Source organism: Odontesthes bonariensis, chromosome 7 (genome assembly GCF_027942865.1).
Source record: "Odontesthes bonariensis isolate fOdoBon6 chromosome 7, fOdoBon6.hap1, whole genome shotgun sequence".
NCBI classification, from domain to species: domain Eukaryota; kingdom Metazoa; phylum Chordata; class Actinopteri; order Atheriniformes; family Atherinopsidae; genus Odontesthes; species Odontesthes bonariensis.
Window position 1 is genome coordinate 7849621 of NC_134512.1, and position 70722 is coordinate 7920342.

Genomic DNA, 70722 nt, shown 5'->3' on the forward strand with positions numbered 1-70722 from the left:
GTTGATGATTTTGAAAACGGACGTTTATGGTGCTTTTACGGACCTTTTTGGACATGCACATGACTTGCCATACTGAAGCAGGTTGAGATGAATCAAAATTAGGCAAATACCGGAGACAGCAGTAAACATCAAAAAAGCGGTGAGGGGGGTTCTAAAACATTGCAGACGACTCAGAAAAGAGGCTTAATGTTGAAAATACCGCAGTTATCCTTTAAGACAATCATTGTAAATATTTTTTAAAAATGTTGAGCTACTTGACTAATTTGAATTTCCCCCATTGGGAGATGAATAAAGTATTTTTCTATTCTATTCTATTCTATATTTCTTACTTTTAGCATATTACTTAAACCTATATTTTTGCTCATTTATACTTTTATGTGACCAGGTAAACTTTTTATATTCTAACAAATTATTTCACATATTTATGTGTTATTTGCCTATATCTCCAATTTAATTTGAACCTAAACCCTGATATGCATGATCGTTTTCAGGGTGTATTTCTTCTTTTACTATGAGCAGTGTGTCTTCAGTTAAGAGTGTAGTAATATCAGTTTGACCGCTAGGCGGCAGTAGTTGCGGTAACTTGAACGTATACTGCCAACATTAACGATCATTAAATCGCTCGTTTTATGCAAGCAACCGTTTTTTAATCAAATATTTTTTCAAATTAAACGCATATAAAATGCTCAATTTTCAATCGAAGTTACAAAAACATTAAGAGATTATTCAGAGAAAAGCTTAGTCATAACTTAACAGTGATTAGTTTGAGAACTATGCGTATGTTTGGGGTGTGCGTTTGGTATTTTCTGAGGCGCTTTGAAAGTCTCACCAGGAAGACCCCATTGTATCGGTTGACTTGTCGGAGTCTGCAGTGTTGTTGCTGTGGTTTTGTTGGTTGGATCTGTCATCTTTGCTAGCTACCGCATTAGCCGCTGTTCTGTTTTTGTCATGTCACCAGCAACCCGCCCCCTTAAAAAATAGGTCTGTTCACGATTTCATTTCTTCACGCATCCACCTTTTGGGAGGGTCAGAGGGTTGAAATCTGGGCAGAGAGCAGAAGAGTGAGATGAAATGACAACGTCAACATTACAGGTAAGCTACTGCTAGCTAGCTGGTTTAGCACTAGCATCGGCATTTGCTCTTTCATTAGCGTGTGTTCGGTCATAGATCTAACCTTTGGTTGTTCTAAACTGAATTAACCCAGGGCGTTTGTATAACATACCGCTATGCTAGGGACCTTTAAAGTCCATGAAGACTCATTTTACCGCTTCAGTGTAAATTGACTAATTTTCGAAGCTGTGCCTCATTCTGAACCAAAACAAAGCTGGCAACACCAAAAACAAGTCTCCTAAAACTATGAATTTAAGTTGTATTTACACTGCATACACATTTATTTCAGTGACAGTTTCTAATACAGATATTAGACAGGGTTGATGATTCCTGTAATTAGCTCAAACGAGTATATACCCTCTTTACAACAGGCCAACAGTGTTTCATCTTATATTTCATGCAACATATTCTAATAGGCCACAATTTCTGTAAATCTCGGAGATTGATACTATCATACCTATATACTTATCACAACACATATTAACAGTGCAATAATAAGTCGCATATTTCACTTAATTTAGTGTTACACCTGTCGGCTTTGATGACTAAAAAGACCTTTAAAGATTCTGGAAATGACTCCAGAACAAATGAAAGGTGTTTAAAACAACACAGGTAAGAAACAGCTCGTGCCCCAGGTGGATGCAGCAGGGGCTAACCAAGGCAGCTAACGGTGTTAGCATAGCTGGAAACTGGTACTGTGATCACTGCCTCCATTGGATTATTCTGAATGAGTGTTAACGCATACATCTAAACCTAGTGTACTTCTCGACTGTATAAAACGGTAATATTGATAGTAATAAGCTGCGGGTAATATGTGAATGTGTGCAACGTTAGCGAAGGATAACGGTAGCTGTCTCACCATGAGCTGGGCTGTGCCCCCTCTTCACATGTAGCGGATAACATGATCATAATAAACATAGAAAACGGAGGCTTTACAGCATGGAGCATGATATTCTGGAGACTGGCTCAAGAAAAAGCTGTTTATTAATAATAAAAAGTGAAGACCCTGAATAAGTTCTGCTTTGTTTTGATAGAGGCTCTATTGTTGATATGTGCTGCTGGCTGATATGAGCATGACTAACACTGTGCCTTTCTGAGTTCAGCTAATATTTGACATTATATCTCTGCTTCTGCTGCAGAAAGCGATTGATCTTGTCACCAAAGCCACAGAGGAGGACAAGGCAAAGAATTATGAAGAGGCTCTACGCCTGTACCAGCATGCTGTGGAATATTTCCTACATGCCATCAAATGTAAGTATTACATCCTGACAGGTAAATGAACTGTGGTTGTGTCGCATCATTCACATTGCTGACTGGAATTTCATCTTGCCGCCCAGATGAGGCCCACAGCGACAAGGCAAAGGAGAGTATACGAGCGAAGTGCATGCAGTATTTGGACAGAGCAGAAAAGCTGAAGGACTACCTGAAGAATAAAGACAAACAGGGCAAAAAACCCGTCAAAGAGGCGCAGAGCAATGACAAGTAAGCTCTCCTGTTAACACAATTAAATGTTGACTCTGTCTTAACTGAAATGTATTTTCATGCTCTCTGTGGTTCTCTCTTTGCAATTAAGGAGTGACAGTGACAGCGAGGGTGAAAACCCAGAGAAGAAGAAACTGCAGGAGCAACTTATGGGTGAGCAGGTTTGCCATTGGTTCAGCATTTCTAACCCATAGAATTGATAAAAAATATTGTTTTCATTTTAAACAAGCTAACACTACTTTAGTTGCCCAGGCGCAGATAATATACCACAGTGGTGTTTGGTTTATTGACTCCATACCATGATGGTGCTGCTACGGTGTGTCAGGTTTAATGTTGGACTGCATTTCTTTTGCTGTTTGAGGGCTTTAAGAACAACAGCTCTGCAGATGAATATGCCCCTTAGCCTGCTCATAATTGGTTCTTTTACAGTTCACGACTCAGCTGCTTCAGCCCTACTGCTGTGAAATCATAATTTTTTTCCAGGATCAAGCCTTCAGCTACTATGGCTACTGCTGAATAAAATTAAAATAAAGGGCATCTACTTGAAAAAGTAGATAGAGGCTGACAATACAGTTGCTGTTTCATCTCGCCTTCACATTAGCAACCGTCTCCGTTCTCACATGCTTGCCTGTGTAGTACGGTTGTTAAAAGAGGACTCCACAAGGGCACACACCTGATCACTCAGACCGGAAGCTGCCTCCATATTTGCAGCATGTAAACAGAAGCACTCCGATAAAAGGTAAATATGGGGTGAATAGGACTGGTTAGCAGAAAAAGCGATAGCAGCGGTATCGTAGATGGTGTGTGAGACCCCCTAACCAAGCACAGAGAAATTGATTATACAAAACATCAAATCATCAAAAGTAAGCTTTCACATCCCTCACTGGTCACCTACAAATTGCAGCTTGCGTATGCGTTTACGTTAATTTCTGAGAACACGTACAACCGATGCACCAAACGGACGCAGCTGTGATAAACATGCGTTTGTGTAGTTAGCAGCAACTGTATTTTAAGCTTAAGAAGTTACAACAGATGTAGCTGAGATCAGACAATGGAAACGTATATCAGTCAGACCTCAATATAAATAAAAACGACCATATTTTTACTACTTAAAACGTTCAGAAAATATATAATTTCATATGTTTGTGTGTTTGTTTAGGTTATTCCAGCTAGTACCTGCAATGGCAGTCATCAAGATTTTATTTTACAGCTTAATTTGGCTTAAATAGGTTATGTTAGCATCTCAAATGTGACCCTTGCATCTCAGCATTGATAATTCTTCCATAAGACTGGTGTGATTTTGTTCATTATGATGGATTATGTAGATTTGTGAGGTGTTTTTAGTGGCCGGTCTGCAGCTGTGTCAGTCAGCTTGTGTTTTGTGGTTGTAGGTGCTATTGTTATGGAGAAACCCAATGTTAGGTGGAACGATGTTGCTGGACTGGAGGGAGCTAAGGAAGCTTTGAAAGAAGCTGTAATTCTGCCCATCAAATTCCCTCACCTCTTTACAGGTACTGCGGGATCTTCCTGCTCTATTTCTGTTTACACACACACACACAAATGTGTTTATTTTGCACCTTCTCTACAAGTCCAGTGAAGTTTAAAGTGCTCAGAAACACATCAAAGGATAAACATGGATTGGAAAACTAAATCACACTTTGAGTAACTTGCTGGCAGCTTTCCCTTCTTTGGTATGACTCACTTCAGCGTCTGTTTGTTCTCAGGCAAGCGGACTCCTTGGAGAGGTATCTTGCTGTTTGGTCCTCCAGGGACAGGAAAGTCATACTTGGCCAAGGCTGTGGCCACTGAGGCCAACAATTCCACCTTCTTCTCTGTTTCCTCCTCAGATCTCATGTCCAAGTGGCTGGGAGAGAGTGAGAAGTATGTTTGTGCCTCAGGGTGTTAGGAATACAGTGTGTTGTGATACATAAATGAGTTTAAACACGTTTTCTTACTCGTTTGACACCATCAGCTTAAGCAGAGTAGAAGCCTAACACTACTGTGTAATGTCTTCATTTTAAAAATTATGTAATCTGTTGGTCTCTGTCCTGTCTTCTCCCTCTCTGCTTGTCTCTTTCAGGCTGGTGAAAAACCTGTTTGACCTGGCTCGCCAGCACAAGCCCTCGATCATCTTCATCGACGAGGTGGACTCGCTCTGCGGCTCCAGGAACGAGAACGAGAGCGAGGCTGCCCGCCGCATCAAGACAGAGTTTCTGGTCCAGATGCAGGGTGAGTTAAACAAGGGCAAAGAGCCGTCTGCTGTTTATAAGAATGTATTAGATAACATTAACTAGATATACTGCTGAAATCTACATAACATTTCTTTACTTTGCAGAAAAATGTCTTTTATTTGACACTCAGTTTTTTCACCCTTATGTGACAGTGTGCCGAGAATAGAAAAAAATACTGTTCCAAGGGTTCTTTGTTTGATTTAGATATAAAATGTTGCAAAGCAAAGGGTTTTGAGCAGATATTGCCCGCATGATAACTTGTTAACAGAAGCTCTCTGGTTTTTTTATTTTTTTTGCAGGTGTGGGTAACAACAATGATGGTATTTTGGTGCTTGGAGCCACAAACATCCCCTGGGTTCTTGATGCCGCCATCCGCAGAAGGTCAGAGTACCTCACAGTTAAAGGATCGTCAGTCCTCTGCTGAGTTTGTCTTCTTTTTATTGGGTTATTTGTGTAGCAGCTGGAGTGTGATGTTTTCACACTCAAACTGTTAAAGTTTAATTTTTTATTTAAGCGGGACAATTCACAGAACATATATTGTACCAGATGTAGCCGAAAAGTTAATTTTCATTCGTTGTCCTGTGCAGAGCAAAGTGCACAGGTGGCAAAAGCCTAGAAATGAACAAAAAACAAACAAAAAAAAAGATAGGCGATAAGTTCTAAAACAGATCAGCAAAACACCGGCCTCAAACTCTAACAACATAAAAACAACAATATTGATATCCAGCTTAATAATAGATAATCTAAAGTTTGGGACCGGAGGACTTGGACTTCATCAGCTTTTTCTGTTTCACATCCAATCTGCTTCCAAAGTGTCCAAATGTTTCAGATTTCTAGATGAAACTCAGTCTCCTCCAGAAGAAGCTCTCATTAGCCTCGAGCCGGTATTGCATATCATCACAAACTCTTGTTTGGCTCAATCAACTTATGTCTATCAGTTAGTCTGGGCTTAAACTTAAGATCCACCATAAAGTTTATATTATGGTCCGACCGTCAGATTCTGGTCTGATTTGTTTGCGACCTGAAAGCAAATAAACCAACCACACGCACATTATGAAGCAGTTTTGGCCTGAATTTAAAAGCTAAACCACTTGAAAGTCAACCCTCTGTTCCTGTATTACCATAGTAACGCGTACATGTGACCATGTGAATGTTTACCCTATGAGGTCTGTTAATCAGTCAGTTGTAAGACAAATATTTATTTTCTTGCCACTTCACCGATTTGTTGCTACTCATAACTCCTTCTAATAATTCCTGCAATCGGGTCTTTGTGATGCAGGAGAACATCAGTGTGTTTACTTGTGTGTTTCTACTCAGTTTTACACTGACTTGATTTGTTTGTAAGAAGTAAGAGCCAATATGGAGCATATCATAAAGAGACCATGTCCTCTTTTTATTTCAGGCCTCATCAAATGAACCAAAGTAGACGTATAACGCTGTTAAGCCCCATCGTTACTGGCTGAACATTGCTGCAGGAGCTGCAGATTAAATATTTCCCAAGGTTTCTGTGCAATTTCAGCTGGCCTTGCATATACAAGGACACCAAAACAGAAACCCTTCAGAATCAATTACCCAGTTGTAGTTTGGTTATTCTGTGAAGTAATTACAAGCAATAGCTGCTAATAGATCACTCAGCTCACTTTAATGGCACATAGCTGATAAAATACAGAGAATCGCTTAAAAAACAATTTTAATAAAGACAGATAATATGAGGAGTTGTCAGTTCTTAAAACATCAGAGGTAATTATAGCTTCGGTTATCAGTGTAAAAATCCCAGTGTTCCTGTCATGGGTAAGTCGAGTAAGATGGATCATATTTTTTTTCATCATAATTCAATCTGATTTATTTTAAGTAGACAATTTATCTGCTGTATATAGTTATCAGCAGCTGCTAAACCTTCAGGTGAATTGTAATTCTCTCATGTTTCGCTGAAGCCTGTTAACTGAGTAGACACCTGTGAGGGTTTAATTTCCCGTTTAAGTCTTTAATGTGTCAGAAACCTGCAGACTTGCTGTTTATACCGTGTTGAGCAGCAGCTCAGTTAAACCGAGCTTTGTCGTTTTGTCTCGTCAGGTTTGAGAAGCGGATCTACATCCCTCTGCCCGAGGAGCCGGCTCGGGCTCAGATGTTTCGACTTCATCTGGGCAACACGCCGCACAGTCTGAACGAGGTCGACCTTCGGGAGCTTGCACACAAAACGGACGGCTACTCCGGCGCCGACATCAGCATCATCGTCCGGGACGCTCTCATGCAGCCGGTTAGGAAGGTTCAGTCTGCCACTCACTTCAAAAAGGTGAGAGGGGTAAAAATGTTGCTTCTTCAAAGGCTCAGACGCACCACAGCACAGATGTGAACAGATACAGTGGCTCGTAAAATCATTCAAAATAATCTTTCAAATTTTTTGCCTGTAATTGAATTGGATTTTTTTAATGTAATGGACAAAATTGTCCCCTAAATAAGATCTGCTGCTACAAATTACCTTCAGAAGACTCATAATTAGTTAAATAAGATCTACCAGTGTGTCACATGATCTGAGTATATACACACCTGTTCTGAAAGGTCCCAGGAACACCCACTAATCAGAGGCAAGCGACACCATGAGGACCAAGGAGCTCTCAAAACAGGTCAAAGTTGTGAAGGTTAAGGCCTCGGTATGCTATCAGCCAATCCGACTCCGTGGTCACGCAGAGGCTGTTAATCCTTTCGAAGTTCTCCATCGGGATGTGGGAAACGCAAGACAATTCACCTCCCGATCAGTAGGCGTCGCTACGCTAGACGACCTAATCTTGCGACATCTATGGTGAAAGTCGTTGATTGATTGTTTACCTTCCGGCACCGTTTCACTCCTCACAGGATAGATGGCGAACGAGAGAGAAAGACTGTTGTTGGTGCTGGAGCTTGTTGATATTGAAATGCAAATAATTTTGACCAAATGTTGACCGGCCACACAGTAAACTCTTTCAAAAATGGCGGTGTGGTTGTTCTGAGAGGAAGGCGCTAAACCGGAAAAGTGATTCCGGAAATGATGTTGTTAGCCGACCAATCCCAACCCTTGCGGTCTCTGCGAGTCTCTGTCTCCTCGACACATAGATAGGAATTTTGGCCGACGCACGCAAGCAATGGAGAGCGTCTCCGGGAGGGTTTCCGACGACGGAGAGGGCTCTCCGTGTCTCTTCGTGGCCTTTCCCAGACGACTATAAATCAGGCTTTATAACAAAAACAGCCAAAACCTTGAAAAAAGGACCATTAAATCCATCATCACAAATCGGAAAGAATGTGGCACCACGACAAACCTGCCTAGAGCGGGGGTAATAAGACATTATTCAGGGAGGCAATAAACAGACTAAAGGTAACCCTGAAGGAGCTGCAAAAGCTCCACGGAGCAGACTGGTGTATCTGTCCATAGGACCAATATAAGCTGTTCACTCCACAGTTACAGAAAATTGGCCAGTAAAAAGACTCTGCTCACATGAAAAGTTCGCCAAAAGGCACGTCGGGAACACCATCTCCATAGTGAAGCACGGTGGTGGCAGCATGGTGCTGTGGGAAACTGGTCAGAACAGAAGGGAATGATAGCTGGAGCTAAATAGGAAAAGCTGTGTCAAGTCTTCCACAGATGTGAGACTGGGATGGAGGTGAATGACCCCAAACACGTTTGTCTTTAAAAGCTAAAACTGTGGGGCGGTCGGTGGCGTAGTGGGTTAAGCAGCCGCCCCATGTACAGAGGCTACAGTCCTCGCTGCAGCTGGCCCCGGTTCGACTCCCGCACCGAGCGGCCCTGTGCTGCGTGTCTTTCCCCTCTCTCTGCCCCCTGCTTCCTGTCTCTCTCAAACTGTCCTAACATTAAAGGCATAAAAAGCCCCCAAAAAAACAACTTTAAAAGCTAAAACTGTGCTGTGGTATAAAAGTTAGATTTTTGCATCACAAATCGGTGCCAAAAACAAGCTTTTCTCTTCAAGGTTTGTGGCCCGTCCCGAAGCAACAACCAGCTGATGGTGGACGACCTCTTGACCCCGTGTTCCCCCGGCGACCCTGCAGCCATAGAGATGACCTGGATGGATGTGCCTAGTGATAAGCTACTGGAGCCAATAGTCTGCATGGTGAGATGCACGCTCAGTGGAAAACTAAGTCAGTTTAGACTCGAGTTTCCATTTTCATACTTAGTGAAATGTTGCTGATTGTCAAAGGAGTGCCACTCGCAGACTGAATTGTAGAAATATAGTTGAGTTTGGCAAAGAAAGGTTTATAGTTTTTTTTTGTTTGTTTTTTTACTGATAATCCTCTGAGCTTCTGCCCTTTTAAAGGGAGTATATAAGAATAATTCTGCTTTATTTCAACCTGGTGTATTTCCCATTTGTGGGCGGAGTCAGAGCGCTCTCGATTTGGAGAATCAGACCTAAATCCTCACAGACGAGCTCAGCTAAAGGCTACACAGAAAGAGGCAATTGTGTGTTTTTACACCACTTTTTTTTTTACTTTGTCAGAACATTTTAGCAACACAGAACATCCTGGTTTTAACAACATGAACCATGTAACGCAGTAATGTGGTGCAATGATCCACGATAAAGCATTTGCTCAAACCACTATGAGCTTTTAGCTGGACTGGCCCATCAGAAAACCCTCTGATTCCCCAAACTGTGTGAGCTCTGCCTGTCATCTCGTTCAGGTGAGGTGAGACACCAAGTATTCATAAATGAATCACTCAGCCCTACTTTAGAATAAAACCTTAATATCTCTTTAATGTGTCTGCTGTGGCTCTGATGGGTCATGCTAACACATGACCAGGAGTCAGTCACTTATTCAACTTGTTCTGACACGATAAATGAATGGGGGGGGTTAGGTTTAGATAAATAACAAAAGATGTGCATCTGTCCCTCCTCTGCAGTCGGACATGCTGCGCTCTCTGTCCACCACCCGTCCCACAGTCAACACTGAAGACCTGTTTAAGGTCAAGAAGTTCACAGACGACTTTGGGATGGAGGGTTGAGGGATCAAACCCCACATCCTGCCACGTCCACCGGAAGGGTCAAACTGTTCCCGGTAACAACACTTCCCTCTTCCTCACCTGTTTCACCGCTGTGTAGGCTTTCATCTCTCAGCCGGGCTCTTGGTTTTCTGCCTCTAATGGTTGTAAAATAAAATGACTGGTCTGACATCCTGCGTTTGTGACTTCTACTCAACCAGGGCCAGGATTTTCAAATCCCCGGAGGACGTTGACCAAATGCCACTTTAGAAAATCTCAGTGTGCTTCAGTAGCTGGACAGTAGATCCCACGTCTTTCGTTCCCCGTTTCAGACGACCGGCCCATTACAGAACTTCTCTTGCCGCATTTTACGTGAGGAAATGCTTAAAGTTTGCCCCCAATCTGAGCCGATTCTGTCTCTGACTGAAGGACTGTACATTTCGTTGCCGTCGTGCACTTTGCTTTGGAACCCAGTGACGGACTGTGACGTTTGAAGAACAAACAGAAGAAGTTAGTTCCTGCGAGGCATGCAAGTGTGTGACTGCATCCACGTGTTTTTATTAAACTGTGTTTTAATGTTTATGTCTAAATGTTAAGAGCCTGTTATTTTGTTATTTAATGCGGATTTAAATGAAGTTTGTCTGGATCAGGCCTGTACCTCCAAACCGGAAGCAAACTAAGTGAAGTATTTAGAATACAAGAGATGTGCTTGGCTGATGACCCTAAACCATTAAACCCAGTCATAGAGTAGAATGGAATAGAAAAATACTTTATTCATCCCCCAATGGGGGAAATTCAAATTAGTCAAGTGGCTCAACATTTTTTTAAATATTTACAATGATTGTATTAACAACAACAATAATAATACCAGTATCAGTCATTAGATCGATACAGTTTTATATCACACGAAAACTGAATATCTGCAGCTTTTACCAAGGTACTTTTATTTTTAATTTACATACAGAAATATGTTGAAAATAATCTGTAACCATGATGAAAATAAGCATTAGCGGCTGTAAAATGATTTATTCTGGAGCTTTAAATCATTTAAAACACTTCCTTGGGTGAAACTTTATTGTTGAGGTTCAAATGTATTTTTTTCCTGTACAAATGTGCAGTTGTTTCCAATAGTGAATCATCTGCGTTCTCATTTAATCATTTGTTTCACTTATAATCAGAAAAGGATGAGATATGGTTCTAAATCAACCATCTAAAACCCAAAAGTAGTCAGTTCACGTGAATGTGGAACCTTCCAAGTAAAGCGTGTGCTTACGGATTTGGAAGCACCGCTCGCTTCATATGGCAACCAGTGACATCAACGTGTATACCTAAATCCTATTAGCTGACGATGATGATCATGAAATATGATTAAAAGCTCCAGAATAGCCAACTTTGAAGCTCAGACGGGGCGGTCGGTGGCGTGGTGGCGTGGTGGGTTGGGCGGCCGCCCCGTGTGCGGAGGCTGCGGTCCTCGCTGCAGCTGGCCCCGGTTCGACTCCCGCACCGGGCGGCCCTGTGCTGCGTGTCTTTCCCCTCTCTCTGCCCCCTGCTTCCTGTCTCTCTACAACTGTCCTCCCATTAAAGGCATAAAAAGCCCCAAAAAATACTTTAAAAAAAAAAAAAAAAAAACTTTGAAGCTCAGACACCATTTCCTCCTACTAAAACAAAAATGAAGCCGAAATATGACAAAAGCAGCTGCTGTCGTCTTGTCCGAGTCATGTAATTTTAAAAAAAGCCTGCATTATTGAATCTGGGAATAGTAAACGGTATTTAAACACCGTTTTGAGCTTCTGCAATGTTGTAATTGGCCCCAGCTGCTGTTTTAACTTGATAAATCGGTTCTTTCAGTTCTGTTCATTATCCTGTTTATAAAAGTAAAGCTTTGCCCGCAAGGGAGAATCAATCAAGCACATCTCTGCTTTCCCCTACAAATGATCAGTGTTACAGACATTATTTATAACTTATTTGTCACAACTGCCACTTTATTAATTATGTAATTAATAGAGATGCGTTGTGTTTCCATTTGAAGTCGTCGTTTATGAAGCACCAGTCAACAGCTGATCCAGTGTTTTTCGTTTGGAAGGCAAACATACACTAACTTCTCCTCTGAGTCTCATAGTTTCATTGCTGTTGTCCACTTTCCAGCCAACTTAGTGTAAGGAGAGCTGCTGTTGGATGTGTTTTTTGTACCAACTCTCAGACCGCGCTTACATCTGGATTACAGGACTGTCCGGCTGACTCAGTGATGGAACCTGTGGGGATAACTCAGTGCTTTCGTAGTACAGCCGTGTGTTTGTGGAGGTACTTTTGGGACAGTGGGAGCTCAGTTATTAACGTCCCTGAGAGGGGACCTAACGTGCTGCTGACCATGTAACCATTACTACTAATTTAACCTGAATTAATAAAAACTGACATTTCAAATGAAATAATGGCACTGGTGCTGGTTTGACCCGTTTCATTCTGTTGAGTATCTAATGGTTTAAATATGTTTTGATCAGCCCGTTAAAGTTAGTCTGAACCAGATGTCAAAGCAAAAGGTATTCATTTTCCAGCAGGCATCACATCTTCTAACGAGGCCAGAGCTCGTGTTTGAGGCTTGAAAAGAACAGTTCTGGGAAATGGAGACAGAAACAGGGAAGCAGCTGGCATGGGGGCCAGACTATTTCCACATTGGGACTTTAATTGTTATTTTACTTTGGGAAGAGTTTCCTTTCTTTGCTGTTTCCTGCCACCATCATCTCCAGGAGAAATGGGTTCCATGCAGAGTTCCAGGGAGATTAAACCTCTTGAAATAGTCCCTGATCCTGGGGACGGTACTTTCCCAAAGTACAGGAACTTGTGGCACTGGACCTCCTCTGGTCAAGCACCATAGTTTTACCCTTAAGGCAGGTTTAAAAAGCCCAAATGAAAACAGGTTTATTTAGTGAAGAGACCCTTCTGCGGTGTGGTCTACTCTAAGATCTTATTATGTTTGTCATTGCTTTGTGTTGTCATGCACAAAGTGAGGTCAACTAACTTATTAGTCTAACCTTTGCTGGATTTAAGACTGCTGCAGAAGCACAGACGGTGCAGAGGATCGTTAAGTTCTTGGAAAGTTCCCAAACATCTAAACTGGCTCAAGGTTTTAAGGACTTTTAGCTGAAACAAAGACACAGTCCCTTATGACCCTCCTTGTTTCCTCAGCAAGCAGGATTTATTATGAAAAAGCATTTGCAATGAGCACAAAATCAGAAATGTTTATGGGTATGTTCCTTCCTGAAAAAAAAAGTCCTGGAAGTAACTAAGTTACAGCTCTAAAATATGAAGGAGCTCCAATGCTCCCTTTATTATCTCATTTAGCAGAAGAAATAGTGGACTATCTTTTACAAAAGGAGAAAATTCTATCCCACAACTTTAAAACCAATGCTTGATCATTTTTATCCAGTCGAAATAACAGATTTGTGACGATAAAACGACCAGAGCGTGACCCTGAGTAGCCTTTAACAGCAGTATCTATCACTTTTGTGCCTTTTTGTTTAATTGATTGTCAACCTTGATAGTAAAGTAAAATGTTATGATTTATTAAGTTAATATTTACTGAACGTCTGTAGTTTCAGGCATCACAGCTTATGTAAGTGTGGTTGTTTTCTCATCCTCCCCCTGATGTAGCGTAGCCAAAGACCGGACCCATGATGTCCAAACATCAAACAACACAGGATCCACAGACTTGGCTCAACTTTGCAGGAGCCCACTGTCATATGATCACTTTATCTTTGGTAGTTAACATCACAGAAAGGAGGGTGAACCAGTCATGGGTTTTGGCATCACCAAAGTAATTCTTAGCCCCAATTGACCTATAAGGTGTCCTTAAAAGGTCTGGAGCAGTTTTAATAGTATTCATTTTTCAAATATCAATTTTATTATTGGCTGAAAAAATGTATTGTCCAAACTTTCTATATAAGTACTTGTAGAAATAACTAATCTCACCAAGGAAGTTCATATGTCCCAGAATGAGGAGCCACCACGAGACACTGTGATAGCCTTCTCTGCCGAGCGTAAAGACGGCTGAAAGGATCAAACATGTGAGTTTATTTTGATTCCAACGGTCATCAATCCTAAAAGGGGGATCCAGCGCAGCTTTGGGCAGCGAACCCCAACGTTGGCGCTCACAGAGAAGCAGAGACTGTTAAAACGCCACCTTGATGTTTCACTCAAAGCACACCGACTTCATTCAGTTTACAGAATTTGGCATCAATAGCAATAATGCGTGTAAAACTTGAAAGTTAATATCTTATAAAAGCACTGCTGTACACTGAAGAGACTCACTGCATTCACAAGTGAAGATATAGAGGTGATATCTAATTATGAGGAATTAAAGACAACGAAAGCACCTCATAATCATTTAAAGTGACAGATTTTGTTTATTTTTATCTCCATGTGAAACAGTGAGTCTTTATTTAATGTTATTAGCACTTGTAACAAACGTGAGCTTTAATATTATCAATTTGTTTTTGTTTCTTCAGACAGTAATTGTTCCACATAGGTAGAAAAATGAATATATACAAATTAAAAAGACGTGTTTAGAAACGGCTCACGCAGGATTGCTTTTGTCTTGCCTCGTCCATACTGACCACAGTATAAAAACTGGTGGTTTTCAGGTAAGTTTGGTCTCATTTATGATTTCTAAGTGAGTTTGAGAACCCCACAGTCACAGATTATCACCCCTTCTGACAGTACAAGTTGAACTGATTTGCTTTCACAGGTAAAGAGCTGCACCAGAGCTGGAGTCTTACCTCAGGGGATCGTCTCTCCTTCTGCACCTTCCTCACAGTCTGAAAACCTCTGGGATACCAGTCAGCTTTGAGCAGCTGTAACCCCACTGCTACTTTCTTTAAATCATGAGAACTTTATTTGTAGCTGTGAGAGTTTCTCATCATTAAGAGATATGAAGTCCAAGCTGTAGCCTGCACTAATGCACAATGTTTTATTTTACACAGAGCAGCACAGGCTGGGTTTTATACTGCAGGATGTGCAGTTCAAGCATCTTTAAATGGTGCAATGATGACATGGAACTTCACAGTTAAAAGTTCAACAACACGTTGATCCCGACACTTATTGAACTGTTTGTATTTGCTCAAAATTCCACAGTGAAACCTCCTCAAGAGTGTGTTACATCTGACAATACCCCACCAGAGGGCCGTCCAATAGTCCAGTGTCTCATCATCTTCATCAAACTTTGCTCCTCTTGGAGTGGCTCTCAGCAGGAAGAGCGGCACGCTTGTTGCGGTGGTGGGGGAACGTTGGCATCAGCTCTGGTTCACACGCTGGGAAGAGAACAAAGGATGAATGAGTCGGAACACAGGGCAGAGATTCATCGGCTCACACTCGTCTTCGAACTTTACACTTACGTAGAGGTTTCTCTTTGAAGTAGGAACTCTCCAGACAATCTTTAGCAGTCGCTCTGGATCAGGAAACCAGACGAGAATTAGTTACTGGAGCCTCTTTATTTCAGTGGATTAATCTCAGTTATCCACTGTATTGAGGAAACTCTCACCTGCGCTGTGGGTTGTACATGAAGAGCAGGTTGAGCAGTCTGTGTCCAGCATCAGACAGCCAGGTGAACTTGTTCTTCAGGTTGTTGTACGGCTGCTTCCTCAGGCTGTACTGACCAATCAGGGGGAGCTGAGAGAAACCCTGTGACACGCATGCAAACGACCGTTTCTCAGGTTTAGTTCATATTTACAAGAATAATGTTAAGCGTTTAACAAAGAAATATGCGACCATCTGTGATTAGTTAGATAGTAATTAATCTGCAGGTTGTTTTAGTTGGATGGGCAGGAAAGTTTAAACCTGAGCGAGTTCAGTTATGACGAAATCCTTACTGACAGCTGACAGAGCAGCTTTCATATGTCCAAAGATACCAATCAACGACCATTCCTATCGATGTGTTTAGTTTAGGCTTCAGCCATTTGTCTGGACCACTGTGATTGTCCTGGCATTCGTGGACGGGAATGGAATCAAACTGCTGACTGAAGGATGTCCGCCGCTGTGGAGTTTGTGAGAAAATTAAGACATTCCGCTTCTTCTTTTCTCTGTAGGAGATCATCGTACATGTAAGAGTAGTTGAATTCACTGCACAGATGTCGTCTTTGAGTCGCTTGAGTGGGGATCTTTGTCAGATGATGCTACGGTTATATAAAATCAGGATTTTATTAGAGCAGAGCGACAGTCTGGGAATACTTAAAGGCGACCGAGAGTTGACACGTAGTCTTAACGAGCTGATTTTCAGTCGCGTTCTGAAGCATTGAGCCGTCTGACAAAAGATATATTGCATACATGCAGGAGTGATTGATGCCAAACTACACTGTCTGAGGATGCCAGTCCTGCTTTTAGAGGCTCGATTTTGGAACAGAATAATGCATTTAAGACGTTTAGACGGTTTTGGTTGGAGTAAGACAATAATTTTTTTTTTTAAGTATTATGTAAACGTGCTGACTGACCACAGGCACATCGGGCAGGTGGTTACAGTACACTTTAAAACTGAAGTACACCAACCTTTGTTATGCAAATTCCGGGCTCTGAAACAGCCTTAGTTCGCCTGGGGGCTGAGATACAGTTCATGACTTTGGTTTCTGACTCTGCACTGTTTCGTGTTACAGTCACTTGACATGTTCGTGGGATTCTGATGGCGTCTTTGTGGCCTCTTCACCATGACCACAAATTCATGTGTGTGGCTGTTTATGCAGTGTTCACACACAGATTTGTTTTAATGACAGTGATGTTTACACCCCACAACTGTAGAGGGAGCCAAAGAGCAAAAAAACTGCCAAATTCTGAAGTGCTACTTTAAAATACAAGTTTACTTTATCCAAATCCTCATCGTTTATTCTTAGGGAGGTTAGCCATGCAGAGTGACATCTGCATCAGTGCTGAAAACTCACCGGCCAGATGTTCTCATTGGGAGTGCCAAGCAGCTGCACGATCAGGTCGACCTGCTGGATCTCTGAGGTTCCAGGAAGCAGAGGTCTGTGGGCCAGCAGCTCAGCCAGGATGCAGCCCACGGCCCTGTGACGGAAGCATCATTATAAACAACATTACAACTTTAAAAATGGAGAATTCATTGTAGAACTGCTGTATTAGCTTTGTTCCAACCATCCTACAAAATTTGTAGGATGTGGATGGTTAAAGTCTAAATGCACACAGGGTTCTTCTGGAGTGTTTTCTCACCACATGTCGAGAGCTGTAGTCTGCGTTTTTGTCCCCAGGAGGAGCTCTGGAGCCCTGTACCTGCAGGAAGGAGAGCGCATCGTTACAGAGCGCAGAGGTAATGGAGATTGCAGAGGAGGATTACTCTGAGGGATTACAAGGTTTCCACTGAGGCGGCACCAGCACAGCAACACAAAGGCTATATGCAGTGCACAACAACAGACCCACAGAGAACACCTGAAGTAAGTCAATATGAGGTGCAAAACAGGTTAGTTTCTGTGGCCCCCCCAAAGCATGCGTGTTCCCTCTAATACACACAGAAAATGTGAACCGAAACATTTCTAATCAATCAAGGGAAACTTGCTTTTATTAGTGGCTTAATGTGGACAATTGTTTCCACATTAAAAAAAAGAAAGAAAGAAATAGAAGGATAAAACACACAAGTAACGTTTTGGCTGGATCCCAAGTAGCACAGAGAATCCTGGATTTATGAGTGAGATGTTTAATCGTGGCTGAGAGGCTCATCAACACTCACCACAGTGTGACCACTCTGGGGGTCATGGGTGGCTGGGGGACTCCGTACAACCTGGCCAACCCAAAATCAGCTGCATGCAGGGAAACCAAAAGCACACCCATGAAAAGAGATGCCATCACAACTCATCAGCTGCTGCTAGAGTTTTAACCCGGACTAAGAGATCTGAACACATCACACCAGTTTTAAAATCTTTACTCTGGCTTCCAGTCAGTCACAGAATAGATTTTAAAAGCCTGCTGATGGTTTACAAATCCCAGAACGGTTTAGGCCCAAAATACATCTGTGATATGTTCATGGAATATAAACCCAGCCGAGCTCCCAGTCCAGTCCAGTCCAGAGTCCAGACTAAACATGGAGAAGCAGCATTTAGCTGTTATGCTGCAAACAAGTGGAACAAACTGCCAGTGGAGATTAAACTTTCACCAAATGTAGACATTTTTAAATCCAGGTTAAAGACATTTCTTTTCTCATGTGTCTATGCATGTTCCAATGAAAAATAAGTACATTTTTTATCAAAAACATCCCGAATGAACAAATCATTTTCAGCTCCTTTATTTTGTATGCTGCTAAAATTTGAAAGTAGAAACACAACTCATGACGAGAAAGTGATCTTTAAAACGTTTTGTGACGGCAGGGGAACAAATAAAGCAGAGTCCAACTTAAAAAGCAACTTAAAACCCAAAAAGTCAGAAGTATTCATTCTGTCATTCAGTCTGTATTCATACTGAAAATCAAGATCCTCGGGAGGTTTCTGTCAAAGATCAGCTGTGGGACGGTTTGGGATGTATGTCGGTGCGGGAGTTATGTGATCACAGTGAAAGGCTTAGAGGTGGTGGTGTTAACAGAGAGGACTCACCGATCTTAACGCAGCCTTTGTCCGTCATCAGCAGATTAGACACCTTCAGGTCCCTGATAACAAGATTGAGGAGGATAATAAGGCAGCAGCACATCATTTCTCCTGCTAGCTTTATTGAAGCTAAACATTTGGGAACAGCTCTCAGGTCACACACACGGCTAGTTACTTGGCTAAGAAGGTGCACAAGCTATTCCTTCTAATTTTACATTAGAATGATAAAAGATTGGGAAGCTTTGCCAAAGTTAACATCAGCATTTTCTCAGACTTTCCTTTATCAGTGCAAGGAGACTTTTTCTTCTCACAGCTGCCAGCGAAAGCAGCATGTCGGTGGTGTGGAGACGTGGCAGCAAGGTCCTAAATAACAGCACCAGCAGCATCCAGTGAAACTAGGAAGATGTCTCAATGTATCTGTTGTTTTTAACACTTTCTCCCTATATTCAATGCGAGTTGAGCTTTCAGGAGATGTCAGAGCTTCAAATGTCCAGAACAAACATATTTATAACGAGAATCAAAGTAATTCAGCGACAGCTGTCAGTAAATCTAATCTAGACTTAAAACAAAACTGGCTACATTATACTTCTTATTTCTTATACAATTTTATATTTGCTTCCATAAACTTGAGACTTTAGTAACTATAGTCATATTCAAACAAAGCATCTTGAAACCTCAAACCTGTTATCAGAATTCTGATAAACATAAAAAAAAAACAGTTAAACTTATTGTGTGTAATCCTCACAGCTTTTTACTTTCACCAACAATGACACAAAAACTGTTTGTCGGTCGTTACCTGTGACGCTCTGAGACTGACCTGTGACAGTGTTGTGCCAGTTCACAGCTTTTCTGAACTAGTTCAAGTTCAGTTCATACATGCTCAAAGTGAACAGTTCACGTTCAAAGTTCACAATTTTAATTCTGAACTAGTTCAAAGTTCAGTTCATTTGACTTTTTTCGTGAGATATTCAAATAAATACTTTTTTTCACACTACGAGCTAGAAATCACTATACGTTCTTTGAAACTGCTCATTGTAGACATTTGCTCATGACACTGCAATTGTGGGTTTCTTACCAGGTGATGAAACTTGCAGCAGTACAGACAAGGTAGACCAGTTCTATACTTAGTGCAATGAAATCTACCAGCATTTAATTAAAAAAAGAATATATAATATGAAATGCTCTCTCTCTCTCTCTCTCTCTCTCTCTCTCTCTCTCTCTCTCTCTCTCTCTCTCTCTCTCTCTCTCTCTCTCTCTCTCTCTCTCTCTCTCTCTCTCTCTCTCTCTCTCTCTCTCTCTCTCTCTCTCTGATTTAAGCGGCACCAGCGAGAATACAGGAGGGAGGAACTTTCTCTCGTTGCGTTTCAAAAGAGAAAACAGATGTCACTCAGTTTTCAATGGAAAACCAATTCCAACATTCATTTACAGTTATGTCTGCCGTTCATGACACATATTGGCCCTCATTTATCAAGCCGTCGTAGAAAGCATCGTTGATATGAGCGGAGAACTCGTCATACGCAGAGGCTCAAGTGAGATTTACAGAACATGCGTACCACACCAATCCCATCGTAAGACCGAGCGGCTGTTGATAAATCCGGCGGCTAACCACGCCTTCTACAAAAGGCCGCACCTCTAGAATTTGCGACAGGATAGACGAAAGGCGGCAGAGAAACGCTGTCAGCTGTCAACAGCGTTGGCGATGTAAATCGCAGACCGGACGAGTTATGTATCCGATCCAGGTTTGGATTTGAGTGCCTTGGAGGAGAGGGTGGCCGGCCTGATCGGAGCTACGTCTTTGCGTATGCGCAGTGTTAAAGCGCCTCTCCTGTACGGCTCATAAGCCTGCCGGTCCCGGAACACTCTCTCGCGCCTGATGCGCGCGTTCAGGTCCTCTAACAAAGCCAGATCTGCCATCGTTTCGTCATTACCGCGTCGCTAGAATCACCTCTTAAATAGGCGGTTGAATAATGAGCCATCACTCTTCCAATTACGGAGTTGTACTTGTTTAATTTTTTTATTTATTTAATTTGCATTTATGTTTATATTTATGTTGAAGTCAAATAAAACATGGGCCTTCTTTGAAGTGATAAGTCTGTAATTTTAACCTAGGGATTTGTTGCGACTCATGAGGCACGCACTAGTGACGCTGCTGTTTATGTATGCTATTGCAGTCACCGCAAGTCAAAATGGAAAAGTGCGCACACGGCCTCAGACCTGTCGTGGCGATTTCATCTTTCCTGCGCTCACGATGGATTTGATAAATGCCAACCATTGCGCAGAAAAGAACGTACACACGACCTACACGTTTTTCGTCTTACGCAAGTTTGATAAATGAGGGCCAATGTGAACTAATTCACGTTCAAGTTCTTTATTAAAAAATGTGTTGCGTTCAGTTCAACGTTCACGAAAAAATGAGCGTGTTCAATGAACGCGTTCTTTTGAACTCGTTCACACACAACACTGACCTGTGAATGATGAAGTTGTGGTGGAGATATTCCAAACCTCTCAGCAGCTGAAGGATGATACACTTAACCTGCAGGAGGACACAAGAAAAGTTCATTCCAGCTGTTAATACTTCAGCGTTTCCACACCTTTAAGGTTAGAGACAGCACATTTACACGACACCAGAAAATCTGACTTACATGTATTTAAACATGTCAGTCTGAGTAAAATCTTCTAAAATCAAAACTAAATCTAATGCTCTAAAAACCAGACAAACACACCCAGATAATGAATGGAGTTGGGGTTTGAATCACCCTGCATGTATACACGCTCAACTAGACTCATATATGTCTCTGAGAAAGTTGGAAGCAGCAGAATGTCTTAACCATTTCTACTGACAGTCCACAGCATTAATAACTCAATTCTGCTCCTTTGTATGTAAACTGTGAGAAGGACGGTGGTCCAACTCTAACCGTAACCCGACTCAGCTTAGCTTGTGAATGTGCTGAGCTTGTTTTTCTCTCCAAGCTCAGTGTGAAACATTCAGAATTTCAAAAAATTACCGTCCGATTAATCATGTGACGGCATGCAAAACACTTAATGTGGGCATGAAAAGCTGGAGATGGTCGTCTGTCCTCACCCAGCAGACTAACACAAGTATGAGCGCAGGTCAAAAGGATCATCTGGACCTGAATCCTAATCTCCAAACTGAAGAATACCTACCCTCCCTTTAACATATTTTGTACAGTAAATCATATTAAACACAAGTGCACAAGGTCAGAAGGGAGACAGAAAAAAGATGCAATGGATAAAATCCATTCAAACCAGCACAGCTGCTTAAAGACTGATTATTTACATTCACTTTTGCTTGAAAGAGTAAGAAGAATATGAGTAAACCGCCCCACCTGAGCCTCAGAGAACGGCGTCTGCATGTTTTCCAGCAGACTGGCCAGGTCCTGTTCACAGTAACTCATCACCAGAAACAAACTGAATAGGACACACACACACACACACACACACACACACACACACACACACAAATGTCCACATTAAAGTTTCAGACATGAGGTCCAAACACTGAAAGCTTATGCATATCCCTCCTCAGCGTGCGTGCAGAGTCTGCAGCTGCAGTTTTCAAGCTTTAAGGTGAAATACCGTATAGGACCTTAGAAAACCACTTGGTGTCACATTAAAGATGCGACCAGCTGCGTTGCTCATTGTGTGAGAATGTAAACACAAACATGTCTACATTTTCGAACTCTCCGCGTCACTTTTAAATGTTTTTTTTGTTTAACGTTAACTGACTCATCGGGGTGCACAAACTCTAATAAAATCTGTTCTTGTGACGCGGCGCTCTGTTTTCTGAGTACACAGATGAGGGCTGTCGTACATTCACCTGCAAACTACAACATGACGACCGTTCTTTTGTGTGTGAGTGTGGTACCTCTGCAGATGGCTGCCTACAACCACCTCTTTGAGCTCCACGATGTTGAGATGTCTCAGCCTTAAGAGCAGCGTGATCTCTCTGAGGCTGCTGATGGGGATCCCTGACAGGAGAGGAGAAGCTTTTACAGATTATCCTCACACTTGAAACACCGAACATCGCGTTGTTCTGTCGTTTTTTTAGATGCAAATGATGGCGTTTCCTTTTATGTTTCTATTACCGTTGCAGACACACTCTGATGATTGTAAACTAGTGTCACTTTGAAGCCGAGTCGTTATTCATCTTTACACACGGACTACGATCTATATTGTGTTTTCACGTGAATAGTTTTTCAAATGAAATCAACGTAATAAAGCATGAAAAGGTGGCAACTTAAGTGTCTGCAATAAAACTTCTATTTCCTCCAACTTTAATACACATCCAGTCAAAGTTGGGGTCTCACCATCTTTCTCTTTGTCCATGCGGACCTTCTTCAGCGCTACGATCTCATCTGATTTGGTGTCACGGGCTCGGTCTAACGTCAGAAAAGAAACAGTTTATTTCCTGAACATGTTTAATGATCAAACCGATGCTTTAGTCCCCAACAGCACACTGAACTTACACACAATGCCGTAAGTTCCTTCTCCTATTCGGTTGAGTTTCTCAAACTCTCTGACACTTCTGCAGCTCCCGAACTGAAAAACAGTTTTAATCATCAGATAAATCATCTCTTTTTTTATTTTTTTTATTTTGTGCAAACCAAATAAATGATAATGTAAAAAAATGTTATCATTAGTAGCTTATGAAACATGACGTGGTCCTGGATAAGCAGCAGAAAATGAATCCATGAGTGGGCAAGCCAATTAAAAACTCAATTAAAAGGTCCAAGATAAGAATAGAATTTAGGGTGGATTGAGCTAAAATCAACCACTTTTAAGCAAATGTCTTAAGGACCCATTTAGACTCTTGTATGAGATCAAATGATATTGTTGTTAGTACATATGAGCCACTCGGATAAATAATGTATGTCGGTGAAAAATAGGAGCAAATCTTTAACATTTGGTCTCCTTTATTATTACGTTTATACCGACATCTTCCTCTTTTTTCAACATGAAGGTTGTATTCAGGTTTGTGGACCTACAGTAATTTATTGGACCTAAATTTCAATGCAACAATGTGGTCTTGTTTTTCCACTGAATAATTTAGGATAGATTGGTGCATAAAATTACCTTGTTTCGTTATAAACCTGATTAATTTTCAAGCACATTTGATGTGACATTTCCACTTATCCTGGGATTTCTCTTAGAAGTTTGATGTTACCCTCGGCCATGCCCAATTACACAATCTCATATCAATCAATTTGGCCTATTTTACCTGATGTCACCCTAAGCTAAGGTTGGAAAACTTAGGGAACTGCAGACTGGTTTATCAGCCAGTTTATATGGTTACTTCCTTCAGCTGGTTAAAATGAACATTAGAGACAGTTGTAAATTAAACTAGAAAGCTGCAAGCAGCTGTATGCGGGACCGTGATGTGCATACGTTGGGGCATGCGCGAGACGCCGTAGTCGCGCAGCTCTGCCCACACGCACGATAACCTCTGCGTACGTACGAGCACATAATAACCCCAATGCGGAGGGGTTTTTGAAAATTTCTAGGGGGCGCCACTGAGCCATTTACACACAATACCCTTTACATACGTACGAGGTCGACAGGGTGGACGTGTGTGCCAAGTTTTATGACCTTGCGATGATGAGGCTTTCATATCACAAACGCCATCACATGATTTTCACCGCCTGGCCACAGCCACGCACTTTGAGTTTTGAAAACGTTTCTCCATGAATTTTTCCCCCCATGTCTTAAGTGTAACCTGGCCAAGTTTGGAGCTGTTACCATTAAATATGTAGGAGGAGTTCGATCAAATGCGAGGTGTGGGAAAAAAAAGGAGGTTTCCAACCACCAGCAGGTGGCGCTAAAGGTGGATGTCACTGTGTTATATGTGCGCGGTCAGGCTGGGTCCAGCATTCACCGTATGAAGTTTGGGACAGATTGGATAATGTTTGTGGGAGTTATAAGCAACTTAATTTTTTGTGGCGTCACCACGCCAACGCCCTTTAAGGTTTGAAAAAGTTGCCCAATGATTTTTTCCCCCCCATGTCTTAAGAGTAACCTGGCCAAGTTTGAAGCCTTTACCATTAAATCTGTAGGAGAAGTTCGATCATATGCAAGGTGTGGAATCGGGCAAAAATGGCACCAAAACGCACTTTCCATCCAAAATGGCCGCCTTCCTGTGGACGTGGCACCATGGCGGCATGAGACTTTTTTTGTGCGTCTGGGCATGATGAAAGAGTGTACCGAATTTCGTCGTCCCACGCGAAACTAAAGGCTCTAGCATGGTTGCTGTGTCTGCTCGCGCGAGCGGTGTTGATGACGTCACGAGTTCGTGCCCGCCATATATAGTGGCGCAAGTCGTTGCGCCAGTAGTTGCAATTTTCTCCGTCACAGAGGTGGCGCTGCTATGTGAAGGTTACCGCTACTCTACAACCACGAAAGTGGAGAAGAAAACAATGAAGAGCAGGAATACTGTCATTAATGATACTGCTGCAGTATTCGGATAATTTCAATTTTTTAATTCAGTTAAAAGAGGTGATGGTGGGGCGGTCGGTGGCGTAGTGGGTTAAGCAGCCGCCCCATGTACAGAGGCTACAGTCCTCGATGCAGCGGTCCCCGGTTCAACTCCCGCACCGAGCGGCCCTTTGCTGCGTGTCTTCCCCATCTCTCTGCCCCCTGCTTCCTGTCTCTCTCACACTGTCCTATAATTAAAGGCATAAAAAGCCCAAAAAAATACTTAAAAAAAAAAAAAAAAAAAGAGGTGATGGTCTGAAGCCCCCGGCATCACCACTTTTTGAGTCTCTGCCCTCTTTTTTGCCTTCACGTATCTGTCCCGTAGCTTCTTCCACACATTCTTACAGAACTCTCCCTCTTTCACCAAAGTTCTGCCAATCTCTGTGCACGAGTTTTGGGAGCTTACGTACTCCCTGTGCTGTTTCACTGCAGTTTCGTACAGCTGCCTGTACAAACGCACCTCCTGACTGAGCCGGTCTCACATCGGTCCATCCGGTTTTTCGTTGGTGGCGCCGCCAAGTTACACAAATCGACTGGTGCACGACAAAGCGCTGCGCCGTCTGTTCAAGGGAAGCGCCATGCCTGAAACGTCATTTTGACGTCACGGTGCGACACCGCCGTGAAAGGCGCTAGCATGGTTGCCGCGTTTGTATGCGCGAGCGGTGTTGATGAAGTAATGATTTCGTGCCCGCAATATATAGTGGCGCAAATCAATGCGCCAGTCGTTGCAATTTTCTCTGTCACAGAGGTGGCGCTGCTACGTTAAGGTTACCGCTAACTACTCTACAACGAAGAAAGTCGAGAAGAAAACAATGCCACTGTCAAGAGCAGGAATAATGTCATTAATGATACTGCTGCAGTATTCGGATCATTTTAATTTTTTAATTCAGTTAAATGAGGTGAAGGTTTGAAACCCCCGGCATCACCACTTGGAGTCTCTGCCCTCTTCTTTGCCTTCACGTATCTGTCCCGTAGCTTCTTCCACACATTCTTACAGAACTCTCCCTCTTTCTACAAAGTTCTGCCAATCTCTGTGCACCAGTTTTGGGAGTTTACGTGCTCCCTGTGCTGTTTCACTGCAGTTTCGTACAGCTGCCTGTACAAACGCACCTCCTCACTGAACCTGGTCTCACAACGAACGGTCCATCCGGTTTTTCGTTGGTGGCGCCGCCAAGTTACAAAAATCGACTGGTGCACGACAACGCGCTGCGCCGTCTTTTCAAGGGAAGCGCCAGGCCTGATACGTCATTTTGACGTCACGGTCCGCCACCGCCGTGACAGACGCGTCAACCATGCTAGCGCCTTTAACCCCATTGCGAGGACCATTTTTAAGCATCGTAGGGGGCGCTACAGAGTCAATCAGCGACTCCCAAAAATATGAAGTTTAGAATACAGTGGAAACCGCTTATAGTGGTCACGGATATAGTAATCAACCGCTTATATAGATCAAAAGGCTTGGGACGGAATCATTTCTATACAAATGCTGTTTAAATAATGTGTTTATAGTAATCATGAAATCCGCTTATAATGTTCATTTTTGGCCATTTTATGAATGTAAACATGTGCAAAAATAATTTTAAAACTACGTGTAGCTATTTTATTTTTTACTCCCTTGATTCCTTTCTGGACGTCTGCTTCTGCCTCGCTAGCTAACGTAACGAGTTGACACCGGGCAGCAAGCGCGCGAATCATGGCTGGAAAAAGGAAGTCATGGAGGAGCATGTGTCCGAGGATGGGTGCTGGAGAGCGGATTGAATGCGCGTGTGACGGCTGGAAGCTCCAGGCTGGTTCTTGTAAGATGGGAGGCCGGTGTTCATTCGATTTCTCCTACTTGTCGAGAATTACTACTTTGTGGTTTTGCGCATGCGCCGAGCCGATTTTCTAAGTTTCGTTTTCACGCCAAGTAGCACAAATCGACAGAACACCGGCACGGAGGAGCATAGATCCGAGCAGGGGTGCTGAAAGGCGGATTGAATTCAAACTTTATTTTCAGACTTGTAAGAAAAAAAATGCACCGGCGGCACAGCAGAGAATAAGTTACGTACTGTATTTGAGTTGGCCTACAGTATGTCTGCGCACTGCGCAGTACTGTAATTAAAGCTGCAGTCGGCAGGTTTTCAAAATTGCGAGTCTAAAGGCTGAGTTATACTTCTTTTAACTGCCCTTGCGCTTGCGCGTATGTTAATGGCTCGAGACGTTTATACTTCATTTTGCTTTGTCGGCGCTTGCGTGTGCTGCGTGGCGATTCACCGCCAGGACAGTAGGTGGAGTAGCGGGTTTTTTCAATGACAAGCCTACTATGATGAAAGGAAATTCACCGCCAGGACCTCTTCGAGTGGATTCATGCTTCTTCTTCTTGTAAATAGCCGGTATTTTGTCAGATTTTCAACACCTTGGGGGTCTAAACAACTACTTTCTCGCCTGAAAATGTTTCAAATGTTGCTAAAGTTATATATTTACAGAGTTTATAGCTTAAAGGGGAACTCCGGGGCATTTGAAGCGCGTTTGCATTGCTAGAGGTTGTCAAATACTGATAGTAGGACACAGAGAGGTGCAAATCTGCGCTCCCTGTGTGGAGATCGCGCTGTTCGCACAGCGTGTCATGCGAGGCTAATACGTGGTGGCTAAGGGGCAACTGCTAACCCTTCCACATAAAACAACAACTTGCACACAGCAGAAACGTCACACCACTTTATAAACCATCCGACAATAAAGTCACAAGCCTTACCATCAAAACCATATGCATGGTTCTCACATTACTGGCATGGGGACGTTACAAAACAACTTTATAAACAGCATGTAACTCACCGGCTGGTTGTAGGCTCGCGCATGTGAAAGCCCAAAAGAGTCGATGGACGATAATCCCATATACAAAACAATTATATTCTCTAGAAAAACTGCGTTCAAGTATTTAAAACATTACAACAATATTACTGGGCATGTATTGTTGTAATGTTTTAAATACTTGAACGCAGTTTTTCTAGAGAAAAGCTCGAGCGCTCGATTTTTGCAAGCATGATTACAGGCTTCAGAGGGAGCTACAGATTTCGTTATTTTTCCTAAACAGCCTATTTAATATTCTACTTCCAGAATCCCATGACAGTTCAAGCTAATATGACTAAAAAAAAGTTGCATGATAATAAAATGTAAAAAAGTAAATGCTGAAGCTATCCGTTTCATTTAATTTTTCTCATTGAAAAACGATACAAATGGCATTTAGATGATATTCTCCATAAAAAATAAGTGAAATACCTGTACTGTAATACAAATTCGGTTTTAGTAATCAACCGCTTATAGTGTTCAAATTGGCTCTGGACCAACGTGATCACTATAAGCGGTTTCCACTGTAATAACAATAATAATAATAATAATCCTTACAAAAACAATAGGGTCCTTGCAGTTTCACTGCTCGGTCCCTAATTACAACGTTAACTTGTCTTCTAGATGGATTAGTGAACTTAAATCATAAACAACATGAAGGGATCTCAGAATTATTTAGATGGTAAAACCAAAAAGTTGTCTGAGCCACAGATAAGAAAAATAAATGGCATCCTTGAAGTAAGGAGGACACAGCATGGCGTTAGTAGATGAGTTGTATTGGGTTGCCTTTTCAATCATGGCTCTGCTTTTTCCGTTAAAACTTTTATTTAAACTAGGCCGATTTTTTAAATAAGTTATCTAGTTTTGTAAAACATTGTTAACCCTTGTCGTGGACGCTGATAAATCGGGTCAATTAAACAAGAATAATTAAAATACCAAAATCATGAGCAGAGTTTGACTTCTCTTCCGAGCTCATTCACTTACCCTGTCATTTTGAGGCACTGTGAAAGTTTTTTTGTCCTTGATGGATTTTAGCTTTATAGTGTCCGATTCGTCTTCCCCGACGGTGTCCATTTTTTAAATTTTGGATAGTTTTACGCCTCACTAGAGAACAGAAAAATCGTCAGTTATAAGGCTTTAACTCGCCAAGCGCCATTTTGGTTTGTTTTGGAGAAAACCAAGAGGACAACTAAGACCGTTCACGGAGTTTGAGACGTCGTTTTAAAACACTTTGCTTCTGATGATGTGCATCTGTTCTGGCTCTACTTTCAGAGAATACCTTTAAATAATTTTGAAATATCCTTTTATGTGCGCTTATTCCTGAAAAATAAAGAAAACGGAAAAACGCTTTGTCGATTTACAAGCAATGGATGAAGCAGGTGTTTAAAAATGATTTATGGGACAGCTAAACAATATTGGACCCCCGATCTCAGTATTGATAAAAAAAAAACTCCTTAAGAAAAAATAAATAAATCCTTTCTTATTTAACCAGGAAATAAAAATAACTTGAGATCTAAAATCTCTTTTCCAAGTGTCCTGGCCAAGATACAACAATACACATACACTAAACACAAAAACATATAATTTATGTAGATATGAAATATAAGTTAAAACAGAAAGAATTTAGGACGACAAAACCTGGGGGTCTTCATCCACTAAAGAGGTTCAGCTTTATCCTGAAGGGACATCAGGCAGATGTCTTGAAACATTTCTTGTTCTGATGATGGGCCCCAAACCATAATGCTTCCACCACCGTGCTCACAGCTGGTGGGAGGTCCTTCCTCTGAAACTATGTCATTGTTCTGCACCAAACACGATGACTGTTACTCTTACTGTTTCCAAACAAATCTGCCCTTGTTTTAATTCCAAAGGAAGTCTTTCACATGACACCCCCCCCCCAAGTCAAAATGCAGTCATCTACATATATTTTCAGACAGCTACTTTAAAACATTACACTACTGTTTACAATATTAGAAGTTTTTTATTTTGCTTTGACATTACCTCATGACTGATGTTGGTTTACCGTCTGGTTACTACTTTTCTGCCTACTACAACGGGTGTAGAACGAGGCCTTTGCTCTCTCATTGCATCGGCTATGGTGATGTTGGACGGTGTGGCGTAGATGTCATCTCGTGACGGGGCCGTGACGATGATGGCGGGCGGACGGTCAGAGCAGTTGGACAACTCTATCTCAGTGGTGGGCTGAGATGAGAGGGGCCTCTCTGAAACTGAGAAGTGATGGGAAACAGTCCAAAAATAAAGTTTAACTATGTATAATTGGTGCTTTTGAACAAGCTTTCTTCAATGAATGAATAAGACAAATCATTTAGCCCCCAAAGTCAATATTTAATGATCATATCCATCATCCATTATGACCTTCAATAAATGTCTCCAGTGGTTTCACAGTCCAGAATTATTGGCAAACCTGAATATTACGTGTATTTTCAAGTATCTTCAGGAATCAATCGATTTGCTATCAAAATATTTCAATAAAATATTTAAGGTTACTGGATAAAAGCTTCCTTCATGACTAATATCTGGTTGTAGGACCTTTGGTGACAATGAAAGCCTCTAAATCTTTCTATAAGCTTTTTTACCTGTCTGCAGGTAGTTTCTGCCACTCTTCTATCCATGAATTCATTCAGTCAGTCAATCAGACTTTATTTAAATAGCACTTTTTATACAAATTGAATGTAACACAAAGTGCTTTATAGAGTGCTAATGTGGAAACCTGTAAAAACGACATAAACTAGCATAAAAAACAATACATCCCACCCCAGCTCTAATGCTCTAAAGGATTTTAGTATAAATAATGTTTTATTTAAGGGCTTAAGAACTAAGGAAATGCAAAAATCGTTAGAGGCTATTTTTAAATGACAAAATCTGAGAGCATACTGTAAGACGGTAATCAAATTAAAAATCAGATTGAACAAATATCAGTTCGGGAACAATAAAATTGAAAAAGATTAGTAAATAAAAACAAATAAATCAATTAAAACCAGACTAAAAGTAGTATAAAACACAAATGCACATGCCAAAATGTAAAAAAAACATCTAGAAATCATAGAGAGATACCAAAATAAATCATTTTAATAAAGCTTTGTCCTGTGAGTATTTATCAGTTGAAAAGAATTCTAAACAATAGTCACAGATTCAAAAGTTTTTTTTAATCAACTGTTTAAAGATGTTGACTAAACTTCCACTTTTAACTCATGTTTCATTTGATCTATTATTGCACAACACAATGCTGCTTGTTAAAAATTAGATCCAGCTCCTCAAATCCAAGAGGCGAAATCATTTCGACAAATCAAAATGACATAAAGTGGTCTGAAAAGCCAACATTTAGTCCATATTGTCTCATTTTTCAGAGCACTGAGTTCCTTCTTGGCTCCAGACTGTGGAAGCATCTTGACAGACTTCTTCATAACATTATGAGCTGTTGAAAAGGAGATTTGAAGAGTTTTTGGCTAATGCCTGCTAACAGCGGTATGTACCACTTTCTCATCCATACTGAATTCATTTGTACAGAATACTTGTTTGTTGATGCTGTTTAATAACATTTGGCACTTTATTAAATTATTGGGATTCGTTGCTTTGTTTTGATTCACTTCTGAGCTTAACCTGTGCTTTAGGTTTTAAAGTCTCTCGTTGAAAGGACACTTTAAAACCTGTTTAAACTGTTCCAAATGAAAACAACAGAAAATCCACCCAAACATCTTTGTTTTAGAGAAGGTTAGAAAGTAAATGTAAACCTCCATTCCAGTTTCAACAGTCCCTGTTTTACCTTCTGCTGTTAGATGCAAAGCATCATCCTAAACTGCAGGTCAGGCTGTACTGTACCTGCTGAGTAAGGGATATCCAGCAGTGTGTGTGTGCTAAGACGTGTGTCCCAGTCTTTGTTTGATACAATGAGCAACCACCCGTCTTAAATTGGATTGCACTAATTTCCTAATGGTGTTAGGTCTGTGTCTGCATCATATGAGAAGTACACGAAGGAACAATAATTATAGTTTATAACGATTAGTTGTCTTAAAGCAGCCGTTTCCAACGTTATTTGTGTGACACAACCAACAACCCTGTGAGACAAACCCAAGTATCTAAAATGAATATTTCAAAGCTGCACGGATGATTTAAATGTGTAGATATAAACATTGGAGGGTCTGTAACAAACCTGGGATACCTCATACCTTACCAACCTTTGTATAAATGCTTAAAAAGTTAGGTGTCTGGTGAGTTTACACAACATATTGCTGTCTGATTTAACTTCAGGTGTAGTGTGTTTCATGCTTACCTGGACATTCCCTCTGGCTTGCTCCTGACCCCATTGGGCTTCAGTCAGCTGTTACACAGTTCACACATGTCCACATACATGATAATCACATTTTGGTCACGCTGTACTGAAGCACATTTAGAGTGTGTGTGCATGCCACTCTTCTTCTTCCCATCTCTGATTAGTGTCTGGGACACTAATCCTGCGCAGTTGCTTACGCTCATGGTAACCGAGATCCTGGATTTAAAGGGCAAATCTAGTTTCAGAGTAAAGAAAAACAGAAAAACAAAACCTTGTTTCCAAGAAAGTTGGATTGCTGTAAATAAAAATAGAATGCAATGACCTGCAAATCAGTTGAAGCCTAATTTTTTTTTAAAATAATAGTCCAAAGACAACACGTAAGGCTACGGCTACACGAAAACGAAACGAGGGTTTTTTTGAAAACGGGTACGAAAATGATTGCGACCACACAGGAAAGCTTCTGTGTCCACATGGAAACGCGGCGCTTGCTGAAAACGATGCAGTACACACGAAACACCTCTAGGTCCGCTGTAAGCCACCCCCACCGGTTACACCAGAACAATAGAAGAAGCAATGTGCATGCGTGTACGCCCCTACTTCTACCAGCGCGAAGCTCACGTTGTTCCTTCAACAACGCCGCTGTAGTTAGCAGTGTCTGCAGCAGTGCTGCTATCAATGTTGTGGGGTCCATCATGGACTGTCCATGATGATCGCCGTCTGTCCTTGTTGTGTTGTCTTCTTCTTCCGGATTTTGAATGGAAGCCGCTTTTTGTTCTGGTCACTGACGTATGTGTATACGTCACTGGCGTTGGCCATGTGGCTGTGACGCAGATGTAAACGAATCCGTTTTGGCTGTAACAATGGAAACGAAACAACGCCGTTCTCAGATCTTCCCACTCTGGAATCTGTTCTCCAAAACTATCGTTTTGGGGTAGTGGGAACGCCGGCTCCGTGTGGCCGCGACAGCCAAACGATAAGCAAAAGTATCGTTTACAGTGAAAAACGTTTTCGTGTAGCCCTAGCCTAAGACAGGGGAAAGGTGCGATTAGAGAGGAAAGGTGCGATAATAGAGAGGAAAGGTGCGATAAGAGAGGGGAAAGGTGCATTAAGAGGGGAAAGGTGCATTAAGACAGGGGAAAGGTGCATTAAGAGAGGGGAAAGGTGCAATAAGAGAGAGGAAAGGTGCAGTAAGACAGGGGAAAGGTGCATTAAGAGAGGGGAAAGGTACGATAAGAGAGGGGAAAGGTGCATTAAGAGGGGAAAGGTGCATTAAGAGGGGAAAGGTGCATTAAGACAGGGGAAAGGTGCATTAAGAGAGGGGAAAGTTGCAATAAGAGAGAGGAAAGGTGCAGTAAGACAGGGGAAAGGTGCATTAAGAGAGGGGAAAGTTGCATTAAGAGAGGGGAAAGGTGCGATAAGAGAGAGGAAAGGTGCATTAAGACAGGGGAAAGGTGCATTAAGAGAGGGGAAAGGGGCATTAGGACAGGGGAAAGGGGCATTAAGAGAGAGGAAAGGTGCGATAAGAGAGAGGAAAGGTGCATTAAGAGAGAGGAAAGGTGCATTAAGAGAGGGGAAAGGTGCATTAAGAGAGGGGAAAGTTTCATTAAGACAGGGGAAAGGGGCATTAAGAGAGGGGAAAGGTGCATTAAGACAGGGGAAAGGTGCATTAAGAGAGGGGAAATATGCATTAAGAGAGGGGAAAGGTGCATTAAGACAGGGGAAAGGTGCATTAAGAGAGGGGAAAGGTGCATTAAGACAGGGGAAAGGTGCATTAAGAGAGGGGAAAGGTGCATTAAGACAGGGGAAAGGTGCATTAAGAGAGGGGAAAGGTGCATTAAGACAGGGGAAAGGTGCATTAAGAGAGGGGAAAGGTGCATTAAGACAGGGGAAATATGCATTAAGAGAGGGGAAAGGTGCATTAAGACAGGGGAAATGTGTGATAAGAGAGGGGAAATATGCATTAAGAGAGGGGAAAGGGGCATTAGGAGAGGGGAAAGGGGCATTAAGAGAGAGGAAAGGTGCGATAAGAGAGAGGAAAGGTGCATTAAGAGAGGGGAAAGGTGCATTAAGAGAGGGGAAAGGTGCATTAAGAGAGGGGAAAGGTGCATTAAGAGAGGGGAAAGGTGCATTAAGACAGGGGAAAGGTGCATTAAGAGAGGGGAAATATGCATTAAGAGAGGGGAAAGGTGCATTAAGACAGGGGAAATGTGTGATAAGAGAGGGGAAATATGCATTAAGAGAGGGGAAAGGGGCATTAAGAGAGAGGAAAGGTGCGATAAGAGAGAGGAAAGGTGCATTAAGAGAGGGGAAAGGTGCATTAAGACAGGGGAAAGGTGCATTAAGAGAGGGGAAAGGTGCATTAAGACAGGGGAAAGGTGCATTAAGAGAGGGGAAAGGTGCATTAAGACAGGGGAAAGGTGCATTAAGAGAGGGGAAAGGTGCATTAAGACAGGGGAAAGGTGCATTAAGAGAGGGGAAATATGCATTAAGAGAGGGGAAAGGTGCATTAAGACAGGGGAAAGGTGCATTAAGAGAGGGGAAATATGCATTAAGACAGGGGAAAGGTGTATTAAGAGAGGGGAAATGTGCATTAAGAGAGGGGAAAGGTGCATTAAGACAGGGGAAAGGTGCATTAAGAGAGGGGAAATATGCATTAAGACAGGGGAAAGGTGCATTAAGAGAGGGGAAATGTGCATTAAGAGAGGGGAAAGGTGCATTAAGACAGGGGAAAGGTGCATTAAGAGAGGGGAAAGGTGCATTAAGACAGGGGAAAGGTGCATTAAGAGAGGGGAAAGGTGCATTAAGACAGGGGAAAGGTGCATTAAGAGAGGGGAAAGGTGCATTAAGACAGGGGAAAGGTGCATTAAGAGAGGGGAAAGGTGCATTAAGACAGGGGAAAGGTGCATTAAGAGAGGGGAAATATGCATTAAGAGAGGGGAAAGGTGCATTAAGACAGGGGAAAGGTGCATTAAGAGAGGGGAAATGTGCATTAAGACAGGGGAAAGGTGCATTAAGAGAGGGGAAATGTGCATTAAGAGAGGGGAAAGGTGCATTAAGACAGGGGAAAGGTGCATTAAGAGAGGGGAAATATGCATTAAGACAGGGGAAAGGTGCATTAAGAGAGGGGAAATGTGCATTAAGAGAGGGGAAAGGTGTGATAAGAGAGGGGGAATATGCATTAAGAGAGGGGAAAGGTGCATTAAGACAGGGGAAAGGTGCATTAAGAGAGGGGAAATATGCATTAAGAGAGGGGAAAGGTGCATTAAGAGAGGGGAAAGGTGCATTAAGAGAGGGGAAATGTGCATTAAGAGAGGGGAAAGGTGCATTAAGACAGGGGAAAGGTGCATTAAGAGAGGGGAAATGTGCATTAAGAGAGGGGAAAGGTGCATTAAGACAGGGGAAAGGTGCATTAAGACAGGGGAAATATGCATTAAGAGAGGGGAAAGGTGCATTAAGACAGGGGAAAGGTGCATTAAGAGAGGGGGAATATGCATTAAGAGAGGGGAAAGGTGCATTAAGACAGGGGAAAGGTGCATTAAGACAGGGGAAAGGTGCATTAAGACAGGGGAAAGGTGCATTAAGAGAGGGGAAAGGTGCGATAAGAGAGGGGAAAGGTGCATTAAGAGAGGGGAAAGGTGCGATAATAGAGAGGAAAGGTGCGATAAGAGAGAGGAAAGGTGCGATAAGAGAGGGGAAAGGTGCATTAAGTGAGGGGAAAAGTGCAACAGGTCAATTTAACTTTAAATCATGCTATGGGGAGCTTCTCATTCCTTAAACAACCATGTCTAATAAGACATCCTGTGGTCAAAGAAGAGATGTTACTCTTGTGCAGTGTTTTACTCGTCTACTCTTGTTTTGGTCTCATTCTTTCAATTCAGTTCAATTAAAAAAAAAAATTGATTACAGAAGGGAAATTATATTGCTGCAGTATTAATTATTATAAAAGATATGCCATAGCTATGGATATCCATCCATCCATCCGTTGTCTTCTGCTAATCTGAGGTCGGGTTGCAGAGGCAACAGGTCCAGGAGGGAAACCCAGACATCCCTCTGCCCAGGGAAAATTTTAAGACCCAGCAGGGTGCGTTTATTTAGAAAACATCAGACATACAGGGCAAACATATGATGAGAGACCCCTGGGAGCTAATTAGCTTCCTTAAGGCTTTGCCTTTTATACTCTACAGAGCTCCTCCCCAGTTTCCACCCCTATTATTTTTTTAACAGCCTTTGGCCTTACACACCATTATAAATCAATCTAAACTTTAACTGTATATTGTTCCACCCAGCTTGCATTCTTTTTAAAGGTATCAGCATGAGTGTTCACCCCCTTATGATAGGCCAGGCCCACTACTTATCAAAGCCCTTTATCTCTACCTCATAGTCATAACAGGTGTCTCTTGAGGTGAACTCATTACCTTCACCTTGTGATAACCATTCCCAGAAATGCCTTGCAGATGTCTAATCAAGGTTGCCTACGCAGCATACATCAGCATGCATGATGCGGCGTCATTCTGATATTTATCCGTCAATCCTAAATAAACAAATCCTGAAAGCAAAACAACTAAGATGATTACAGAAACTGCTAAAGTTGGGATAAGAACTGTCCAACACATTATTAAAACCTGGAAGGATAGTGATAGAAACATCAACAGAATTAAAGGTTTCCTCTCCCAAAAAGACCAGGAGAAACTCATCCATTCATTCATCTCCAGTAGACTCGATTACTGTAATGCTCTTTTAACTGGACTTCCCAAAAAGAGCATTAAACATCTGCAGCTCATCCAGAACGCTGCTGCTAGAGTTTTCACCCGGACTAAGAGATCTGAACACATCACACCAGTTTTAAAATCTTTATTCTGGCTTCCAGTCAGTCACAGAATAGATTTTAAAAGCCTGCTGATGGTTTACAAATCCCAGAACAGTTTAGGCCCAAAATACATCTGTGATATGTTCAGAGAATATAAACCCAGCAGAGCTCTTAGATCCAAGGACTCAGGTCAGCTGGTCCAGTCCAGAGTCCAGACTAAACATGGAGAAGCATCATTTAGCTGTTATGCTAAAAACAAGTGGAACAAACTGCCAGTGGAGATTAAACTTTCACCAAATGTAGACATTTTTAAATCCAGGTTAAAGACATTTCTTTTCTCATGTGTCTATGCATGAAATCTGCACGATATCTTTTAACTTATCTAGACTGTTGCCCGTTTTTAAATTCATTTAAATTATTTTATTTGTTTCTCTATGTTATTTTATGTATTTTTAATGCTTCTTGCACTCCCTGCTGCAATGCTTTTATTTTATGTAAAGCACTTTGAACTGTTTGTACATGAAATGTGCTATATAAATAAATTTGATTTGATTTGATTTGATTTGGTAGACCACCATCTTCGTGGAAGAGGTCACAGCAATGTTTCCTCAAGAGAAGTCGGAGCATTTCCATGTGCATAATGTGAAGAGAACTCAAAGTGTTGGGACCAAACAGCTAAAACCACCATCTGTGACTTAGTAATTGGAAAGAAAAGTGCAATTTGTCAGAAAGCATAAATATTGGACTCTGTGCATGGTCAGGTGGTCTGATGAGGTGCATCAGTGTAAGACGTGTAGTGGATGCAGCAATAAGGAGTTTCTGCTGTAACAGGCTGCAGTTTTAGGACCTTCATTTCTTTTCATTTATACACATTTGAAACTTTTGGCATGTCATTTCACATCCTTAACCGGCCAAAATGGTTAGCGTAAAAGTACAGGAGCAGCTATCGTGAAGTGCTCCACCCACTGGGGCTTTTGCCTTCTGTACAACCCTGTGAGGACTAACATTACATCTCCAAAAAAAGAGGATAGCTGACAAACTGAACATACTGAATGACCAGGTTTTTCCATTAATAAATTTTTTCTTCTTCTCCAATAATGCCATGACCATATTCAAAAGGACAATTCCAAGATTCATCTGGCTTTAATTGTAAAAGTAGTGGTTCAGGCAGCATGAGCTCAGGAACCCTTCTGAAAACAGTTATTAATCAAAGCGCCACCATGCAAAGTTAGAGGGACTGAGAGAAGACAGAGTTCTGGGATCTGTTAAATTCAAATCTGAAATCCCTTTATTAAACATGTCCAACAGACAAACAATTCAAAGCCAACACTAGTGATGGTGCATTCGTGCACATGGCATGAGTAACTCTCACATCTGTGAGGAAACCATTAATGCTCAACGATGAAATAAGGATTTTGGAGCAACATGTGCTGCATTCTACACGTCTTTTTCAGGGTTTGAGTTGCTGTAAAAGTTGAGGTCAGCAAGCCGCTGATGGCTTTTATTTCTGGAACAAGTCATTTCAAACAACGACTCTTAGAAGAAAGATGAAGATCAACACCAAACTTTAAGAGAACAATGCAGCATCAAAGATCACTTACTGAATCAAAAACATCAATTTGCACTGAGAGCGCTGGCACAGTGCACGTTGATCATAACTTTACAATTAAGTCTTAAATTCATCGAGTGACTTTAACAGTGGTCTAAATAAAGTCTTGGAGTGGTGGTACTACACTACAGCGTCAAATTTCTCTCCAAAATAAAACACTTGTGAACAATAACATGTAACTGCTGCCTGTTTATTCAGTCCTGTGTTTTCATCTTTTCTTTTAAGCACAAGTCGCTGCTTACAAGGATTCGTTTGCCCAACGTAGAAGATACTCCAAGTCATCTTCAACCTCCTCCTCCTCTGTCTTGGCTTTAGGGGAGAAAGAAAGTATATATGGTGATAAATTTGTCCACAGGTACCATGACTTCTCACCAACTGCTCTACAGACGTTATTACCAGGATGGGAGGGTGATACTGTGGAAAAATGGACTCTGTCATCCGTTCCGTCCACCTCAAAGAAGCTCTGGTCCAAACTCTTCTCCAACCTCTCCAGCTCTGCCAGCAGCTCATCCTGCAGGAAACAAACGCAGTGACTGACCACAGGTGAGGTCACCACAAATCTCGCCAAGACCCAAACAGGTACTCTAAGCCCGTTAACCAGAAAGTAATGTGTGGACTGTGGTGTTTAAGAGGCTCTTATGGCACAAGGTTGATATAAGAAGCTTGAGGTGGAAAGGTTTAAAATAGGTAATCTTTTCAAGCAGCAGCACAGACGTCAGATTATCTGATCATAAAACTGATATCCTGTCTGATCTTGTGCCCGATTGTCCTTAAAATTCTTACAATTTTTCTGTTCTTGCTGCAGGGGTTCAGTTTACTTCTTTTCACCTCAGACACAGAATCACCCACAAGTAGAAAGGATTCAAAAAGACTGCTCAGCGCAAATAAAAAGTTAAATGATGGAAATCCCAAAAGCTCCATCAAAACAAGACCATCAGGCCATTTTGCAGATACCTCATCAAACTCCACTTCCTGGTTTACAGACGAGAAGAGGTCGTCCGACATGTCTGAAGTCACGTCCTCTTCTTTGGGGATGTCCTTGATCAGGTCAGTCACTTTGTTGAAGGTTTCGCTGCAACAGTCAGCAGAAAGTTCTCGTGTCAATCAAACCTTTCAGTACGAGCTGGAACCCAAACACGCCGTGTGTAACGGAAACCTACGATCTGACAACGTCAGGCTCACTCATTCATAGACACTTGCTGGCTCAAATGATTTTCTCCTTACATGTGTTCGTGAGCAGATCTCATGGCCCTAAAAGCACAGTCAATGTGCTTCAGATGTTTCTCGCACCACTTCTTTCTTCTCAGCGCCTGCAGAGCCACTGCGAGGACAGCAGAGTTAGACCAGGTGTGAACGTAGCTTCCTCCATCTCATTCACACTGATGACTATTAACAATGCTGTCTTAGTTTCATTTGCACATCAAGATGGATAACAGTTGTTGTTGGGTTTTTTTGTGATACAATTTTCATAAGTTAAGGCTCAGTAATGCTTATATTATATCATATATTCTATATTACAGCGTCAAAATAACTGAAAACATCAGAAGTCCGAAAAGCATATAAATACAACCTTATGATAAATACAACTAATGAGGTAAAAATAGTATTGTTACACCTCATCTGGCTTTTATGACAGCTTGAATTATTTGAGGCCTTCACAAGTTAAACCCAGTATTCTTTATCAATTAGGATCCAGCTTTTAGCAGCTGCCATCAGCTTTGAAGGATGGCGCCTAATCATGGACCCTTTTTCTGTATTTTCTATTTTTATTCAATTATTTAGGTGTCCAAAATGGTAATGACTGCCATTTCCGCTGGTCCTTTACCCGACATAAACCCCATATCATCAATGATTGTGGAAATGTGCTTGTTTTTTTCATGTTTCATTGGACCTTCACCAAACTTAAGTTCCAGCATCATCTCCTTGTCCAATTCAGACTGGTGATTCTTCAGTAAATATCACTTTCCTCTAATCTTCCACAGTCCATTTAATACTTCTCTTTGGAAGAAAGTCCTGTTTCGTTCAGCGTTGTTTTTACAATTCAGTCAAAAGCCCTGACTGCTGTTTCTACCCATTTGTTTTTTTGTTTCTATTTTCAGGCATTTTGCTTTGAGTCTCCTCTGCTGACGCTTGCTGCCTTCCTTGGTCGACCTGTATGTTTTCCTTTTACTACTTTCCCATTTTGTCCGTACTTGCTCCAAATTTTAGACGCGCTCACTTAAAGGGATATGCCACCCCCAGGCCAAATTAAGTGTATCCCCGCATTCCCGAGACATAAATAAGTGTGTGGGAGCGTTTTCCTGGCGACCCAGGCATTGCCCGAATCTCACAGCACTGACCACTGCTTGGTTGCGCGTAAAGGGTCTAGCATGGTTGCCGCGTCTGCTAGCGCGAGCGGTGTTGATGACGTCACGATTTCGTGCCCGCCATGTATAGTGGCGCAAGCCGATGCGCCAGTAGTTGCAATTTTCTCCGTCACAGAGGTGGCGCTGCTACGTTAAGGTTACCGCTACTCTGCAACCACGAAAGTGGAGTCTCTGCCCTCTTCTTTGCCTTCACGTATCTGTCCCGTAGCTTCTTCCACACATTCTTACAGAACTCTCCCTCTTTCCCCAAAGTTCTGCCCATCTCTGTGCACCAGTTTTGGGAGTTTACGTGCTCCCTGTGCTGTTTCACTGCAGTGTCGTACAGCTGCCTGTACAAACGCACCTCCTGACTGAGCCTGGTCTCACATCGGTCCATCCGGTTCGTTGTTCTCGGCGCAGCCAAGTTACAAAAATCGACTGGTGCACGACAACACGCTGCGCTGTCTTTTCAAGGGAAGCGCCATGCCTGAAACGTCATTTTGACGTCACGGTGCGACACCGCCGTGACAGACGCGGCAACCATGCTAGCGCCTTAATACATACTAGCGTCGCCACTCGAAATATTTCGCCCAACGTGAATTAATTTACTTGATTTACCTTCTAATTACTGTGTGAGTGGTGTACTTTCACTCCCCGCTACGTCTTTGGGAATCCCCACCCCCGACTTCTTCAAACAAACCAGCAGCCAGGGGGTGGGGATTCCCAATGACGTAGTGGGGAGTGTGCTTCGGCTGTGTTTTCCGCACTGGAAACTAGTTCCCAAACCGACATGAGCAAAACAAGCCTTCTGTGTAGATTTACACAGTCATTTGCACTCGATGTGAAAGTACACCACTCACACAGTAATTAGAAGGTAAATCAAGTAAATTAATTCACGTTGGGCAAAAATATTTCGAGTGGCGACGCTAGTATGTATTAAGGCACTAGCATGGTTGCCGCGTCTGTCACGGCGGTGTCGCACCGTGACGTCAAAATGACGTTTCAGGCATGGCGCTTCCCTTGAAAAGACAGCGCAGCGCATTGTCGTGCACCAGTCGATTTTTGTAACTTGGCTGCGCCGAGAACAACGAACCGGATGGACCGTTGTGAGACCAGGCTCAGTCAGGAGGTGCGTTTGTACAGGCAGCTGTACGACACTGCAGTGAAACAGCACAGGGAGCACGTAAACTCCCAAAACTGGTGCACAGAGATGGGCAGAACTTTGGGGAAAGAGGGAGAGTTCTGTAAGAATGTGTGGAAGACGCTACGGGACAGATACGTGAAGGCAAAGAAGAGGGCAGAGACTCCACTTTCGTGGTTGCAGAGTAGCGGTAACCTTAACGTAGCAGCGCCACCTCTGTGACGGAGAAAATTGCAACTACTGGCGCATCGGCTTGCGCCACTATACATGGCGGGCACGAAATCGTGACGTCATCAACACCGCTCGCGCTAGCAGACGCGGCAACCATGCTAGAGCCTTTACGCGCAACCAAGCAGTGGTCAGTGCTGTGAGATTCGGGCAATGCCTGGGTCGCCAGGAAAACGCTCCCACACACTTATTTATGTCTCAGGAATGCGGGGATACACTTAATTTGGCCTGGGGGTGGCATATCCCTTTAAAGTGACCAACATCTATTGCCAGACTCCTAACTGAAATGCCTTCTTAAAGCAGTTTATGATCCTTTCCTGTAATTCCACTGACAGCTCACTCGTTGGGGCCAATATTCAGAAATTAAAATTATTATTTTATCATATCTGTGTTTTTTTTAAAAGAAAGAAAAGCTGAATGAATAGCTCAAAATTTAGGTTATTTCATTGGTTATTTTTGTCAGAGGTAGTACTTGCAGTCAGACCAGCCATTTATTACTAATTTCAGATTGTTCACCTATTCTCCAATAACTTTAGTTTTTCTTTTTCAGCACGTACAACTTTTACTTCTCCATTTACATTCATAATTACATTTAGTTAGGCGTTTCAGTTAGTTTGTGTAGAGAAATCCCTTAGCTAACATGCTAATTAACGCAATAACTAGCTAACGCTTTTTCAGCAGTTAAGCGCCATTTTAAGAATCAGAAATGTCTATGTTTAAAATTTAATTTAAAAAAAACTATACTTTTATAGTAACCATCTCACCTCTTCTGTTTTTTATGCTGTTTTTCTTGGCAGTCAAGAGTTCCTGGTCAATCTTTTTCCTCAAAAATTCTTTCTTTTTCACCAGCAACTCTTCAATCTCTGTAAGCTTATCGATCTCTTGGTCGCAGGCCGTCTTTCTCACCTTTTCCCCGCCGCATAAAAAATTAACAAACAAGGACATGTCTGTGATGATGGCAGGAACACAAAAATGTCGAACTTCAGGCGATGGACCAAAACTGGATGGATGACTGCTCAGTGGCCCCGCTTGCCCCGCTCGGAACACGGTTGACCTGCTTTAAAATTGGGGACCACTTTCAAATCAAAACACGAACCAGATAATGCCCTTTTATGTTATTATTAAATGGAATGAACTTTTGACAGTTATATATGACAGTATATAGGGTGATATTTTAAAAATATTGTGTTAATGAGATAATACTAATGATTTTATGGTACTATTACACAATATTTCACTTAAACAACTTAAATATTGCTTCATTAGCCGCTGAACTTACAGTTATCGGTCTTTCTATTGTAGTGTTCAATAGGATACAGTAGGCGGCGGTACATGCAGCTACTGAAAAATGAAAAAGAGAAGAAGAAGAGGTCAAATTCTGGTCACGTGACAACTGTTGAACCAGGAAGATCCACGGTTCGACCAAAACAAATCGAGGCGATCTTGTTGAACAGCTGAACAACACCTTTTCCGTGATTGCCTGGCCACATATTCGTGACAACATGGATGGTATGTTGTGTTTTACCAGCTTAACTCTCCGTTTAGCTGATTTTTAACTTTGATTTTCGGCAACACCATTATTCTAACGACTCATAGCTAGCGTTAGCATGTTAGCTTGGGTGGGAGCCTAGCCCAGCGGTTGGCTTTTAGCTGTCAAACCACTTGTAGTTTTAAGCTCAGTTGTTTTGTTATTAACTGCAGTTGCCAGATTGATTCTTAAAGTGGCCTTTAGTTTGATTTGGTTTCCTTTCGTAACTTTGCCCGATGCTTGCTAAATTCTTAGCAAATGACTATGACATGTAAGAATGTTGCACTTGATCTCTGTAAATTCAACAGACACTTCCGGAATTTTGCTCTCACAAATTTTAACTGATAAATGCTGTTGAGTTTCGGCTCTAAAGTGGTAAATTGATCGTTTTTACTGGAACGCTTCCATTATCCGGGTGTTATGGGTGATGTCTTACAAATGAACTTTGCTTGAATATGAGTCTTTTTCTGCTTCCAGCAATTAGAAATATATCCCTTTCTCTCTAATTTTTTGTTAACATAGCATAGAATTCTTCCATTTTTTGTTGTTGTTTCGCAATTTGTTGTAGTTGAGAGGCAATGTTTTGTACAATTTTCTTAATTTAGGATCCCACAAAATCCTACACAACCTTAAATGGATGTCAGGTGGATTTGATTTTCTGCTGTTGTCAGCCAAAAGACACATACATGTCCGTGTCACAGTGAGGCTTAGATTTTTTTTTTCTGGTGCTTTTCAGAAACATTCTTTAAAGCAATACTAGGGAAGTTTGTGAATCTTAAAACTACTTTTGACTCAGCTTGATGCATACTGACCATTGTAATGCACATTCCCAGGCCTGAAACTGCCTGGATCACCATAGGGTGAGATTCCACAACTTTGGTTTCTGCCCCCGAACCACAACGTTATGCTTTATGGTCACTTGACATTTTTGTGGGCTTTTGATGGTGTCTTTGTGGCTTCTTCAACATGACATCAAATTCATGTGTATGGCTGCAGGACAAGCACAGATATTTGTTTTCAAGCCAGCAGTGTCACATCCCACTGTCATCGTATCAAAAGAGCAAAACGTTTGCCGAATTCTCTGGTGTTACTTTAAAGGATGCCTGCAATTTGTACACCATTTTTGTTCCAGTCTCGGTATGATAATTGTTTTTTCCAGTGAAAAGGATTTTACCCTCCAGCAAAGAAACTTAAATAGTTGAAAGGATTGCCACTTGACATGTTTCATGTCATTTACAGTAGGCTCATAAAGAAAAGACAGACTTGACCCTGGCTGTCAGCAGATCTTGAAAATTCTTCAAAAGCATTTATTCTGATTGTTCATACAAAATGTGAACATGTCTGTTGCCCACCTTTAGACACTAACATTATTTTAAAAATTATTTATATATGTATATATATATATATATATATATATACTACAGTAGAGCATTTTCTTAAAATATTGACCTAGAAGCTTTTACTTTTTTACAGAATGCTTTTCAAACCTTTTTTTGTTGCATGAATAGTCAGTTTTAGGAATAACTCTTTTTGGGTTATTGATAATCCTTTCATAATTTTTCTGTTGGGAACATAAAGGCAAAAAAGAGACATAAATGTCTGAAGTGACATAGAAAAGTTCTACATTTTAATTAGATGAACACTGCGTAATTCTGCACTGTTGTTTTACTTTATAATAGATTGATTGGTATGTTTTTATTAATCCACTGATTCATTATGACAGTTTACTTTATGAACACTCCACTCATCTCATTGGTTTTGTCTTTCCTCAGAGACACTCTTCCAGCTAAAGGTATGTTCCCTTTACAGAAGATGTTTAATCCATATCAGCTGGACAATTTTGAGTTAGTTGCTCATTGATCTAATGCACCTTTTTCTCTGGATTACAGTTCACGGCCAAACAGCTTGAAAGGCTGGCTAAGAAGGCAGAGAAGGAGTCTGAAAAGGAGCAGGCCAAAGTCAAGAAGGTGAGCGAATCTTATTTTTCTCTAATGTCTTGTTTATACATTTGTCGCCTTTTACATTGTATTTTCTCTTTCCCCTCATTACCTGTCTCCTGTACTGCTGTCACCTATCTAATACAGACAAGATGTGCATAAATCAAGGTTGATATGGATTTGAAAAGAAGAGCATAGCAGCACTCTCTGCAACAGTCGACAGGTCATCCAAATGTTGTGTTTGAAGCAGTCTAACGAGCAGCATTCTTACTTCATTAATCTCTTTGGCTTCAATAATCTTATGTCACAGCCCCAGCTCGCTAGAAGAAAAGGGGAGTAACATAAAGAAACGACAAGGATTCAAGTTCCCCAAATGTAACAGTTACCTTTTTAATGAATAAAGAAAATCTAGTGACAACAACCTGTAGCACAACAAAATAAATTACCGGAGCTGAAGGATGCCACTATATATAGAAAGTCAAAAGGAATAATAAAAAACAAAAATTAGAGTAAACTAATCTAGATTAAATCCAAAATGTAATTTACAACCAAAGTTAAGTCTAACAACCAATGAATAATGATAACTTTTCACTCAGTGTCCTCACACACACAAACAAGTAAACACTATTAAATTTCTCAGCCAAAGTGTCTGCAGATGGCTAAAAACCAAGTGGGACACAAAGGGAAGGGGGGGGGCTGCTTACACAAAGCCTACCAGCTGCCCACTGAAACACAGGAAACCAATGGTTTAAATATGATTAACTGGCTTTCTAATTGGTGCGGTAAACAGAGGAAAAGATTAAATCAATCAATACCGGACGGGGAACTGCACAGTGTAAGATGATGACCAGCCAATCCTGAACAGGGAACTGCACAGCTGAAAATAGAACTACAAGGACTAGACCATTAGTCGTAACAGTTTAGTACATTTAAACACTGTAAAACATCCTGTCCTGTATTATCCACATACTTGGCATCTCTACATCCATCTGTGCATCTGTATGTACTTCCTGAACAGTCTACAGTCCATCTCAAAGCAAAGGCAGAGCACAGACAACTGGCACCTCATTATTCTTTATATGTCTCTTTCTTTAAAGCCATAATGTGTAATATTTCACGTTGTCAATTAACAAATTTGAGTCTTGTCATTCACAAGTATTACCTCAATCGTTATTAATTACCTCCATCACAAAAGTGCAGTGTTCTTAAATTCTTTATATTCAGCAAACGAATGTACATAAGAGTGTTACACTCCAATGAATGTCTCCATGTCGCTCCGCCATTTTAAAACTACGGGATTTGTAGAAGGACATGTCATCAGCTTCGCATTTTCCGTTTCCAATGTGGAAACGGAAAATGCGAAGCTGATGACATGTCCTTCTACAAATCCCGTAGTTTTAAAATGGCGGAGCGACATGGAGACATTCATTGTCCGTGAAATATTACACATTATAGCTTTAATGAATGATGTCTAATGGGAAGCAATGCAATCTATGTGGCTGTAATGTAGAGCCTGATGATAACTTCTGAGTGGGGTTGTTTGTTAAACCCCCTGAAAGTATTCTGGTAAGTGGTTGTTTATGTTTCCTATGTAGAGTGTTTTTTACTGGATGGAGCAAACCTTTTAAATGTAAGCTCTACATTGATTTGCCATCTTATTTGATGAGATGGTAAAAAGAACAGCCAGCACAAATGACCTGACAGAGCGTTGCTTGCTCACCTGCTTGTTTATGCACTGATTCAGTCATCCAGTTATGAGGCAACAGTGCATAAACTCCTTTAGTTAGGATTAGAAGGTAATATTCACATCAAACATAAGATTAAGGTGACAGCTTTCTGGTATTTCATTATGATCCAACCTCCTTTTCTTGGTTAGAAAGCAAAAAACAATGTTTGGTTTTCAGCCTTTTGCTGAATTGTATAGTCCTCTACATTTTTCTGGTCTGATGACACAGAGAGTAGTACACATTAGTCAGCAGGGGGCAGTACAACCCAAGGTTTGAGCAAAGAGTGGCGTTGGTGAAAATGATGTCTTAGTATTTCCATAATGGAAAATTATTTTAAGAGCTGCAGGGTCATTAGGCAGCTCTCCTAATGATGTAAATGCATGTTAGTTTGAAGTTCCATTCAGGCAGCTTCTCATAATACAACAATGGGGTTATGGCATGACAGAGGAGTTATCTTACTCATTAGACCGATATTTTCTTATTGAGCCAAGATACTGTCCACGACAGAGCTCGCATGTATTTGAAATGATATGAGATAGACATTTATTTGTTTTTATTGCTGTTCAAGTAATAATCGACATTACTGATACTAACTTTATGTGTACTGCAGTCTATTTTCATAATTCTTTTGTCAGTTAGATTAACAGCAGACCACCAACCTACCACAAAAACCTTAATTATTTACTTAAAATAGAATTATCAGTGGCAGTCACATTCAGCATTTGCTTTCATCTTCTTCGTCATCTAACTATAATGTAAAAACACAAATACGTGCAACATAATAATACAACCCAAGAAGACAGTCATTCAGTGAATTAAAACTTGTAGTTGACTCAAAGCAGAAGTAATTTAACACCGTGTGTGTGTGTGCGAGTGTGTGAATAAGAAGTTCCACAATTATTTAGCATTGGTAGAAGTTGCTCAATAGAGAAAAGAGAGAAGTGCCGCACACTCCCGAGTTGCAGTGATGATCTTTTATTGTGACAACGTTTTGGCCTGTGTCAGCCTTCCTCAGGTCACATATCCAACAACAGGTAGTACCTTGCCTTTTAAAGGGAAGCTTAATTGCTCCCACCTGACACATAATTAGGCTACAGACAGGTGTGTAGGCACTCAATTAGTGTTCAATTGTTTACAATTAAGGATTGGATACAATGTTTTTCAAATAACAATCAACATAACTTTTTTTTCATTCAGTCCACATCCTATGTAAACACTAAGTACTACATCATGTTATCTTTACATAAAAAAATCAAAAAACCAAAAGAGACAAAAAACAAAAGAAAAAGATAAAGGATCAAAAGATGATCTTACAGCATCAGTCAAAATGGATCATCATAAATAATATCATCAGTTAATCATAATAGGTCCATATATCAAGTGTCAATCACAAGAAACATTTTAAATCAAAATCCACATTCAAACCGTGAGGTGCTAGAGTTCTAAGATGGTGAATCCAAAAATGTTCCCTTCTTGATAACAACAAGTCTAGGTTACCACCCCTAGGGGGCAGAGTCACCTTCTCAATTCCAATATATTTTAATGAAGAAATGGGGTGATTAAACTCCACAAAGTGAGCTGCCACAGGATAATTTAAATTCTTACATCTAATGGTGCTTCTGTGCTCTGCAATCCGCGTTTTTAGAGCTCTAGAAGTTTTGCCAACATATGATTTACCACAGGGGCAAGTAAGCAAATCAATTACAGATGTAGTAATACATGAGATTATCCCTTTAATTTGGATATCTTTTCCTGTGTGTGGATGTTTAAATTTACTGCATTTGTAGGTGTAGTTACATTGAGTACAAGATCCACAATGTCTATTCCCATCTGGGATAGGAGTTAACACCTGTTGGGAACTGAAAGTGTTAGGAGGAAGATAGGAATGCACCAACTGATCTCTTAAGTTTTTACCTCTCTTGTATACTGTTAAAGGGTGTTCTTGAAATGTCCTTTTGAGTTGGGTGTCTGATTTTAAAATATGCCAGTGTTTATTTATGATGGTGCGTAAAGTTACTGATTGCCTATGGTATTCAGTTGAGAATATTATCCTTTTATTTGAAAGAAGAGAAGATGGCCTTAGAAGACTTGAAGTGTGACGATTCTATTGTAATCAAACCTGCCGACAAGGGAGGAGCAACAGTTGTGATGAATAAAATTGACTATGTTGGAGAATGTGTAAAACAATTATCTGATAGGAACTTTTATGAGGTACTGCCTGATAATCCCACACAGGTATTTAAATGCATGATTTTGGATACTTTGAAAGATTTACTATATCAAGGTGAAATATCAAGAGATGAATTCAACTTTTTAAAAATTGAACACCCGATTGTTCCTACTTTTTACACCCTACCAAAGATCCATAAAAGGTTAGAATCCCCACCTGGTAGACCTATTGTGGCCAATATAGGATCTGTGACCTCAAATCTTTCCACTTTTGTAGACCATTTTATTAGGCCATTAGCGGAGGGTTTACCCTCATTCACAAAAGATACGGGTCATGTTATTAACATTGTGGATTCAGTGACTCTTGGGGAAGAAGAAGTGTTTTTGGCCTCTTGATATAAATGCCATGTATACTGCCATACCCCATGATGGCGGGTTAATTGCATTAGACCATTACTTAAATGATCCTTTGATGTGTCCCTCAAAGGAGTGCATTCTTACTCTCACCAAACTTATTTTGGAATATAATTATTGGATTTTTCAGAATGCATTTTACATACAAAAACAGGGAGTCCATATGGGAAGTGCATTCTCCCCTTCATTTGCAAATTCATATATGGGTCTGTTTGAAGAACATCATATTTATTCAAACCATAGTTTTAAAAATAACTTAATATTATGGAAACGCTATTTGGATGATGTGCTATGTATATTTAAAGGTAGGGTAGGAGATCCTGGATTTTGAGTCCAGCGAAGCTGCATTTTGAAAATACACAGGTAAAAAGTCCCAACCCTTTTCTTCACTTTCCCCCCGAAGGCACGCCTCTAGAGTACATGAACGCGCACGAGCACGAAGGTGCACGAGCGCTGTTCTGACAGCAAGCATCGATCGTTGCCGTATTTAGTATTTAGTTTATGCTAACTATACGTTTATTAATGCTAGGTGCTAGCCAAGCTGGCTCTAGTTTAGCTTCCTGCCAAGCTTCGTTCACGGAGCAGGGTACGCGCACAGGGGGAAGGAGGGGGAGGGGGAGGGGGAGGGAGGAGCAGATTGCAGTTTGATAGACGGCATCAGAATCCAATCATTGTGAACGGTCCGTTCACAATGATTGGATACTGTTTTTCCTAGATTGTACGTTCTAGAGGCCACTAAAACTTTTCATATTTGTGTCAAAACTTTTAATTAATTGGTTGCAATGGGGGTGTGAAGAGTATTTCAAGCAATATGTAAAAAAAATGTTCCAGAAAAAGATCCCCTACCCCGCCTTTAAGGGTTCACTAGTGGAGTTACAAATGTTTTTTACATATCTGAATACATGTTCTGAATATTTATCCTTTACAATGGAATGTGATAAACACAAAATTAGTTTCTTGGACTTATGGATCATTCGCAATGGGGCTCATTTATATACTGATCTATATCGTAAACCTACTGCGTGCAATACTCTACTTCGGGCTGACTCTGAACACCCACGCCATTTAAAGGACAGTCTCCCATTTAGCCAATTATGTAGAGTGAAGCGCATTTGTAAAACACCCGAAGATTTTAGGAGAAACAGCGACGAAATGATTACCAACTTCTCAAGAAGGGGTTACCATAGAACAGTTTTGAACAATGCCATAGCAAAAGTAGAAACCATTAAGGTCTAACTTACTGTCAACAAAAAATAAGGTTAAATCAAATAAAAGGATAATATTCTCAACTGAATACCATAGGCAATCAGTGACTTTACGCACCATCATAAATAAACACTGGCATATTTTAAAATCAGACACCCAACTCAAAAGCACATTTCAAGAACACCCTTTAATAGTATACAAGAGAGGTAAAAACTTAAGAGATCAGTTGGTGCATTCCTATCTTCCTCCAAACACTTCCAGTTCCCAACAGGTGTTAACTCCTATCCCAGATGGGAATAGACATTGTGGATCTTGTACTCAATGTAACTACACCTACAAATGCAGTAAATTTAAACATCCACACACAGGAAAAGATATCCAAATTAAAGGGATAATCTCATGTAATACTACATCTGTAATTTATTTGCTTACTTGCCCCTGTGGTAAATCATATGTTGGCAAAACTTCTAGAGCTCTAAAAACGCGGATTGCAGAGCACAGAAGCACCATTAGATGTAAGAATTTAAATTATCCTGTGGCAGCTCACTTTGTGGAGTTTAATCACCCCATTTCTTCATTAAAATATATTGGAATTGAGAAGGTGACTCTGCCCCCTAGGGGTGGTAACCTAGACTTGTTGTTAGCAAGAAGGGAACATTTTTGGATTCACCATCTTAGAACTCTAGCACCTCACGGTTTGAATGTGGATTTTGATTTAAAATGTTTCTTGTGATTGACACTTGATATATGGACCTATTATGATTAACTGATGATATTATTTATGATGATCCATTTTGACTGATGCTGTAAGATCATCTTTTGATCCTTTATCTTTTTCTTTTGTTTTTTGTCTCTTTTGGTTTTTTGATTTTTTTTTTATGTAAAGATAACATGATGTAGTACTTAGTGTTTACATAGGATGTGGACTGAATGAAAAAAAGTTATGTTGATTGTTATTTGAAAAACATTGTATCCAATCCTTAATTGTAAACAATTGAACACTAATTGAGTGCCTACACACCTGTCTGTAGCCTAATTATGTGTCAGGTGGGAGCAATTAAGCTTCCCTTTAAAAGGCAAGGTACTACCTGTTGTTGGATATGTGACCTGAGGAAGGCTGACACAGGCCAAAACGTTGTCACAATAAAAGATCATCACTGCAACTCGGGAGTGTGCGGCACTTCTCTCTTTTCTCTATTGTCTTACTAGTTGCCAGCACCTCTTTTTCTGGTGTGCGTTTTGCACCTCCACTCATCAGAAGTTGCTCAATAACCAAAATATTTCTCATACAACAGTTAACGACAAAGTTATAAAAGTTTCATCCAAGCCTCCATGTCTGTGTACCATGTGTACATCAAAACTAACATTTATAAGTTTTACTGCAAAGTTCTCTTGTAACTGTGAAGTGAAAAACAGCAATTTAATATTTGTGAGGGCTGAAACAAACTTAGGAATCTTGTAGTGTGTAATTGTTGTTTGTCATTGTTTTTATCTAAAAATAGAGTAAGATAATTCCTGTAAATTGATTATTAAGATAATTCTATCCTCTCCATCTGTGAAAAGGCACCAAAACGTATGAATGTTGCTCAGACTTTGCAGACATGTTTTGTGTGTTTACGTGGGAAGGATTCCACTGCAGAATCAGAAAGTTAATAAACATTTTGTCTCGTCAACAGGCTTTGCAGCAGAAAAATGTGGAATGTGCCCGAGTCTATGCAGAAAATGCCATCCGGAAAAAAAATGAAGGTCTTAATTGGCTGCGCATGGCGTCACGTGTTGATGCAGTGGCCTCTAAAGTCCAAACTGCCGTCACCATGAAGGGAGTAAGTTACTGTTCGCTCAGCTCACCAGTAAATGCTGCTCTTAATAAAACGGGTCTAAAATACAGAATGATCCATATGAGACAAATTCATTATGGATAAATCTCATTTGTTCCATCAGGTGACTAAAAGCATGGGCCAGGTGACCAAAGCCCTGGACAAAGCTCTGAATTCAATGGACCTCCAGAAGGTCTCCGCAGTCATGGATAAGTTTGAAACCCAAGTCCAGAACCTTGACGTCCACACCTCGGTGAGTGGCTGCACTCTAACCCTTCAATTAACATGTTTTCATAGAGCTCTCGTGCTTTAAAATGAACTTAAATTTTGAATTCCTTCGTCTCTCTTTCCTGCACCAGGTGATGGAGGACTCCATGAGCTCAGCAATGACACTGACCACGCCTCAGGAGCAGGTAGATGACCTGATCCACCAGGTGGCAGAAGAAAGTGGCCTGGAGGTGATGGACCAACTCAACCAGCTGCCTGCTGGGGCGACCTCAATTGGTGCAGAGAGCTCACGGAGCCAGGATAAGGAGGACCTGCTGTCTCGACGGTGAGGACCCGTCTGTTCATTGTACACTGCAATATGTGCCTGGTTCCAATCGAGCTGGGCAACATAAGAGGCATCTTCCAAACTTTTTGTTTTTTCCCAGTCTTATAGATTTGTAAATTTGACTTAGAAATAGGCTTCTTCGTTAAAAAGTTACATCTTCACTCAGTAACTAGGCCCATATGTACAAGAACTCCAAAAGAAAAGCACCACAATCAAAGTGATGCTCTGAAGACCTTCAGATGTTTGGTTTGGGGCTTATTTATAGGTCATTGTTTATTTAAATTCAAGCAAGGTATTTCATAAGTCATAAAGACGGCACTATTTGCTCCATCATCTCAGCAGCTGCAGTGCTGCAGATAGTGCTGAGAATTATGTAAACACCGGAGATGGAGCACGCCCTGCTGGAAAAGCTGTGTGGATACCTTTGATTTTAAATGACCCGAACATCTCTTGTTTGCTTAATGCTCTATAAAAATATTCGTACTGGTGTATTGACTACATACAGAAAATAGTTAATACTGTTAAATTTGTTAAAGGCTTATAATGACCCATGTGTCAGGCAGACTGTTATTATCTTTTACAAACTGGCAGCACCAGCAGCAAAATAGGCCAAAGTAACCAACAAATCTATGTGAACCAACAACAAAAAATAGATAACCTAACAAAACCAGCGAGCCGAATTTAAACAAGTTACCTCCCTTTATGACCTCTAGAGAAGCAAAGAGCATGAAACTGCAGTCCAAAACTGTTGATGTTCACAGTCTAAAAGCGTTGATCACACACTGTAGTGATCTGTCATCAGAATAATCCCGCTCGAACTTTGACCTTTTTTGTCAAATGTGACATTCTTTTCCAAACAAAACAGAATAATTGTAGAGACCTCATAAGATGGCACTCCTGTTCCAACAAATCATTACTTACCTTCACATTCTAAACTACTAAAGAACGCAAACTGTGCCTGTTCGACAAGGCTGCAAATAGAAGCGCTACATTCAAAAGTAATAGTCAGCAGCAGAGGGACATAAGTGTTTCCTCTGCATCCTGGCACCGCCACCTTGGCTCTTTGTACCATCTGAAGGGAGCCAGTCATGTAACTCATGCAAGCAAAGCTTGGCTAAATATGAGTAATTATAGAGGCTGATGTCAGAATGGGAAATAAGATATCATGATATCAGCTACTCCATGGTGATGTTAGCATTTTCTTTGAATAGAATTATTTCTTACTTATAGCACTCGTTTTATAAGTTGATACATCTCTAAGCTAGTTAGAAGTAATATCCACAGGTGTAGCTCTCATTCCTATGGCAGAATACTAAAGGTTTTTCCTCTTCACCTGTTTTTTTCAGGCTTTGCTAGCAGGCTAACGAGCAGCACATGCACAGGCAGCTCTGTAGTTAGGACAGGAAATTAAATTGCTGTACAGGCTCCTGCACTCACTCACAGCTGCTTTGGTCGGTGTCCAGCTCAAACGTTGAAACTCGTAGACAGAAGGAAGCTACTGTACTGGAAAGAGATAAGAGTCAGAATAGTCAAATCAACTGTTCTTGGATCCATCTCATTTATCAGCTGGTTTAGACGGTAGACTCCAGCAGCTCAAGCTGTGATCAATGTATAAAATATCTTTCATTTGTAATAAAATCATGTTTTTAGCAGATTGAACCCAAAGGATAATTAAGAGATATTTCTGCAAGGTTTTATTTCCCATTATATGTCATTGTACTGTATGTTATGCTCAAAACTTTATCTCTAATTTCTTTTTTTAATCTGTTTAATGCTTCTGTGTTATTTGACACAGCTGTTAAAGTTTCTTATTTTTTCCCACAGGTTGGCAGCTCTGCGAAACTGAAGGCTCCAGCAAGATATTCGACTGACTCACAGCTGGATGAGTTTGTAACAGATGTGGCGATGAGACTTGTGGGTTTCAAATGAACCGTTTCAACTGGGAGGACTTAATAAGTCCCTTGATTATCGTCCCACTCAGCCTTGTAGATAAATACACATGAACACACAATCTCACCTGAGAGGGTACAGTTTTCTCTCTGGTTCACCTTCCTGTTTTGACCAGTCTTCTTTTTCCATCAGATCTCATTATTCTTTCCTTTTTCCTCCTTTCCTTCGGGTTTTTGGATGTAAACTTTGTACAAAAACAAACAGATTTTACAAATAATGGTGATGAAAATTCGTTTTAATGAGCTGTTTCAGTGATGACGGGGAAGGGGAGTTGGGTATCTCTGACTGGGATTTCTAGATGTGTGTTTTGTTTTCAGACAAAAATGATTGGCTTGGATGATCCTGCTGAGAGGAAGGAGATATGACTTTAATCTGAAATCCATATCGGATTAAATGGATGTTGGAAACACTAATAGATTTAACTCTCCTTTCCTCATCAGATTCATCATCCAAGATTTATTTTCTGTTATAACGCTGTAAACAGAAAACAGTCTCCTTGTTTCTCTGTGGGTGGTATTCGCTTCCTTTTTTGTTTGTCAGATTTGTCTTGGATTATTTTTTATGCTTGTATTCTACGCTTTAAACGCCTTATTTGGGATGCAGATGCTTATATAGGTGCTTCTTCCGCTTGTGCCTGAAGGACAATAGTTGAGATGGTGTGCTCTGGTTTCCATTAGCCGTCACAGGTGGACGTTTACCGACTTTAGATCTGTAACCCGATCGCTTTTGTGGTTGTGGGTGTTTTAATTTTAGCCACATTGAAACCTCGTTCATATATTTTTGGAAGCCTTTCTCTCTAAAGTCATCTCCACCTGTCTCTTGTCCCTGCTGAACAGTTGCGGGACAGATATCAAACCAGATCTGGGATGTGCTGTACTTGCTGGATCCTCATTTAACTTTTGTGAATCCAAGAGGTGTAGCTGTGAAGATGGTTAGCTTCAGGAGCAGGTGACACTTAAGGGCAGAGGAATGTGTTTGAGGTAGCGGTAAAGTTAAGTGCTTTGCTTTGATGGGTTTCAGTGTCTCCTCCTTTGTAAGTCAGTGAGAGTGGGGGCGGGCAGGAAGGGAGAAGCCAGATCCTCCACCTATGACTGAGCAGCTTCACCCTTTGGATGCAGGTTTAAGTTTCTCGTCCATTTTAACGCAGGGAGGGATTATTTATACTCAAGTTCGGCAGATTCTTCAGCACTTTTCTTTTGTATATTTATCTTACGTAAAATAAAGTTGTGCCCTCAAAAACACTGTCCTTTCTTATACGTCAGTGGTTTGTGTGTCGAGTGCAGACAAATAATGTGTTTCGCCACTTCAAGCATCCATAGATGGCCCCAAAATCATGAAAACTAAAGGTATGTTTGCTCTGCAGGAACATCCCCTTGAAAACAGGAACCTTTTGAGGAACTTTGTTCCTCTTCCTGTTTTCTAACTGAGGATTTAGTTTCTATACTTGTGTATCCTGCCCCGATCCAGTAAATGAGCGTCGTGCTTGGTTTTATTTCGTTGCACAAAAACATTCTTCAGTAGTTGTGACAAAAATGAATGCAAAAGAACTCCTGAACTGTGCAGGAAACATTTTAGATAAAAATAATTGCTGTCGGATGGATTTTAACTGTAAACTGACAGAAAAGATACCATTCAACCAATCAAATACCATCAGAATGAACGGCTAACGAAACCCTTTAAGTGATATTTATATTGATAAACAAGCATATGCTTCACGTTTGACAAGCTAAATGATTGTGGAGATGAACCTCCATTGAGAGTTTTTTTTTTTTTTTTTTTTTTTTTCTTTAAATAGAGGAGATGTGCTGAATGAACATCACAATTATATCTGAGCCTTTAGAAAAATCTTCTAATCAAACAGAGAAAAGAACAGAAACAAATCTAAATGATAAGCTTCATTAAACATGACGCCCAAGTGAAGGAAAAATGTACAATGTAATAAAGTGAAATGCCATCTGACTGCCATTGACTTCTATTAGTTAATTTAGTCCACTGGTTCCCAGCCTGTGGTTTGGTCACCTGATGTTAGGGGTTAAGAGATGTTTACTGTGTGAGTAAAGAAGGAACCAAACTCACAGTAACATTTATTTATAAAATACCAGCGCTGCAGCATCTTGTAGAAAAGATCAGCATAATAAAAACATGATCCATATAATACGTTTTTTTTCCTTACAATACTTGTAAGTCTACATCCATAACGTAACGTTGTATTGAAGTTAATTTTTGTTGTAAGATGCTGAAAGGTTCAAATCCACTCTTTCCTTAGTTTTTCCCAGATCATAGTTGGGCTCCTTACTGTGGCTGCAACAGAAATGAGGCAAATTAAAATCCTAAAACGTGGCTGTAGTGCTACAAGTCCCATCTTCATGCAGCAGTTATAAAATCCTGGCTGTTTATTGCTGTCAGGAGGATAACTGTTGCGTAACCCTGTGCTAATTTCAGTACAGAGCTTTTGGTTTAGTCATCATGGCTGCTGATGATCTCATTTGCAACACAAGGCAGATCATAACATCTGGTTTATGAATATTCAAACAGTGCTAATAGAAGCTGCTGTGTTCTCCGAGTAAACGGATGAAACTGCATCACAAACAGAAAATATTCTTGTAATTCCTCATAAAAGAGTGAAGAAGAGATGCAGTTTTGCCCTCCTCTTTCCCTGCCCTCTCTCTCTCGTCCTGTTTATGAAATAAGTCATGAGGTAAATTATCATACCATGGGTAAATAATAAGACAGCCCGTGGAGGGGAGCAGCACAAATGCCAGGCAAGAAATGTGCGTGCCTGGCGGCCCCACAACAAATAGGCTGTCGCTCCACGAAATGTCAGAGAGGAGGCCGGAGCGTACACAACCAGCAGGTTGTCTTGGCGTGCGCTGAGTGTTTCCACTGAGGACTCCCCCGCCTTTTCTTTTTCTGGAAGCCTTGACTTAGCCGTGCTGACAGAAGGAGGACACACAACTCATGAAAACACAATAGATGACGAACAAGCCATCCCAGAAGTGCTTTTACCACAGCGAGCAAGATAATCCTGCCGTGACCTCGCTCACACACCACTGGGGAACAAAGCTGCACGTTATGAAATAAAAATGGCTTTTAAATATGAGAGTGACTCCCAACAGGAGCTGGTTACTATAAAAAGGCATGCTGACAGGATGGAGTTTCCCTTCAATAACAGTGTCAGGTTTCGGAGTTGTGTCCCCTGTTTGTGTACAACACAGAAGCACAAGTCTTCTTGGCTGTAGGTTTGTAACAGGAAACCGTTGAGGGAGCCTGTTTAACATAATGGATCGGTGTCATGAGACACTCCAGGGATTAAAGGTCAGAAACTGAACAGAAACTGAGAGTGACACAATTTCCATAATTACAAGCAAGGCATTACAAACACTTGGACTTAGGGACAGTTTGTTGAGAGAACTGTTACTGATCAATATTCAGTGAACAAAGCACTTAAGTATTGATGGGTCAAATGTTGTGCTCACTTGAACTACTGCTGCTCTCAGTCAGTCTGAGAGGGGAGTTTTTAATCACACCTTTCTTCAACAACCAAAACAAAACCCTGTAAACTGTTTAAAATGGGGGATTATGCAGCAATTGGCCTTCAGGCAGATGCATGTTGAGGGACCACTCCGGCCTACACACGAGCAGGAGCCACAAATGCAAAAAAACTGCATGTTTTTTTTAAATTTTGTTTTATTGTTTCTCTTTGTAGTAATCTTTATTGCCTTCCTGTCTGTTCTGGATCTCTTTGTGGTTGCTTTGTGTCGGTGGTTTTAGTCATAAATGTATAGTCGCGTCTCCTTTTGGCTCCTTTTCTTCTTTTTGGTGAATTTGTTTCTCCTTGTAATATAGGCCTTCTTGTCATTTTGTATTGTTGTTTTGTTCATGTTTATGATTGCACCTCTGTGTTTTTTTGTATCACATCTCTTCATTTTTCTTGTCTTTGTGATGAACCTTTAACAGGGCAGAACAAGAATCCCTTAAGATTTAAAATCAATACATGAATAAAATAAATTTAGGTCAAATCGGTCAAAACTACTTATAGTAGGATTTGTGGTAGCCTGATTAAGTCACATGCCCCATAAGAGAAACTGCATGGTCACCTTCAAACCAAGGATCTTCTTTGCATGTTGCTCTTATTTCTCCTCCCACAAATGCATAAACTAGTTATTTTTAATATGTTATATAATTGTAGTGGATTCATTGATCTTGACCTTTATTATCTGCCCAGTTTCTGCTACATTATTATGTTATCCGATTCTTTTAATGCTCCTTTGGAAATTAAATGCATGCCCTCCTGTGTTTATGTGTCATGGGTAATCCCTGTCTGTCCCCCAAGTGGATGCGAATCACGGTGTTCCCTCTGCCATGTGACCGCCCCTGCTCATGTCTGACGGGGGAGAGCTGACGCTATGGGCCGCTCCGATTGGATTAATGAGAAGCTGCGTCAGGTTTGCCATGGTCACGCAGAGAAACAGGAAGTATTGGGATTTTTCTTTGAAAATAAGGGCTAACTCGATGTTCAAATCTTTTTATACTTCAAGAATATCAAGAATATAGTCACTGACTTTGCACAAAATTTGAAAAGTTATCTAAAGCAGCTCAGGAAAAACCATACAAACAAAATGCTATAGGATTTATTATAGTCTTCTTGCTCATTTGAACTAATTTGAGACTATTTGATCACTCTAACTTAAACAATGTAACTCATTTTGATGTAGGCTGACCTTTGTTTTGCATACTCCCGGGCCTGAAACAGTCCTGGAGTGCCAGGGGGCTGAGATACCGCAGTTTACGACTTTGGTTTCCAGCCCCACTCCACACTGTATTGCTATGTGTTTGCTTGACATTTTTGTGGGCTTTTGATAGTGTATCTGTGGCCCTGCAACTTGCTGTTAAAAGTAAGAGAAAAATGGAGCGACAATCAACAAATGATCACAAATTCAAGTAAAATGTTTGCAAACTAAACCACATTTATTTTAAATAATCTTAATTTGAAAGAATACCATACCATACCATACCAACTTTATTTATAAAGCACTTTATACGTCCACAGGACCAAAGTGCTATACACAATCATAAAATACAATACAATCATAAAATAGAAAGGTCAAGTATAAAAGCAGTACTAAAGTAATTAAAATATAAACACAATAAAACAAAGTCAAACATCTCAGATTGTGCCAAAGGCCAAAGAAAAAAGATGGGTCTTAAGAAGGGATTTAAAAACAGCAAGTGAAGAGGCCTGTCTTATGTCCAAAGGAAGGTCATTCCATAGCTTGGGAGCTGCCACAGAAAAAGCACGGTCCCCTCTGAGCTTGCGCTTTGTCTTCGGGACCCTCAGAAACAACTGGTCAGCTGACCTGAGGGAACGGGACGGTGCTCAGACAGGTAGGGAGGGGCAAGGCCATTAAGAGCTTTAAAAGCAAATAAAAGGATTTTAAAATGAATCCTAAAATAGTCTGGCAACCAGTGCAAAGAAGCTAAAACAGGGGAAATATGGTCAAATTTTTGTGTACCTGTTAACAGTCATGCAGCAGCATTTTGAACCCTCTGAAGCTGGGAAATGCATGAATCACTGACACCTATATAAAGTGCATTACAGTAATCCAGTTGTGAGGTCACAAATGCATGGATTGCTGTTTCAATGTGCTGTCTAGGAAGAATGGGTTTTACTTTGGCTAGCTTCCTTAAGTGAAAAAAGCTGGATTTTACAACTGCTCTAATGTGAGCTTCCAGCTTAAGACCAGCATCCATCTTGACCCCTAAATTTGTAAAAACCGGCTTGAGCCAAGGAGCAAGCATCGGACAGAGAGTCTTCATTGGAACTGCCAAAAATCACTACCTCTGTCTTATCTTCATTAAGTTTCAAGAAATTTAGGGCCATCCAGGCATTCAAATCGTCCAGACATAAGAACAGAGACCGAAGAGAGGTGGAGTCTGCTTTCTTTAATGGTACGTAAATCTGTGTTTCATCCGCATAACAATGAAAAGCAATCCCATATTTCCTAAAAACAGAGCCTAGAGGTAGGAGGTACAACAAGAAGAGAAGAGGGCCTAGAACTAAGCCCTGTGGGACACCACACAACAGTGGAGCAGAGGAGGACCTATGGCCATCAAGACAGACACAAAAAGTACGCTTGGCCAAATAAGATTTTAAACCAATCTAGAATATCTGGAGACAGCAAAGAAGGTTTTTGAAATAAGCAAGAATTTCTTAAATTAAGTCTGGTAATATATTATACAGCATAAAACAGTCAGAGATAATTTAGCTACACTCAGTATTTGTATTGTGAAATTTTCACATACTCACATACTTTTATTAAGGAAGTATTTTTAATGCTGGACGTTGACTTGTTTGATGTATTGTGTTGTATGAATTATTTTGCATAGGCATTAGATCTTAACATGTCCCTCAGCACAGCTGAAAAAGCACTAGAATTACCTGTATTTCAGCTGCATTTGGTCATTTAAACTACTATAAATGCATTTCGACACATAGGCTTTTATAAATAAGGATTTGGGACTTTAGATTGTTTATTTTTAAATGATTTTATACAGATAGTACATTTACAAATAAGAGTATAATATCACGTTTAGCCACAACGCATACTGCCTTCTCCTAATGCCTTTTTCTGATATCAGTTGATCATCCCTGGTGTTTCTCCATAACGTAGAAGGCTTTTATTTTGTCATTTCCTGACCGGAAGACTGGCTTTAACTTAATCCCGCTTCACCGCAACATCTCCGAGAAGCAAATAAGCGTCAGGAACTACGATGCTCTCAGTTTTCTGCAACCGGGGGGACAAAAACAACGACAGACGAGGCGAGGCGTTGGTTTATCGTGACAGACATCTTAGCTTGGAGTAGACAGCAGGGGGACCTGTGAGAGTGTGTTTACCGGGGCTGCCGCTGTGGAGCTGGGCTCCGACACCACAGGGCGGGGTGATGTTTAGGTTCCGGTATAAAGGCAGCAAGAAAATGGGAACCAGACTAGATGAGGAGCCGGCTGACGACGCTGAGGTTGAATACCGGAGACTAGAATGAGAAGTTCAGCGTCTTGGTGTAACAGGGCGGCGGTATAACCGTCAGGGGAGGCCGCCGACGGGGGTGAAGCGTGTCTCTGCGGCGTCCCTCCGCCCCCTGTCAATCACTACAATGAGGACGCTATTTACATTCTGTTGTCTTTTCCTTATCACCGTTGGAGCAGACCGGGCGTGGACCACCGGAAACCTGACTGTGGACAGCAGCACCAAGACCAACGTGACGGCCAATAGCAACGGCAGCAGGTACATCAAAATCGGGGACGGATCATCGCAGGAATTTGAGTTTCCTGAAAACACGAACGGTGTAATTGTAATCTCCAGCCAGTACCGGAGCTCCGCAGCCAGCAGAAAGGGCCGTCAGAGCTGGAAGCAGACGGTGAAAGTCTGCTCCCTGGACCCAGAGGTCCTCTCCATTCTTAATGTGACGGACAGCGGCCACGCAGGACCAGCCAGGAGCTACATAATCAGCATCCGCTCCGGGTTCCCGGGCAGGGCTCAGCTTCAGATCCAGCTGCTGGACCTGGACCAGGACTCTGTACCGGTTTTGATCGAGGAGAGGATGGATTACTCCATCAGAGTGGCGCCCGGTAACGATGACCCGGCCACCCGGCTCATCCAGTCCGGGGGTCTGTCTCATTTCTCTGAGAACCCCGTGCTGTTTGCTTTGTTGCCCCTCATCTTCGTCAACAAGTGTGCCTTCGGGTGCAAGGTGGAGGTGGAGGTGCTGCGGGGGCTATTGAAGAGCCCTGTGCCTCTGCTCCTTGGGGTGGTGGGTCAGTTCCTGGTGATGCCGTTGTATGCCTACTGTGTGTCCTGGCTGGCCTCGCTGCCCACAGCACTCTCTCTGGGTCTGGTGATCACCTGCTCTGCCCCGGGTGGCGGGGGCGGCTACCTGTACAGCCTGCTGCTTGGAGGGGATGTCACCCTGGCCATCTCTATGACGCTGGTGTCCACCGTGGTGGCCACTGCAGCCATGCCTCTGTCCTCAGCTCTGTATGGTCGGCTGCTTGGCGTGCATGCTGCCCTGCACGTGCCATTTGTGAAGATCCTGGGCACCCTCCTGTTCATTGCCATCCCCATCTCTCTGGGCATGCTGATCAAGCTTCGCCTGCCCGCCCTCACCCGTGTCCTGCTGGTACTCATACGACCCTTCAGTCTCGTGCTCATGATAGGTGGGATCTTCATGGCCTACCAAATGGGCGCATCCATCCTGGCCAATGTCAACCCCCAGATTGTGGCCGTTGGGGTGACGGTGCCTTTGCTGGGCCTGGTGGTCGGGGCTGTCCTGGCTAAGCTGACGGGCCTGGCTCCACCGCAGAGGAAGACTGTCAGCATCGAGGTGGGCGTCCAGAACAGCCTGTTGGCTCTCGCTGTCATGCAGCTGTCCTTCCGCCGGGTGGAGGCGGACTTTGCGTCCCAGGCGCCGTTCATCGTGGCCCTCAGCAGCACCTCTGAGATGCTGCTCATAGTTTTGGGATACTTCGTCCGGCGGAGGTTCTGTGGCTCTGCCGTCCTCAGGAGTGACGCCTGATTGTAGCCGCAGTTTTGTTCTGAACTTTAATGAAGAATGGACCCTTTGATACCTGTGGGAATCTTGGCTACAAGACACCCTAAAATTTCCTATCCAGTCATCACTGTTGTACACGGGACAGAGAATGGACTTTTTGTGGTTATTTTGTTGTCGTTTTGGTATTTTTTGATGAAAACCAAAGGCCTTTTACCCCACTGAGACCTTTTTGTGTTGATTTTACAGTATGTACTTTTTCAGATCAGATTATACTGTGAGGTACTTAATGTAAATATTCATAAAAAGAGAAAAACCTATGACAGAAGAGATATTTTTCTACCAGATTACTTTTGAGATCAAAGACTGATTTGTATCATGTTTACAAAAGGTCCATGTGTCTTAGCCGAAGGGGAATATTGTTGGTTAAAGTGGAAAACATTTGTGAATCTAAAAAAAAAAGAAGAAAAAAAAAAAGGTTGAAATGATGATTTTGAAAGTATTTGCCACTGATTGTGTGTCCTGGATCTTTGAATCCATGTACTTGAATATTTGAAAAGGAAAAATGATGAAAAAGTAAATAAAAATCCTTGTCATAGCAGCTTTGGATTTTTCAGTCGTATGTGTGCTCAGAAACGCGTTCGACGGGAATGTTCGGCTCACGAGCCAACGGGCTGTTTGTTCAACAAGTGTGACGAGGCCGCGTTTATCAGAATACCGACCTGTGACTGTTACTTTCATTTTCACACAGCAGTGAAAGCGTTTTTCAAATGTGGCCCATATTTGTTGTGGTAAACATGAGCTAGTTGAAAATGTTACCCGTGGCTTAAAGAAAGAACAGCCTCACGGTGAGTGTTAAAGCTCCCATTTTGGGCTTTTTCATTCCTTTAACCGGTCATATTTTAACCAAAAAAAAGGAACCTGCTGTGTTTGTATTCAACATGTAGAAACATGCACTTGCACACAAAGAAGAGCTTAAACCACACCCCAAAACATACTCAAGCTTAAACTCAACATGTATGTTAATGTTAATTAAACTATTTTGTTTTACAAAGTTGTAAAATGGAATCAGAAATCTGAGCTTCAAGTTTTACGACCCAACCACCTATGATAGATTATCATTACACACGTATACGTGTTAATTTTACCCAAGTTGCTGATGCTTTCCAGTCTGTCTTCTCCTGTACATCTGAACGCTTTCTCTTCAGCTTGAGCTGGCTGAAATCTCAACAGCCTCAGGCACAAGAAAAACCACATCAAGCATTTTCTAAGAAACTATTTAAAGTGCTGCAAACTGTGTATTCACTTTGAAAAATGCGTTTTTGCTTGGTTCATCTAATGTCATGTAAGAATCAAAATCGTCATGTGGGCCAGAGGTAGAAACCTGAAAGCGTGGGTGAATGAAACAAGCCAATCTTAAGCAGTATGACTGAGTGAGAAACGCAGCGCCTTACAGGAACAAACAGGTCAAATATTTGAGGATGGTGGATTAAGACGCAAGATTAGACATGATTTTGATGGAAAGAAAATGTCAGTTTGTTCAGCATGCATGGTTTAGAAACTTGTACCAAAGGACAAGGTCTACTTTTTATCAGCTCACTGTTGCCTGATAACATGTTGCAGTAGTGCCGTAAACACGGTTCAGCTGTTGAACGCTGGTTCAGCGTCCACAATAACAACAGAAAGTCTTCCTCTCCTGCAGCTCCAGCGAGCAAACAAGAGCATGTGGGTATTCTCATGTGAATTTCCTGTTCAAGCGTGCAGAGCAGCAGACTTTTACTTGCTTTCATCAGCACCGTTTTTTTTTAGGTTGGTTTTATGTTGGAAAACGGGAGAGTTCCGACCTGCTGTTTAGGCTCTGCAGATTTGACTGAACTGTCAGGAATGCAGCGCAGCTGTAAAGCCTCCAGGCCTCGGCTCATGGAAAAGTCCTGTGCCTGAAGTGGCAGCGGAAGGGGAAGTCCAGCCCTCTGTGGTTCTCGCAAAAAAAGTGGTCTGACTGTAAAAAGGGATAAACACCAAATCTCCTGAGTCACGACCACTTTGTTCTTCCTCTTAGATTACAAGATTACGGCTGCATTTGATCAATCGAGGCATGTATGTGACCTACATGCAGTAACTGTAACTACAAGCAACACAGCATTCAGTTCTGTGTCAGTTAGGAAACATAAAGACATTATCTATGCGTTTGTAGTAGTATTCTTTTTATCTTTATTGAAGGAAGGATGTGGGCTTTCAATTGAATTTTGTCTTTAAGACAAAACCGACTTCCTCCATCTTCTGTGATCTGCCCATGAATTTGAACTGTTTTTTCTTTTTTGTTCCAGAAAACACATTTGAGAAGCAATAAGGCAAGGCAAGGCAAGTTTATTTGTATAGCACAATTCAACTACAAGGTGATTCAAAGTGCTTTATAGAGACATTAAAACAGTAGAAATAAAAGTAGAAATGTTCTAGAATGCGCTGCTGAGGGTGGCAGCATGTTGGAGTAGCTCTGTACCTCACATTGAGATTTTTCTTTTTTTCTAAATTTCATTCCTGTTATTTCTTGGAAGAAATTGCATTTTTTGGACAACTGTTCCTTCCTGCCTTGGATGCTGTGCAGCTGGATTAATTTTTCCCAATACTTTTGTATATTTTACTCTTTTGTCATGATGCATCACCATAGCAACAAGTTGGTTTACAATAGGGAGCAGCTGAATAACGTTGGAAAAGCAGAAATAATTCGACAACTGAAGCCAGAAATCCCACTGGAATTGAAAAGGAGGCATCGTGGATGCAGAGCAGGAGCAAAGAGGAGAGAAAGAAAGAAGAAGTTCAAACCATCTCTGCCATCCTGCATCATGGGAAATGTAAGATCGTTAGCTAACAAGTTGGATGAACTTTTAGCCTTGATAAGGACTCAGCAAGAATATCGGGAATGTAGCATTATGTGTTTTACTGAGACATGGCTACAGGATCATATACCCGACTCCAGCGTCTCTCTGCCGGGCTTCCTGACTGTACGAGCAGATCGAGATATAAAGAGTAACAGGAAAAGGAAAGGGGGTGGATTGGCAGTGCTTGTCAACAACAGATGGTGTCACCCAGGACATGTTACTGTGAAGAGTCGTATCTGCAGTCCTGACATTGAACTATTGGCAGTAAGTTTTCGTCCATATTATTTGCCAAGAGAGTTCACCAGTGTTGTTTTGGTGGCTGTTTACATTCCACCCTCAGCTGTTGCCGACACTGCATGTGATGTCATCAGTTTCGTTGTTGCTAAGATACAGACTCAACACCCCAATTCTTTTGTGGCAATATCTGGTGATTTTAATCATGCCTCACTCTCTGCTACACTGCCAACTTTTCAACAGTTTGTCAGCTGCTCTACCAGAGAAAACAAGACATTGGATTTGTTTTACACAAATGTCAAGGATTCATACATTTCCAAATCAAGACCTCCCCTGGGAAAATCAGATCACAACCTTGTTTTTCTCTGTTCAGCATATAAACCCCTTGTCCAGAGACTACCTCTCACAAAAAGGACTGTTAGAAAGTGGTCAGAGGAAGCTGAAGAAGCCTTACAGGGTTGTTTTGATGCAACCGATTGGATTTCTCTTTGTAAGCCACATGGAGAGGACATTAATGCCATGACTGAGTGTGTGACTGACTATATAAACTTCTGTGTGGACAACACCATCCCCACCAGAACAGTGAGATGCTTCCCTAATAACAAACCCTGGATCACCAGTGAGCTAAAGGAACTATTGAACAAGAAAAAAAGAGCCTTTAGGGAGCGAGACAGGGAGTTACTGAGGAGTATACAGAAGCAGCTCAAAGTCAAGATCAGAGAGAGCAAGGAGGTGTATAGAAAGAAACTTGAGAGTAAACTGCAGAGGAACAATATCAGAGATGTGTGGTCAGGAATGAAGAAGATCACAGGCCTCAAGCAGAGGGAGGATCGGATGGATGGAAGTCTGGACAGAGCAAATGAGCTGAACACATTCTTCAACAGGTTCAGTTCAGGAACAAGCTCACCATCCTCCCCTCCTGTTCCCAGCCAAAGAGACATCCCACCCTCCTCTGACCCACAGCTTTCCTGTAACATCTCCACCTCCACCTCAGTCATGGATTCTTCTGCTTCCACTAGTTTGTCTTCAACCCAATCAGGAGATGCTGCTGTCCCCTTTGCCTCCCCCTCCCACTTTTCTGTTTCTAGAAGTCAGGTGAAGAGGCAGTTGGAGAGACTGAACCGGAACAAGGCTGCAGGTCCAGATGGTGTCAGCCCCCGAGTCCTGAAGGCCTGTGCAGAGCAGCTCTGTGGGATTCTGCAACACCTTTTCAACCTTAGCTTGACCCAAGAGAAGGTACCACTGTTGTGGAAGACATCCTGTCTGGTTCCGGTACCAAAGAAAACTCACCCTTCAGATATCAATGACTACAGACCTGTTGCCCTGACATCCCACATCATGAAGGTCCTGGAGAGACTCCTGCTGACCCACCTGTGTAAGCAAACCAGCACATATCAGGACCCCCTGCAGTTTGCTTATCGCCATGGAGTTGGAGTTGAAGACGCTATCATACACCTGCTTCAACAAACCCACTGTCATCTGGATAAAGCAGGCAGCACTGTGAGGATCATGTTCTTTGATTTCTCCAGTGCATTTAACACAATTCAGCCTGATCTGCTTTGTCTGAAACTTCAGAAGACTCAGGTGGAGGCCTCAACAATCACCTGGATTAATGACTACCTGACAAACAGACCACAGTTTGTCAGACTGAAGAATTGTGTGTCTAACCAGGTGATCAGCAGCACAGGAGCACCACAGGGGACTGTACTCTCACCATTCCTTTTCACTCTGTACACTTCAGACTTCCAGTACAAGTCAGACTCCTGTCATCTACAGAAATATTCAGATGACTCTGCAGTTGTCGGGTGTATCAGAGATGGACAAGAAGCTGAGTACAGAGAGCTGGTGGACCGCTTTGTGGCATGGTGTGGGAACAATCATCTCATCTTGAATGTTAACAAAACAAAGGAGATGATTGTAGATTTCAGGAGAAAGAAGGTCAGATCAAACCCTGTTTCCATCATGGGAGAAGAAGTGGAGGTGGTTGAGGAATATAAATACCTTGGTGTTCATGTGGACAACAGACTGGACTGGAGACACAACAGTGAAGCAATCTACAAGAAAGGACAGAGCAGACTGTACTTCTTGAGGAAGCTAAGGTCCTTCAAGGTTTGCAACAAGATGTTGCAGATCTTCTACAAGTCTGTTGTTGAGAGCGTCATTTCCTCTTGCGTCATCTGTTGGGGCAGCAGCATCAGAACCAGGGACCTAAAAAGACTCAACAACCTGATAAAGAAGGCTGGTTCTGTTCTGGGGACGACTGTGGAACCTCTTGAGACAATAATGCAAAGAAGGATTTTGCATAAAATCAAGAGAATTATGGACAACCCTGAACATCCTCTCCATGAGACTGTTATCGGAAAACAGAGTCTCTTCAGTCAAAGGCTTCTTCAGTTTGGATGCAAAACGGACCGCTACAGGAAATCTTTCCTGCCCACAGCCATCAGCATCTATAATTAAACCTTGATTTTATTGAGCTACATCAACATTTAATTTCCCTCTGGGATAAATAAAGTATTTTTGAATTGAATTGAATTTGAATAAAAAGCATGATTTAAATTTTAAACAAAAAAGAAAGAAATAAGAACAATAGATAGAATCAGATAAAATCAGTAGTTAAAATGTAATGTAAGTTTTGAAACTCAAGCTTCAGATTTGGAGCTTTATTCAAATCATGTCAAGTCAATCAAGTCATGTGAGTGATTTCATGTTACATTAACACAACCCCACTCATATGGCGCCTAACCCAAATATAATTAATCAAATTAAATGGGGGAAAAAAGGAAAAAGATGGAGCTTGGAGAAATACTCTCAAATCCCCTTGGTTTTGTTAACTGTCCTCACAGTATATTGTGTTCAGGGATTTAAGAACTGGCTTCTTTCTGTTTGATAGAGAGTAATCCACATCCACGTGCGTGCCATACACACCGCAGAGCCCAAATTCCTAACCCATAAACACAAACTGCAACACTGAGGGCACAGTTTATAACTGCAGATAACAGATAGCCACGGAGCCCCTTTTCACTTCCATAGATGGCACTTGGCTGGCTCTGTATACACAGCCTGTTCACAGGCTGCTGTAATTCATAATCTTGGTTTAATTTACTGTGCTCATGGATCTGTATCCTTTTGTACAGGAGAAAATAGGGGATTCCCACTCTTTTTCCCCTTCATTTTATTTATTTTTCAGCTGGCAGTTGGTGGGCTCTGTGCAGACTGGCTGAAGTAAATAACTTTTGATTTAAGGTTTAGTCTGAAGTTAGGCTGAACCTAGTTTACGGGAAAGGTTACAAATGGTGTCATGATGCTTTTAGATTAGGATTGTGCAGTAAGGGACAGGGCTAAGTAAAGATTAGGTTAAGGTTTTATTAAGGTCTGTTTCAGGTGATGCAAATTAAGGTTAAGGGTGGTTTTAGGTTCTGTTAGAACAAGACGAAGCTCATATTTATATAAAGACTGGAGCTTTTTATGTTTCTGGGTTAGTCACTGGCAAATTAATTTAAGTCAATGTGACGTCCTCTGAAGTAATAGGTCAACAATCTGTTTGTGTGTGTGTGAGTGTGCCCTAAGGTGTCAGTGTGTGTTGTATTTCACAGAGCTGACAGGTGATGATGCTCTGTTTTGCTGCTGCTGCATTAGCCCCCGTATAGTAGCACTACTGTTAATATTCCTACCAGCGCA

At 41.5% G+C, this 70722-nt stretch overlaps 5 protein-coding genes across 5 annotated transcripts; 3 read left to right on the forward strand and 2 right to left on the reverse strand.

Moving 5' to 3' along the window:
• The first annotated feature begins 841 nt into the window (after positions 1-841).
• vps4a (vacuolar protein sorting 4 homolog A) lies at positions 842-11434 on the forward strand. Its single transcript, XM_075469318.1, has 11 exons — positions 842-1092; positions 2250-2361; positions 2448-2592; positions 2684-2745; positions 3984-4103; positions 4317-4473; positions 4673-4821; positions 5123-5204; positions 6897-7116; positions 8783-8923; positions 9709-11434. Exons 1-11 carry the CDS (start codon positions 1072-1074, stop codon positions 9808-9810), a joined length of 1311 nt encoding a protein of 436 aa, XP_075325433.1. The 5' UTR covers positions 842-1071; the 3' UTR covers positions 9811-11434.
• Positions 11435-14735: 3301 nt separating this feature from the next.
• Positions 14736-28840, reverse strand: cdk10 (cyclin dependent kinase 10). Its single transcript, XM_075469319.1, has 13 exons — positions 28647-28840; positions 22841-22913; positions 22682-22753; positions 22240-22342; positions 21701-21782; positions 20819-20886; positions 18363-18415; positions 17507-17576; positions 16993-17052; positions 16707-16830; positions 15320-15459; positions 15174-15226; positions 14736-15089 (listed from the first exon to the last, which is right to left on the reverse strand). Exons 1-13 carry the CDS (start codon positions 28734-28736, stop codon positions 14995-14997), a joined length of 1083 nt encoding a protein of 360 aa, XP_075325434.1. The 5' UTR covers positions 28737-28840; the 3' UTR covers positions 14736-14994.
• Positions 28841-38273: 9433 nt separating this feature from the next.
• Positions 38274-43028, reverse strand: LOC142384601 (charged multivesicular body protein 4b-like). Its single transcript, XM_075470893.1, has 5 exons — positions 42848-43028; positions 39594-39690; positions 39324-39441; positions 38766-38880; positions 38274-38678 (listed from the first exon to the last, which is right to left on the reverse strand). Exons 1-5 carry the CDS (start codon positions 43026-43028, stop codon positions 38608-38610), a joined length of 582 nt encoding a protein of 193 aa, XP_075327008.1. The 3' UTR covers positions 38274-38607.
• A 436-nt stretch (positions 43029-43464) lies between these two features.
• chmp1a (charged multivesicular body protein 1A) lies at positions 43465-59680 on the forward strand. Its single transcript, XM_075469320.1, has 7 exons — positions 43465-43592; positions 45384-45403; positions 45501-45578; positions 52741-52887; positions 53006-53134; positions 53241-53434; positions 55259-59680. The coding sequence occupies exons 1-7, from the start codon at positions 43586-43588 to the stop codon at positions 55278-55280; spliced, it is 597 nt and encodes a 198-aa protein (XP_075325435.1). The 5' UTR covers positions 43465-43585; the 3' UTR covers positions 55281-59680.
• Positions 59681-62095: 2415 nt separating this feature from the next.
• slc10a3 (solute carrier family 10 member 3) lies at positions 62096-64529 on the forward strand. Its single transcript, XM_075469321.1, has one exon. It carries the CDS (start codon positions 62537-62539, stop codon positions 63953-63955), a length of 1419 nt encoding a protein of 472 aa, XP_075325436.1. The 5' UTR covers positions 62096-62536; the 3' UTR covers positions 63956-64529.
• The last annotated feature ends 6193 nt before the right edge of the window (positions 64530-70722 follow it).

What these genes read in the sequence shown, in the direction of transcription:
- vps4a (XM_075469318.1), top strand. Translation starts at nt 1,072, where the DNA reads ATGACAACGTCAACATTACAG. An exon ending in TGGCTGGGAGAGAGTGAGAA is followed by an intron (nt 4,474 to 4,672) that starts GTATGTTTGTGC and finishes TGTCTCTTTCAG; the next exon opens with GCTGGTGAAAAACCTGTTTG. An exon ending in GATGCCGCCATCCGCAGAAG is followed by an intron (nt 5,205 to 6,896) that starts GTCAGAGTACCT and finishes TTGTCTCGTCAG; the next exon opens with GTTTGAGAAGCGGATCTACA.
- cdk10 (XM_075469319.1), bottom strand. Translation starts at nt 28,736, where the DNA reads ATGGACACCGTCGGGGAAGACGAATCGGACACTATAAAGCTAAAATCC. An exon ending in CCCAGAGTGGTCACACTGTG is followed by an intron (nt 17,053 to 17,506) that starts GTGAGTGTTGAT and finishes TCCTTCCTGCAG; the next exon opens with GTACAGGGCTCCAGAGCTCC. An exon ending in CCAATGAGAACATCTGGCCG is followed by an intron (nt 15,460 to 16,706) that starts GTGAGTTTTCAG and finishes TGCGTGTCACAG; the next exon opens with GGTTTCTCTCAGCTCCCCCT.
- slc10a3 (XM_075469321.1), top strand. Translation starts at nt 62,537, where the DNA reads ATGAGGACGCTATTTACATTCTGTTGTCTTTTCCTTATCACCGTTGGA.
- chmp1a (XM_075469320.1), top strand. An exon ending in AGCAGGCCAAAGTCAAGAAG is followed by an intron (nt 45,579 to 52,740) that starts GTGAGCGAATCT and finishes TCTCGTCAACAG; the next exon opens with GCTTTGCAGCAGAAAAATGT. An exon ending in ACCTTGACGTCCACACCTCG is followed by an intron (nt 53,135 to 53,240) that starts GTGAGTGGCTGC and finishes TTCCTGCACCAG; the next exon opens with GTGATGGAGGACTCCATGAG.
- LOC142384601 (XM_075470893.1), bottom strand. Translation starts at nt 43,028, where the DNA reads ATGTCCTTGTTTGTTAATTTTTTATGCGGCGGGGAAAAGGTGAGAAAG. An exon ending in CAGCATAAAAAACAGAAGAG is followed by an intron (nt 39,691 to 42,847) that starts GTGAGATGGTTA and finishes CTGTCCTCGCAG; the next exon opens with TGGCTCTGCAGGCGCTGAGA. An exon ending in AGGAAGTGGAGTTTGATGAG is followed by an intron (nt 38,881 to 39,323) that starts GTATCTGCAAAA and finishes TGTTTCCTGCAG; the next exon opens with GATGAGCTGCTGGCAGAGCT.